This window comes from Brachyistius frenatus, unplaced genomic scaffold, assembly GCF_029030835.1.
Source record: "Brachyistius frenatus isolate BFR_SWC_R1_liver_20210118 unplaced genomic scaffold, ASM2903083v1 Contig_311, whole genome shotgun sequence".
Taxonomy (NCBI): Eukaryota; Metazoa; Chordata; class Actinopteri; family Embiotocidae; genus Brachyistius; species Brachyistius frenatus.
In genome coordinates, this window is record NW_027210910.1 from 105070 (window position 1) to 177158 (window position 72089).

Consider the following 72089-nt stretch of genomic DNA (forward strand, 5'->3'; position numbering starts at 1 on the left):
GTGTGTGTGTGTGTGTGTGTGTGTGTGTGTGTGTGTGTGTGTGATATAACACACCCGTCAGGCTGACAGCAGTGTAACTCTATAGCCTGTTTGATCGGCCAGTTTTCAGTCACGCTCATGTTGACTTAACTAAAGCAAAGAGCCGGCGGCGAGAAAATCACACTGCTGAGTGTCCATGAGAGACTGGAGGAGAATAAAGGAGGACGTTTCCCTTCAGGAGGTTTACCATTTAACAGAGAACAACATAATACATCAAAAAATATACATATAATTTGACACTGCAATAATTCATCCACTCATTCAAAAAAATTTAAATAAAAGAAAACAAAACAGCATCTGACCACTTTTTAAAAATCAGCGTTTTAAATCTATTACAATATTATTCATGTGGATTTTTATCAAATTAAAATGATGCCAAAACATATTTCAAACTATAATTTAAATGTCTAAAGTATTGAAATGTATTTTACGGTCATAAATTCCATAAAACATGACGCATTTTACTTTTTCAGACATTTTACGGCCCTCTAATTATAAAAATCTGATCAAAGATCTGTAAAGACATCCTGTCGAGTTTAGTTACGCAAGTTAAAGGAGACGAATCTGTTCACACACGTTAACTTTTCTAATGAGGCCTTTTGTTTGAACTAAAAAACAAGGATTTTTAAGCTCATCATATTTGCATTATATCCTGCAGCAGCTTCGTCCGACACATTTACTGCCGATCGAGTGCAACACGAAGACCAAAGACCAAAATATCAAAATCAAATCCGGTCTGTTTTTTTCAGTTCTTATTTTTGACTTCAGCATAAAACAGAAGCTACGAGGAAGTTATTGTTTTGGTTTGTGTGTTGAATTCATACATAAACAACAATTTGATTTTTAATTAAAAAAAAAGGTTAATTCTCCGTTTAATAAGAACAAGAAAGAAATGATTCACCGATCGCAGCAGTTTTAGGTCGACACGTTTTTCCTGAAAAGTTCAAACGAACATGCAGAAAGTCGTTTTCAAATGTTTAATTTACTCGCTGAACACCGGTGATCGCTCCTCCTGTCATTTACGCTGCTAATTATATACATTTAATTTAATTCTATTTGGCATCTGAATCTTTTGTTCTAGAAAATAACCGTGTGGCAGCTCAACATTCCCAAACGTGAACTCAAGTCTCTAATCGGCCAATAAAGCTGCAGCTGCAGCTGCTGGTGGTGACGGAGGAACGACGGCTCTGCTGGAGTCCGAACCCACGAGGCGAGCTGTCGCTGTTTACATACCACACGGACACTTGATTGGCAGTTGGCACGCAGCTTTCCTCCGACACATGCACGATGTCGTAACGTTTAAACGAGAGACAGGACGTGTTTTACGTGACCGATAAAGAGGAAACTTCCACGTTGGCTTCTGATCGACGGCTGAATTATGGCGCACAAATTCTCCCCGAATGACCGAACGCTCGCGTGATTCTGGATCTTGGTTTCCGTGCAGCGACCGAGCTGACGAGCTTCAAGGTCCTGAAAAGGTTCCAGGAGTCCTTAACTGGATAAACACTGAAAACCAATTATTTGGTTAAATTACTTTTAAACATAGTTAATTATGAATACATTTATTAAACATGAGGTCCTTATAAACATTTAGAGTCCAGATAATGTGTTTTCTATTAATGTAGCGCAGCTCATATCGCTCACGTTCATCTTTAGTACTCGACTGTGTTGTTTCTACTAATCCGTCCGTCTCAGCAGGTTTTAGTTGCAGCGTTTTCGAGCGGTTTTCTAATCGCCGTGTCATTTACAACGTTTACGTAATCACAAGCCGTCTCTCTGCATTCGTGGTGTCGCGGCCGTCGCTGTCACTCAGGCATGTTGATGGATGGCTTCACTGGCTATTTGTGCCAGATGAGCTTTAATGGATGTTTTAAACGGTAATTTACGGCTACTTGTCACGACCAGTTTACAAATCCTCAAAACGCTGACGCTTCCCTCCCTCTGAAAGAAGAAAATGCCTTCTGCTCCAATCACAGACTCTTCTCACTGCTAAAATACCTGTTATTATCCCCGACAGGTATGAAGACCGACAGCCCGGTTTCCCTCCGCTCACACATGTCAGGTGATTTCCACACGTCCGTCTTTCAGAGGAGGAAAAAAAAAAGAAAAAGCAAACATCGCACCACGTCTGTAGATTTACTACCAGACTTCTTCTGTCTGCTTGAATATATCATTATTTGCACATTTTCTTCCAGCAGGAGTCCAACTCAACAAGTCTGGAGAAAACCGGCTTCACCAGGACGACCCACGTGTTTGTTCATCAGACGCTTCACGCACGGCTTCAAAATGAAAAGCAAAGTTTAGCTCATTTGTATATAGATTCTGCAATTCTTTGGAAAGATTTTTGGGAAATATGGTTAATTGTTTTCATAACAGGAGTTTGCTATAAAGCCGTGAACTGGAAGCAGTGGAAAAGTAAAAAAAAAAAAAACGTTTAAAAGTGAATTAATTCTCCTCCAACTCTTGAAGTGACGAATGAATTCAGCAAATTCCTCAAATTGTGGTTAAAATGTTTTTCTCTTCTCATGTTTTACCATTTGAAAAGACGTGTTTTCAATTTACATGACACTCGTCAAGACAAACAATGCAGCGGCTTGTTGTTTTAATATCTTTCATTTCCTTCGATGTAAGTGTTGAAAGAACTCGTCAATTAGTTGCACGACAAAAAATGTTCTGCAAAAAAACGTTGATGATTTTTCATTGTCTGGTTCCAGCTCTTTATTATTTTAAAACTATCTTTTGGGTTTTCGGACTGGTGGTCTGATGGACACTTTAAGATGTTGCTTGGATCTTAGGAGACTTATTTATTAAACTGCCATCACTGGTTAAAATGTGTTCTATCAATAACAAACAAGCCTAATTTTCTTTTTAACTTTTATTTTGGAAACAGAAAAGGCATAAAAAAAAAAGCTTAAATTGTGAACATGACATTGAAAATCAGATTTTATCTAAAGCAAAAAATCTTGAAATCATTTATTGCCAACTGAATATTTTTCTCTTTTGCTTTTGCTGCAAAGTTTTCATCAGACGTTTCTGCTTTCTAAAAGTACCTCAGAAAGAATGAACATCTAGAAGTTTGGACCAAAAACAAACCCTGAAGGAGTTCATCAGGGAACCTGTTAAGGTCCTCTATGGATTCGGCCAAACAAATAAAACAATGTTTTTACGGGCTGAATTAAAACTGGCACAATTAATTCAAATTAGTTTGAATCTGCCGCTCATCTGCCGATCAACACATCTCGACGTCATCAACACATCTCGACGTCATCAACACATCTCGACGTCATCAACACATCTCGCCGTCATCAACACATCTCGCCGTCATCAACACATCTCGACGTCATCAACACATCTCGCCGTCATCAACACATCTCGCCGTCATCAACACATCTCGCCGTCATCAACACATCTCGACGTCATCAACACATCTCACCGTCATCAACACATCTCACCGTCATCAACACATCTCGACGTCATCAACACATCTCGCCGTCATCAACACATCTCGACGTCATCAACACATCTCGACGTCATCAACACATCTCGCCGTCATCAACACATCTCGCCGTCATCAACACATCTCGCCGTCATCAACACATCTCGACGTCATCAACACATCTCACCGTCATCAACACATCTCACCGTCATCAACACATCTCACCGTCATCAACACATCTCGCCGTCATCAACACATCTCGACGTCATCAACACATCTCACCGTCATCAACACATCTCACCGTCATCAACACATCTCACCGTCATCAACACATCTCGCCGTCATCAACACATCTCGACGTCATCAACACATCTCGACGTCATCAACACATCTCACCGTCATCAACACATCTCGACGTCATCAACACATCTCACCGTCATCAACACATCTCGACGTCATCAACACATCTCGCCGTCATCAACACATCTCGACGTCATCAACACATCTCGACGTCATCAACACATCTCGCCGTCATCAACACATCTCGCCGTCATCAACACATCTCGCCGTCATCAACACATCTCGACGTCATCAACACATCTCACCGTCATCAACACATCTCGCCGTCATCAACACATCTCGACGTCATCAACACATCTCGACGTCATCAACACATCTCGACGTCAACCTCTGACCTCTAACTGATGTCACTCAGCACCGATATGCATCATTTTCACAGTTTTCTCTATAATCGAATCAATAACCGGCCTGTTGCCCTGAAAACCAAACGATCAGCTGACAGCGGTTGATGGAGGGAAGTTTGAAGTGTGAAGTGTGAAGTGTGGGAGGTGGGAAGGGAGGAGGAGGGGTCAGCCTCTTATCTGATCCAGACCACTTTAGGAAGACACCTGTGGTATTCAGGGCGATATATTACCACCTAAGTAGCCGTAACCCCCCTCTTCCTCCCCCCTCCAGGTTTAGTGCTGGAGGTGGGCGGGGCCATCAGACAGCTGCGGGCAGGAAGTTAAGATGACAGGCGGGAACGCCTTTTATTTATGGCGCGCTGAGATTTAACGAGGAGGAGCGCCAGACAGTGAAGGTGATCAGGTTCAAAACCAGGAAGAGACGACGGGAAGTAAAAACAACGGCTCGAGTTTACTTAATTTAATTAAGTTCAGAGCGCCTCCGCTAATGATCATCAGTCACCGAACGTTATCGAGTCCATCGCTTCATTGTCACAGCTCAGCTCAGCCATTTATTTTATTCTGACCGTTATTGTTTCAATCTGAAGGAGAGAAGTTGATGCTTTTTGAATGGGAGTCTATTGGAGACAGCCCCTCGTGGCCCTCAGCGGTACTGCACTTATTTTTTTCAGACCCGGAGAGTACAAATACTTTGATATGCAGTCTGAGTAGTACATTAACCAAACTGCAGCTCTCTTATTTTGGTCACATTATAAGAAGCATCAGTTCTTTAGCAGCCTGAAGACTCAAACAGGAGACTGGCTGTTTAACATTAAAGTATTTGGTTAAACATTACATTTCATTTATCTGACGGTTTTATCCAAAGCGACTTACAATAAGTGCATTTCAACCATGAGGGTACAAATTCAGAACAACAATTAAGAAAGTACAATTTTCTTCCAGAAAGCCAAACTTCGAAGTTCTATCAGTAAGTTCCATTTTAAGATCCTAAAGTTCTACTGTTCAAGGTTAAAGAAGTTCAAATTAAATTAATCTTGAATAAAAAATGTTGTGCATTGTCAAAACATTTTCAAAAGCTTCCATTGATGATTTTGTTCTGATCACATGAATCTAATCTTGCACATACATCTACATACTTTTGTTTGGTTTAAGTCTTTGTATCTCAATTTCAGCTTGTAAACATCTTTTTACCTGTTTTTTGAAAACAGGAACTACAACAAGAAGAAAAAAGAAGCTGATGTCTGTTTACGATGTCGCCGTCTTTGTCCCCACATCAGTGAACATGGCTTTTCTTTTTGTTCGTGTTCAGACTCTCCGGACGTTCCTCGCTGCTACATGAGAAAAACACGTATGACGACAGAAAGAAACACGACGGCGGGTAAATAAACAGCGGTGAGCGTTTAGCAGCTAATGGTCTTCACTGGGGAGCTGTTAAGGCGGGGGGGGGGGGGCATACGCTACTACAGGAAGAGCCCAGGGGCACGGAGGACGACTCACCTGGACACACACACACACACACCTGAGCACCCCCCTCCTCCACACCTGTCAACACTGAGCTGGGGGATAAACATCCTGTGAGCTCGTCCAGCAGGTAAGATCAGAACATCAAAGAGGAACGCTGACGGGACGGCTTTAAGATCAGCAACACCTGAGACCATCACGGATCAATAACTCAAATAAAACCATCAATAACTCAAATAAAACCATCAATAACTCAAATAAAACCATCAATAACTCAAATAAAACCATCAATAACTCAAATAAAACCATCAATAACTCAGGCTCCCGTAACGCAAATATTCAAAGAAAAAGCAAATAGTTCAGAGCGAATTTCGAACAGTAGTTTTTCTTTGAACGCATCCCGAGTATAACGTGGCAAAAATAGAGAGATTACGAGGAAACCGGAGAAATACGAAGTCTTCACGCAACTCCACGGTCACAATGTACGAAGACAAAATTGGCGTCAGTAACGGTAAAAAAAAATACCAAATAATTTTACGAATAAAAACTCTAGCCTGAAGAAGTACAACTGAGTTTGAACTATTTATTTTAGCATTTTAACACAAAAAGATGAACTGAAAAAAGTGTCTCATTGTCTCATCCTCTAACATCGTTTTGTCCTCTAACATCGTCTCGTCCTCTAACATCGTCTCGTCCTCTAACATCGTCTCATCCTCTAACATTGTCTTGTCCTCTAACATCGTCTCATCCTCTAACATCGTCTCGTCCTCTAACATCGTCTCGTCCTCTAACATCATCTCGTCCTAACATCGTCTCATCCTCTAACATCGTCTCATCCTCTAACATCGTCTCATTGTTTCGTCCTCTAACATCGTCTCATCCTCTAACATCGTCTCATCCTCTAACATCGTCTCATTGTTTCGTCCTCTAACATTGTCTCGTCCTCTAACATAGTCTCATCCTCTAACATCGTCTCGTCCTCTAACATCGTCTCATCCTCTAACATCGTCTCATCCTCTAACATCGTCTCATTGTTTCGTCCTCTAACATCGTCTCGTCCTCTAACATCGTCTCATCCTCTAACATCGTCTCATTGTCTCGTCCTCTAACATCGTCTCGTCCTCTAACATCGTCTCGTCCTCTAACATCGTCTCATCCTCTAACATCGTCTCATTGTCTCATCCTCTAACATCGTCTCATTGTCTCATCCTCTAACATCGTCTCATCCTCTAACATTGTCTCATTGTCTCATCCTCTAACATCGTCTCATCCTCTAATATCGTCTCGTCCTCTAACATCGTCTCATCCTCTAACATCGTCTCATCCTCTAAATTGTCTCATCCTCTAACATTGTTTCATTGTCTCATACTCTAAATTGTCTCATCGTCTCATCCTCTAACATCGTCTCATTGTCTCATTCTGTAACATTGTCTCATTGTCTCATCCTCTAAATTGTCTCATCCTCTAACATTGTCTCATCGTCTCATCCTCTAAATTGTCTCATTGTCTCATCCTCTAACATCGTCTCATTGTCTCATCCTCTAACATCGTCTCATTGTTTCATCCTCTAGCATCGTCTCATCCTCTAATATCGTCTCGTCCTCTAACATTGCCTCATTGTCTCGTCCTCTAACATTGTCTCATCCTCTAACATCGTCTCATTGTCTCATCCTTTAACATCGTCTCATTGTCTCATCCTCTAACATTGTCTCATCCTCTAATATCGTCTCGTCCTCTAACATTATCTCATTGTCTCGTCCTCTAACATTGTCTCATCCTCTAACATGGTCTCATTGTCTCATCCTCTAACATGGTCTCATTGTCTCATCCTCTAACATGGTCTCATTGTCTCATTGTCTCTAACATTGTCTCATCCTCTAACATCGTCTCATTGTCTCATCCTCTAACATGGTCTCATTGTCTCATCCTCTAACATTGTCTCATCCTCTAACATGGTCTCATTGTCTCATCCTCTAACATGGTCTCATCCTCTAACATGGTCTCATTGTCTCATCCTCTAACATCGTCTCATCCTCTAACATCGTCTCATCCTCTAACATCGTCTCATCCTCTAACATTGTCTCATTGTCTCGTCCTCTAACATTGTCTCATCCTCTAACATCGTCTCATTGTCTCATCCTCTGACATCGTCTCATTGTCTCATCCTCTAACATCATCTCATCCTCTAACATTGTCTCATTGTCTCGTCCTCTAACATCGTCTCATTGTCTCGTCCTCTAACATTGTCTCATCCTCTAACATCGTCTCATTGTCTCATCCTCTAGCATTGTCTCATTGTCTCGTCCTCTAACATCGTCTCATTGTCTCGTCCTCTAACATCGTCTCATTGTCTCGTCCTCTAACATCGTCTCATTGTCTCATCCTCTAACATCGTCTCATTGTCTCATCCTCTAGCATCGTCTCATTGTCTCGTCCTCTAACATCGTCTCATTGTCTCATCATGTCCTTCGGGACTTCATGGTCTCGATGTGCCGACATGTCTCCGGCTCCTTATTGAAATTTTGGATTTTATCGGCGGGACGTGGAGGTCATTTCCACGGAGGGCCGGCGAGACGGCCGAGGTCGTGCTGAGACACATCGTCCCCCCCGTCTGTCCCCCCGAGCCGAATGTTTCACATGAATATACGAAGGTGTCACTTTATAATCGAGTCGCATCTCTGGTTGGACAGTCGGGAACCTGCCTGAACTTAAAGAAGTTCAGTCTCTCTGGAGGGACGACTGAAGAGACCTGAAGATGGAGAGGAGGACGAAAAGGAGGATAAAGAGGAGGACGAAAAGGAGGACGACAAGGACGATAAAGAGGAGGACGAAAAGGAGGACGAGAAGGAGGATAAAGAGGAGGACGAAAAGGAGGACGAAAAGGAGGACAAGAAGGAGGGCGAAGAGGAGGACGAAAAGGAGAACGAAAAGGAGGATAAAGAGGAGGACGAGAAGGACGATAAAGAGGAGGACGAAAAGGAGAATAAAGAGGAGGACGAGAAGGAGGACGAGAAGGACGATAAAGAGGAGCACGAAAAGGAGGACGAAAAGGAGGACAAGAAGGAGGACGAAGAGGAGGACGAAAAGGAGAACGAAAAGGAGGATAAAGAGGAGGACGAAAAGGAGGACGAAAAGGAGGACGAGAAGGAGGACGAAGAGGACGAAGAGGAGGACGAAAAGGAGGACGAAAAGGAGGACGAAGAGGAGGACGAAGAGGAGGACGAAAAGGAGGATGAAAAGGAGGACGAAGAGGAGAACGAAAAGAAGGACCAGAAGGAGGATGAAGAGGAGAACGAAAAGGAGGACGAAAAGGAGGACGAAGAGGAGGATGAAAAGGAGGACGAAAAGGAGGACGAGGAGAACGAAGAGGAGAACGAAAAGGAGGACGAAGAGGAGGACGAAAAGGAGGACGAAGAGGAGAACGAAAAGGAGGACGAAGAGGAGGACGAAAAGGAGGACGAAGAGGAGGACGAAAAGGAGGACGAAGAGGAGAACGAAAAGGAGGACGAAAAGGAGGACGAAGAGGAGGACGAAAAGGAGGACGAAGAGGAGGACGAAAAGGAGGACGAAGAGGAGGACGAAGAGGAGGACGAAAAGGAGGACGAAGAGGAGGACGAAAAGGAGGACGAAGAGGAGAACGAAAAGGAGGACGAAGAGGAGGACGAAAAGGAGAACGAAGAGGAGGTCGAAAAGGAGGACGAAGAGGAGGACGAAAAGGAGGATGAAGAGGAGGACGAAAAGGAGGACGAAGAGGAGGACGAAAAGGAGGATGAAGAGGAGGATGAAAAGGAGGACGAAAAGGAGGATGAAGAGGAGGACGAAAAGGAGGACGAAGAGGAGAACGAAGAGGAGGTCGAAAAGGAGAACGAAAAGGAGGACGAAGAGGAGAACGAAAAGGAGGACGAAGAGGAGGACGAAAAGGAGTACGAAGAGGAGGTTGAAAAGGAGAACGAAAAGGAGGACGAAGAGGAGGACGAAAAGGAGGACGAAAAGGAGGACGAAGAGGAGGACGAAAAGGAGGACGAAAAGGAGGACGAAGAGGAGGACGAAGAGGAGGTCGAAGAGGAGGACGAAAAGGAGGACGAAAAGGAGGACGAAGAGGTTAATAACAGCTTCGTTAGTTTTCCTCGTACAATAAAACATTCATGAGCTCCGACTCGGTCGGACGACATTCCCTCCGAGGGACTGACGTGAAGACGTGAAGACGCTACGTTGTCCTAGATGTTGAGTGTCAGCAGTTTAAAAACAACAAAAAGCTTCCTGCGTTTCCCCCGGCGATGATGAGTGACAGATCGTTTCTGGCTCCGACACTAATGAACACGTTGTTGATTCTTCACCGTTAAAAGACACGAAGAGACCTGACGGCAGGAATCTGTTCAAGGATGTACGCAATACTGCAGTACAAGTACAAAATACTCAGTATCACAAGGGAAAGAAGTGGTTCTGCAGCCAATCTGTGGGTCGGGCCCCTGTAGAGGGTCGCCAGGTGAATCTGAGGGGTCGTGATGAGTTTGCTCTTTTTTTTAAAGTTAAAAATCGGTATTTTCCGACCTGTTCGAAGTTATTTAAATGAAACCATGTGAAGAGTTTAGTCACTTTCTGATCATTTTGCGTCTTTTTGAGGTCATTTTACGGCTGCAGTACTGCAGTCGTCCACTGGGGCCCAAACTGAAACAGGTGTTTCTAAAAGCTGGGCGATGACGTCGTCTGGGTTTGGTTCGTATGTTTGAACCAGTTATGTTTAAACGCTAACAAACACATTTCGGTCTGAAACCCGGATTTGACTCACCGCAGACATACAGCAATCTCTTTGCCCCTAGTGGTCAAACATATTACTGCAACACAGATGTTTGCTCAGTATTCTTTTGATTTGCTCTGTCACTGATCAATAGTTCATTAAACTGGGCTGAACGTTTCTTAGTTTTTCTCCTTTCGGAGTCGTCGTCGGTCAGTCGTTCTCACGTGAACATTTCCACCGCTAGCTAACGGACGTGATCAGACAGCAGCCGGACGGATCTGAGTGAAGTCTCTCTCAGGCTATAATTGTGTAAAATTGTTGTAAATCAAAGCTGAACTGTAAACGGGGACTCCCTGGAAGCCCCCCGACGTCCCCCGGGGGTCTCCAGACATCAGTTTGAGTAGCGCCCGAGCTGTCACTCAGCGTCTGCGAGCGCCGCCGGCCTACAGTCGTCTAAACGGTAATTTATGTGTTGTTGTGGAGGACAAATTGCTGCAGGAGGGGAACCATTAAGCTAAACTGTGTTTCACAGCGACGTGTTTTCACCTGCAGCACAGCTATGCCAAAAATGCCATAACTCCGCCGCCGGCCAGAGACACCGGCTTTATGGGAGGGAACGGCACCGACGTGGAGCTGCTGCTCGGTTACCGTTCGTACATCAAAAAATAACACAATAAAACTGCTCACATGATCTACAGCTGCTCATAAATTTATATTAAACACCGTACCAACCGTGTCCGTCAAAGAGCCGAGTTTATGGACGAAATACAACTGTCAATCAATCAATTATTAATGTTTAAAGAAACGACCATAAATATTGAATATTTATGATATTTATTTTGAACATTGAAAATACGAAGTGGCGAATAAATGCGTCTTCAGCTGCACCTTCTTGCTCTTATTTATTTATTAATTAAGATTTGTGTTTGACAAATTCTTAGTTAAGCTTGAAAATCAATTCTAATAATGTACACAATAACTCCTACTTTCAGATTTATTTGTTTATTATGAAGTGTAACATGAATGCTGATATATGGAAACTTCTACTGGTCAATATAAGAGACCGTATCTTTAAAATCATAATCTGCTCAGATATAATTGTGTTTTAATTGTTTTAACATTTGGTTTTATTGTTGAACGTTGTGGGAACAAAGTTGTGAAACTTTTAAAAAAACATTTTTGATATTATTTGGACTAGTTTTATTCGGCATTAAAGTGTCGAGAGGAACCAAACTCTGAAAACTTTCCTGCAACATTTTGAAGAATTTACAGAATAATACTGATGCAGTATCTAGTAGATGTTTTATTTTCTGAGGTGAAAAATTTACATTTTCAATTAGTTTCCGGTCCTTAAACATCGGATGTGTTTGTGATGAACCGAAGTGTAACTGCTGCAGCCGATAACAAACAGCACGGCGCCCTCCGGTGGTCGCTCACTGAATCACACTCCGTGTTACAATGGAAACTCTGATCAGACATTTATTGAGCAAAATGTCCTTCAAATATCAAAAAGCAAAAGTAATCGTAAATTTGAAGAATTGTTTTTCTTTATAACAGATTTAATGACCCAACGGCCAATACAAATTATTTATTTATATATTCAGTTGTTTGGATTAATACCTGAAACATTTCAGTTTCTCTAAACGGGAGATTTGGCTGCTTTAAATAATTCTTATTTATTTGTAATAAAGAGCTCTCCACTTCGCTTTCTAAATTTATAGGAACCAAACTATCAGTTGGTTTTGCAGTGAAACTGGACTCAGTTTAAACTGGTTTCAGAAGTAGTTTCAGACTAGTTTTAGATTTGTTTACGACTGATTTTTGGTTTAATGTTTTTTTTGCACCTTTTAAATTTATAATCAGTTTTGTTTCCTCCTTTCGACTCTTCACTTAAATTAACTAATAAAATTCAAGTTTGAATACATTTTAGCAAAAAAAATAAAAATGTAATATAAACAGTTTTGTTGGTAATTTGGTACTGAAGTCATTTTTTTTATTGATTCTATATTACAAAGCCGCGCAGCTCCGTATGCTGTTCAAACCATACCGTCGCTGGTATTATACTGATCCTCCCGTATAGATGCTATACGGTCAGTGTGTGTGTGTGTGTGTGTGTGTGTGTGTGTGTGTGTGTGTGTGTGTGTGTGTGTGTGTGTGTGTGTGTAATGTCTGTCAGGTTCAGTGCAGAAGCTTCCAGCAGCAGCAGTGAAGCAGCCAATCACAGCGCGACAGACGAGCGAGACTCCGACCATCTGTAGGTGGACGGATGCCCACACACACACACACACACACACACACACACACACACACACACACACACACACACACACACACACACACACACACACACACACACACACACACGCGTCGGTCTGTTGGTGACGTTAAAAGTAACTGCAGGAGCTCTCAGATAATAGACTGATTTTTTAATTCATATTAATTTTCATCAGCAGGTTTAACTGCTGTATGTTTCCTAACAGGAAGGAAATCCCGTCTTTGTGTTTTATTTAGCTTCTTTAATAAAAGTCTCCTGACGTCTGACTTACGTTGAGCACACTTCGTAGGAAACGATGATGGAGGACAAACCGAGGAGGGAAAACACCGATTTTAAAAACGGAAACTAAAACGCAGACGATGCAGAAAAACTCGACTTCGAACTCCAACGAAAGAAATTTAAAGACTTTCTAGTGGACTCTAAAAAACACAAATTTATCCCGACATGAAACAGCTTCAGATGAGTCCGTCTGCGTTTGGACTGCCGGTCCCTCGAGTGTTTGATTAGCCGTGGAGTGAACGTTATTACAGGCGCTCATCCCTCAAGTTTATCTTTTATTTTTTGCTAATTGTTCCATAATAGAAGCATAATCCCTCACATTCATTACCAGAGGCTGAAAATGAAGTGTTGGCATCACATCTGCTCCGGAGGCCTCGGCCTCCGTGAGTACGTGTGAACGCCGGCTCTCTTCGTTATTACTGCACACGTTCCATTATCTGATGTTACTGCTGAGATTAAGCTTCATAATCACTGAGTGGGGAATTAAGAAATTAGCACAAAGCTTTAGTGCCGGAGCTGCTGGGGTCTATTTGTGGCAGCACAGAGGTGTTTTTTTTTTTTTTTTCCACCACAGTCACCTCCAACAAAAAGGTGAAAATTGCACCCGGAGGGGAGCAGCTCCGAGGAGGAGGAAGAGGAGGTGGTGGAGGTTCACCTCCTCTCTTTGTCTCCGCAGCCGTTGGCTCGTACCCCAAAACCCACAGCTGTAGCGCCGGAGCCGGTTTCTATCTGCTGGAGAGGACGGCGACAAACCGCAGGGGGCCACCGGGGGAGCTGCTGAGCGACGCTAAGCTCATCAACACGTGTTAAAACTGCTGTTTGACGGGAAAAGAGAAAGCAAACTGTTACTTTAAAAGGAGCCTTTTATACCGTGTTTACGTTTAAAACATATTAATGATGTTGTACGAGTCTGTTCCTGTTTAACGAGCAGCAGGAATCAACAACCTTCATGAGGAAGTATTACAAGTTTCATCTCGAGTTTTAACCTGCGTTTGTGGACGCAGCGATGAACTGTGTTCACAGACGATGGTTTTCACAAGTGTTCCTGAGCCCATGCAGTGATTTCCACTCCAGAATAGTGTGTTTTAATGCAGTGCTGCCTGAGGAGAAGACGGGCATTTCAAGAAAAAGTACGACTCAATAACAACTGTGAACTATTGGAGGATTATTTGAAAATTATGACTGAAAATGGTGACTCATCCCTCTGAGGAGTAAATGTGGAGGACAGTTCTCTGTTGTAGTTGTTGAGGTGTAGCTGGTTTTAAATATTTTATAAACTCATTGCAGAGTGCATCATATATCATGTTATCGTCTTATGCTCATATGAAAGCTTGATATGTAAGCAGAACAGTAGCTACATATTTCACAAAAGATAAAAACATTGCAGTAAAAGGAAATATAAAAACAAAAAAACCTTCAAACTCTTTTTTTGTAGACTTAGATTTATAGTATAAATACTGAATATTTCATAAGACACGGTACCGTTGGCTCTGGAAAATAAAATCAGCATGACATGAGTGTACATGTACAGTGTATTTCAGGAAATAAAACAAACAGACTGTAACAGAAAATCGTTCGTCGGGATTGAAGCCGACCGACGTTACATTTCACTTTCCAAGAGCGCAAATTCACGGACGTTTCAAGTATCGTTGTGGGCTTTTAAAAAGGTAAAATACTGAAAAATTATATTAAAAAAAACATGCTCCAGTTTATCTGTTGTTCCCTCAACAGCATCCCACCAAATAAATACTTTTAAAGTTTCAGTTTAAACTGTTTTCACTCAATTGTCAGCGTTTCATATGAACATCCTGCTGGCTGACGGGATTCAAACCTCGTTTTGTAAATTTAAATGACCTGCAGAGACTCCGACATGAATATGGAGTTTCATATATATATATATATATATATATATATATTTTTTTTTTTGTAACTTCGTGGATTATCAGAGTTTCTGGTAAAATTTTTAACTGAAATGTGTCATTGTATGTTTTTCAGCCGGAAACAGAAAATTACGTTTAGTAAACTTTCAATATTTAAAGTCCGTTTCGTGACAAGAGGACTTAAAACTCCAGAATGTGTATGTTTCATTTAGTTTTGATAACATGAACCTAAACTGGGAACGTTTGTTTGATAAATGAAGCTGCTGTTTTAGAGGCGAGATGGATCGATTCTTAAATTCAGAGTATTTGAATCTGAACGACAGCAGTTGACCCAGTTTCACATCAAATAACTCCAAAGAAATCAATCAGTTACTTTTGTAAATTAATAATAAAAATGTTTTAACAGATTTAAAAAAAAAAAAAAAAAAAAAGGGTATTTCTCCAAAATAAATAGTTTTAATTCATTAATCGTGTCGAACCTCAGATTCTTCTCTCAGCAGAAAAACATCCGTTAATAAAACTGAAATTCAGAAAATATTATTTGTGGTGGATTTTTGTTCACATCTTCTATTTACTGCTTTTGTACCATAAATCAATAAAGTGACTGCAGATGGTTTCAGTCTCATTCAATCTGGATTAAATCCACTGAATGAACTTCGTGATCAACGAATTCGAAATTTGAACCTTCGACTCGCGTTTTAAACGCTGGCGACCGCGCGAGTACGATGTGGATGTTCTGGTAACCGTGACGACGCCGTCACGCTGCGACTCACGCTAAAAAAAATCTGCAGTCCGAGTTTCGAACGTACGTTTTAGTATTCGAGTTGATGATCGGGCGATGTTTTTATTTATCGACGATCTTCAACACACGAACAGCGGAGGACGTTCGTCGGACTCAAACATCCAGAACTGAATGTCGTAACTCTGTTTGCATTAAGACGCTAAAAATCTGCAGGTGAACGACACAATCTGACGACTTTGCTTGTTTGTTTTTTGTATTAAATTATTTATTTTGTTTCAAAATCTGATGATAAATTTAATGCAACAATTCTGCTGGTTGACGATGATTCTGAAACCAGAACAGAACCGGTTCTGGAAGCAGAACTTTCTACAGTAAGTGGGAGTTTTCATTATTGGATCTCCTCAATTCATGTGCTTTTTCTATTAATTACCTGATAATTATTATAAATTATGTCGTAACAAATGACATACAGAGCTCATAATCAAAGTCTGTATTTTTTTTTACTTTGGTGAATGTGATGCGTTTCCATAGAGGAACATATTTAACAAAATTTAAAAAAAATTAAACTCGTAGAGTTTCCCGACTCGTCATTTTAACCGCATCAGCAACAAAATAAAATAAAAAAACAATGAGAAATTTCATCAACACTTTTGTAGTATAAATATATTTACTGAAGGATCAACGTAACGTTTGATCTCTGATGTCCCTCGTGGATAAAAAGCTGAAACCTCTGGAGTTACCGTGATGCAGATGTTTCCGTGACGTCCCGTGAAACATGCGTCGCCCTCGTCTTCACCGTCTCCGCTCTATTTGCACGACGCCCAGAGGAACATCTAAAAAATAGGACGTTTTTGCATTCACAGCAGGTACCAGCTAGAACGACAACAACAAAAAAAGTCCTGAAGCAGCTCGGGTCCGGTTCGGTTCAGTCCGTCCAGTCTGCTGAGGTCAGAGGTCAGAGGTCCGACACCCCCGCCGTCAGTCCGGGTGAGTGTTTGAAGTTCAGGCTGACTGTAAGAACCCATCGGGAGGTTTTGATTATCCGCCCTGCTGTTGTAAAGGTTTGTGGTTCTGCATCGGGCCGGTCCCGGTACCGCCACGTTCGGATGTTCCCGCTGCAGATCTGACGCTGCTTTTCCCGTTAAAACAACGAAATAAAGTCACCGCTCGTCATCCGAACGTTAAAACCTTCCGGGGGAACTAAACCGGGCCGCCCGCTATCCCAGAAGGCACCAGGGCGTCGTGTTCTGGTCGCACTCCAGTTTGATGTTGATGACGGTGCACGGAGCGCCGCTGATGGTCAGCTCCTGTCGGGAATCCACCTGGTAGCGGAGGTTAGTCAGCCCCCCTCCGGATCCACCTTAAACTGCTCCTACAGGGTGGGGTGGGGTGGAGGGGGGGTTAATATATTACTGAGGGTCAATAACAGAGACCGTGTTGTGTTTTAAACTACGTCGTCATCATGGGGTTCTTCTGGATCACACATCTAAAGTCCAGTCCTGCAATTCTTTCAGAATAAAAGTCTTTTTTAAGAAATAAAAGGTTTCTCTACTGAAACGGCTACATGGATTTTAATTTGAAACAGATATCAGGAAGTGTTGAGTTTGTATTAAAAGCGTAATGCGGCGACTTTAACGAGGAAAACAGAAGCGGATCAAAAGTTGGCGGTTCAGTTTGCAACACGTCTTTTATTAAACCGACAAAACCGATGTGTTCACGCAGAAACTGTTTGTTGAGTTATTGACAACTGATTTGATAATCAATTATTCACTCAAGACATTTTTTTAAATGCAAAATATTTGATTGATTTTAGGGTCTTGAAGTTACGAATTTGCAGATTTTCATTTTCTTACATCATTTGAGTTCCTTTTCTATTTTTTTATTGAACTGTTTAAACTGTTCGTCTCATTGTTGACTTGATGTCCGACTGTGCGTCTTTTTAAGTTGCCGTGTTTCTGTTTTTTGTTCGTTGCTGGAAGCTGTTAAATAAGAACAAAATAAACTTACCATGATGAAAGCCTCATGTTTTTAAAGTCTGTTATTTTCAACAAACCGACACCGACTCGTCTCACCAACAAGTCTTCTAACGGATATCAGATTTGTAAAACCTGAGTGATTGTTTGTCGGGTTGGTCGTCTGGTACCTGTTTCTGAGACGCGACCCTCTTCTGGTCCCTCTTCCTCCAGGCCGGGTCGTGGATGTGGAGGAAGGTTTTGTATCCCGTCGTGATGCCGCTCGGTCTGAACAGCTGCAGAGAAACAAGCTCATCAATTCCACCGATCTGAAACTCGACTGCTTTAAAAACCTCTTTGTATATTTCTGGAAGAAGAAGAAGAAGAAGAAGCAGCAAAAATTGAGTTTTTTTAGTTCTTAAATTTGAATATTTTCCGTTGACCTGTAACTCGGCTTTCCTCAGCCGTCGGTAGAACTCGTCGTCCTCTCGGCCCCAACCCCAGAACCGGTTCGACATCCCGTTACACTGCAGACAAACGCAGACTTAAGAACAGACGTGACCGTAAATAACGACTGAACAAACACGTTTTTTTGTAATTGTTAATATCAAAAATGTTCATTTTACTGGAGCTTTTCTCAAAAATTGAGATGTAATTTGCAGCGTTTTTAAGTGTTGAAAAAAACAACAAAGTCTCCACAAAACAGCTCAGCAAAAAACCCTGAAATGTTCTCAAACATTTTTCAAGAGAGATGAAGGATTTAATTTCATCTATTTGAATTTCTCCAGCTGTATAAAGTTGAGATTAAAATAGATAAAACTAAGAAAGCTTGTGGAGTTCCTCATTCAGAGCACAGCTGGGTGAACAGCGACATCTAGTGGACAGTTTAAATCACTACATCAGCTCCAAGGCTGGTTGGACTTTAAATAAAGAAAAAAAACATTTCATTCCTGTTCACAAAGATTTACACGACGTGTTGAGGAATTACCAAATTAATAGGAAATAAAAACATGTTTTATTGACGTGTCGAAAGCTGCCGTGAAAAATTCTGGGAGAAAACTGAGCAGCAAAACAAGTGGTTCTAAACTGGTGGGTCGCAACCCAAAAGTGGGTCATGAGGCCATTCTGAATGGGTCGTGGGAACAAAATGAATTGTTAAGGTTGAGGGGAAGAAAGTCAAACTTTTATTTTGAAGTCTACAGAAATTCTGATGCCGCGGTTTTACTTTGGAAGGTCGTCTGTTTGTACGATAACAACCTAAAGGAAGTCGCTCTCATCTGAGCTTTCGTAAACACGGCTAACATTTGAAAAGTTGTAATTTTGATATTTCAAAGAGTTTAATTCAGATTCTTGAGACTTGATCAGAATCTTTTATTTCACTGGTTTTATTTTACTTCTATTCTCAGTTTTTATTTGGTTCATTTCCTGTTTGTAACAGGTCAGGTCTATGTTTCTGTGATGTTGCGGTTCTGGAGTCGGACCCGGTGGAGGACCGGCGCTCCAGAACCTCCTGAGCGTGCAGCAGCTCGGTACCGTGTGGTAGTGCCTCTTGCTGAGCAGCAGGATTCCCCCCACGTAAGTCTTGTAGTGGTAGAGCGGGTGCAGCTCCGGCGAGGCCACGTGGAACGGGCCGTCCTCGGGGAAGCCGTAGTCCAGAGCCTCGTTCAGCGGCAGCAGGTCCACGTCGTGCATCGCCAGGTAGTCGGTGTCGTTGCCGCTCTCCAGGAAACCCACGTTGATCAGAGACGCTCGGTTGAATCTGAAACGGGAAGGAAACATCACTTCACGCAGGCTGACGGTTACCTTCCGGCTCTGCTGCGGTGGGAGGCCACGCCTCCTCACCTGTAGTGGTCCACCTGGTTGATGATGATGATCTTGTGGCGGATCTTCTTCTTGTTGAGGAACGTGTGCATGAAGGGAACGAACACCAGCAGCTCCTCGAAGCGCTCCCTGAACGGCACCACCAGGGCCAGTTTGTGAGGACCCCAGGACGGGTCGTCCGCCGCGGACGCCGGGTCGTCGGCCGGGACGTAGAGCGGGCAGGGCGGCGCCGGCCTCTGGGGGGCGCCGCGGTCCTCGTGCGTCGGCGAGGACATTTCACCCGAACAGCTGAGCTGCAGCCAGAGCAGAGACACCAGGACCAGAACCATGCAGAGCCCAAACAGCTTGTAGACGGTACATTTACCCGACAGGAACCTGCAGGCAGAGGAAGGAGGCGGTGAAGGGGGTTCTGGTTCCGGTTCCGGTTCTACGGCGGGTCATCGGTCTTCTGTTCTCACATGCAAGAAACTTTGTTCTACTTTAGTAAACGATGCTTATTAGTGTCACAAGTCGAGACCGGCGGGTTTCAGGTCGAGACCAGCTTGGTGTTTGAACGGAGGTTCAGAGGAACCCGTCTCAGAGTCCGAAGACGACGTTACTCGTCTTTTATCATCCGAACACGTCTGAACAAACACCGGTTCACCTGATTCCTGAATCAACACACAAGATGCACATTTTCCAATCAAACCGATGTTTTTGTGCTAAAATGACGAGTCGATGTAGAAATCTTAAACACGAATGTTAGAAGCATTTGATTGACAGTTTCTTCCATGCAGTGAAACCAAAGAGTCAAACCGAACAGAAGTTCCCAAACAGTCTTCAACACGACTTCATGAACCCACCAGAACTTTTAGTCCAGAAACAGAAAACCAACCAGCGACAACAGCTTTCACACAGAAACAACGTTTACAGGATCAACAGCTGTTTTCATGAAACAGATTTATTTATGTCAACCGACTGATCGATAAACGGTCGCAGCTTTCAGTGTTTTTAAAAGATTCATTAATCCAGCAAAAACTAAATATAACGACACGGCAGATCTTTGGAGACTTTCAGCAGAAACCGGCCGGTCACTGTTGGTCCCCGGACCACCGTTTGGGAACCACTGGTCCAGATACAAAGCTACCTATCGACTCACTTCTCTTCCTGACGGGAACTTCAGAGGTTTCACTTCTTGAAAAGTTAAGAGACACAACGTGAATAAAACAGACTTTCTGCTTCACAAAGAATAAAATAAAACCCATCCAGCCTGAACGAGACGAGGTCACAGACAGGAAGCAGAACTAAAACAGGTTGGGTCACAAACAGGAAGCAGAACTAAAACAGGTTGGGTCACAGACAGGAAGCAGAACTAAAACAGGTTGGGTCACAGACAGGAAGCAGAACTAAAACAGGTTGGGTTACAGACAGGAAGCAGAACTAAAACAGGTTGGGTTACAGACAGGAAGCAGAACTAAAACAGGTTGGGTCACAGACAGGAAGCAGAACTAAAACAGGTTGGGTCACAGACAGGAAGCAGAACTAAAACAGGTTGGGTCACAGACAGGAAGCAGAACTAAAACAGGTTGGGTCACAGACAGGAAGCAGAACTAAAACAGGTTGGGTCACAGACAGGAAGCAGAACTAAAACAGGTTGGGTCACAGACAGGAAGCAGAACTAAAACAGGTTGGGTCACAGACAGGAAGCAGAACTAAAACAGGTTGGGTCACAGACAGGAAGCAGAACTAAAACAGGTTGGGTCACAGACAGGAAGCAGAACTAAAACAGGTTGGGTCACAGACAGGAAGCAGAACTAAAACAGGTTGGGTTACAGACAGGAAGCAGAACTAAAACAGGTTGGGTCACAGACAGGAAGCAGAACTAAAACAGGTTGGGTTACAGACAGGAAGCAGAACTAAAACAGGTTGGGTTACAAACAGGAAGCAGAACTAAAACAGGTTGGGTCACAAACAGGAAGCAGAACTAAAACAGGTTGGGTCACAAACAGGAAGCAGAACTAAAACAGGTTGGGTCACAGACAGGAAGCAGAACTAAAACAGGTTGGGTCACAAACAGGAAGCAGAACTAAAACAGGTTGGGTTACAAACAGGAAGCAGAACTAAAACAGGTTGGGTTACAAACAGGAAGCAGAACTAAAACAGGTTGGGTCTAAAACAGGAAGCAGAACTAAAACAGGTTGGGTCTAAAACAGGAAGCAGAACTAAAACAGGTTGGGTTACAGACAGGAAGCAGAACTAAAACAGGTTGGGTCACAGACAGGAAGCAGAACTAAAACAGGTTGGGTTACAGACAGGAAGCAGAACTAAAACAGGTTGGGTCTAAAACAGGAAGCAGAACTAAAACAGGTTGGGTCACAGAACTAAAACAGGTTGGGTCACAGACAGGAAGCAGAACTAAAACAGGTTGGGTCACAGACAGGAAGCAGAACTAAAACAGGTTGGGTCACAAACAGGAAGCAGAACTAAAACAGGTTGGGTTACAAACAGGAAGCAGAACTAAAACAGGTTGGGTCACAAACAGGAAGCAGAACTAAAACAGGTTGGGTTACAAACAGGAAGCAGAACTAAAACAGGTTGGGTCACAAACAGGAAGCAGAACTAAAACAGGTTGGGTCTAAAACAGGAAGCAGAACTAAAACAGGTTGGGTTACAGACAGGAAGCAGAACTAAAACAGGTTGGGTCACAGACAGGAAGCAGAACTAAAACAGGTTGGGTTACAAACAGGAAGCAGAACTAAAACAGGTTGGGTCACAACAGGAAGCAGAACTAAAACAGGTTGGGTTACAAACAGGAAGCAGAACTAAAACAGGTTGGGTCACAAACAGGAAGCAGAACTAAAACAGGTTGGGTTACAGACAGGAAGCAGAACTAAAACAGGTTGGGTCACAGACAGGAAGCAGAACTAAAACAGGTTGGGTTACAAACAGGAAGCAGAACTAAAACAGGTTGGGTCACAGACAGGAAGCAGAACTAAAACAGGTTGGGTCACAGACAGGAAGCAGAACTAAAACAGGTTGGGTTACAAACAGGAAGCAGAACTAAAACAGGTTGGGTCACAAACAGGAAGCAGAACTAAAACAGGTTGGGTTACAGACAGGAAGCAGAACTAAAACAGGTTGGGTCACAGACAGGAAGCAGAACTAAAACAGGTTGGGTTACAAACAGGAAGCAGAACTAAAACAGGTTGGGTCACAGACAGGAAGCAGAACTAAAACAGGTTGGGTCACAGACAGGAAGCAGAACTAAAACAGGTTGGGTCACAAACAGGAAGCAGAACTAAAACAGGTTGGGTTACAAACAGGAAGCAGAACTAAAACAGGTTGGGTTACAAACAGGAAGCAGAACTAAAACAGGTTGGGTCACAAACAGGAAGCAGAACTAAAACAGGTTGGGTCACAAACAGGAAGCAGAACTAAAACAGGTTGGGTCACAGACAGGAAGCAGAACTAAAACAGGTTGGGTCACAGACAGGAAGCAGAACTAAAACAGGTTGGGTTACAGACAGGAAGCAGAACTAAAACAGGTTGGGTCACAAACAGGAAGCAGAACTAAAACAGGTTGGGTCACAAACAGGAAGCAGAACTAAAACAGGTTGGGTCACAAACAGGAAGCAGAACTAAAACAGGTTGGGTCACAGACAGGAAGCAGAACTAAAACAGGTTGGGTTACAAACAGGAAGCAGAACTAAAACAGGTTGGGTCACAAACAGGAAGCAGAACTAAAACAGGTTGGGTCACAAACAGGAAGCAGAACTAAAACAGGTTGGGTCACAGACAGGAAGCAGAACTAAAACAGGTTGGGTCACAAACAGGAAGCAGAACTAAAACAGGTTGGGTTACAGACAGGAAGCAGAACTAAAACAGGTTGGGTCTAAAACAGGAAGCAGAACTAAAACAGGTTGGGTCACAAACAGGAAGCAGAACTAAAACAGGTTGGGTCACAAACAGGAAGCAGAACTAAAACAGGTTGGGTCACAGACAGGAAGCAGAACTAAAACAGGTTGGGTCACAGACAGGAAGCAGAACTAAAACAGGTTGGGTTACAGACAGGAAGCAGAACTAAAACAGGTTGGGTCACAGACAGGAAGCAGAACTAAAACAGTGAATTAAATGAAGGATTTCAGAAATGTTCATTTGCACCTTGATCATTAAATTAATCAGAATAATTTAATAGGATTCATTGCAAATAATCATGACGACTAAAATAGTTTTAAGTTTTAGGACAAAAAGGAAAATAAACCACTAACATGTGAATCCTTCGTTGTTTCTCAGATTGAACCAGTTTGTTAGTTGTTTGAAGTTAAAGTTGAACAACGAGCTCGTTTCTTACCTCCTGTCCTCCTGGAAGTAGAGAACCGGCCTCCTCCTCGATGAATACATCATTTTAAATTAGAACAACTGCAGCTGCCGGATGACCACTGTTTGTTTGTTTGTTTGTTTGTTTGTTTGTAAATAAAGCTGCGACCGAGACTAAAAACTAAGACATCCGTCCAAACTGTCCTCCGTGATTCACCGCTCACAAACCCGCCGGCGGCTCCGTTTCAGAGCCTTTAAACATCTGCTCGGTGAGCCGTTAAAGTCCATGTCGGTACCGGGTCCACGTCGGTACCGGGTCCACGTCGGTCCAAGCGAAGCCCGTTAGCTCCGGCGGCTAACAGGCTAGCCGCTGGACACGTCGCGGTCTCACGTTCTTCTTCCGCCGCCGTTCTACCGCGAAACCTTCCGCCGCCGAGCTCTCCGTTAACGAGTCAGTTTGGCGGGAAAAAGTCACAACTAACAGAACAAAAACAAACAAAAGACGTGTAAATGTTTTTAGGATATTTTTCACGCTGGGAAATATTAAAACAGTAGCCCAATTGTAGTGAGGTCCAAGCCCGTATATGAGTCCGGAAGGAAACTGCGGCGATTACAATCAATGGTTCCTACTATTTTTTCTTCTTCCTCTATTGGTTTGTTTTTGTTGGCAGATTAACTTTATTACCGCCACCTGCTGGACTGGAGTGTGAAGCAAAATATAATTAGTGTTATTATTAAAGGAACAGCACACCAATTCTAAGGCCTCTGTAATATTTATTTACCACCGTATAACCACTACAGTATATGGTTCAGGTTGTACATTATGGTTTACATTTAAAATGTATGACCGTCTTATAAAATATTAAATTAAACCAGATGGACCTCCACCTATTTCAAACATTGACAAGAAAAGAAAATATTCAGGTACAAATAGCTTGAATTTGAGCTTGAGTAAATTGAGTTATTTTTGTTTTAAATGCAATTTTCCTTTTGAAAAAAATAACCTTATTTTTTGTTTCTATGCCTCTTTAAAGCACTTCAAGTTTAATTTGTTTTATATAAGTAAACTGGCTTTGATTGGCTGTGGTAGCTCTACTGAAGAACCACTGAAGATACCAATAACTTTCAAACTGTGATGATTTCTACATTTATTTTAACATTAAAGTGTAATTTCTAGAATTTTTCACATGCAAATTAAAGGTAAAAAAAAAAAGGATTTGTATTGTATTTTGTAAATTAAATTAATCCACAAAATATAAATATTCTTTAAATATAATGAGGAAAAAAATATGAAGTAGTGTATTTTATGAACCAGACAGTTTTGTTTTTTGTTTTTCATTTTATTACATGTTGCAGTCACATTTCTCTCAAATGTTTTTGTTTCAAATATTTTTCCCGCTCAAAATACAATATAGTTTACAGCGTATAAAAACTCTTCAAAGTGACTTTCTGAGTTCTGGTGAGAATATTACAAGAATAAAAGAAAACTCTGTCAATCATTCACACCGCGCTTCAAAAGAAATGTGACAAAACTTTTATTTTGAGTGCAACCGTCGATTTTTCACGTAGACTCTAAAAAAAACAACATAATTTCAAGCCCTCTTTCAGACAAAAACCTTCACCAGACTTAATTTAAATTATATCCCAAAAACTTTTCTGCAAACTGAAACATACCAGCGACGAAACTCGATCCCCTGATTATCTTTATTAATTCAACAAAATCCCCCAAAACTAAAGCGGGAAAAACAACAGAGTGAAAATAAACTGCGCGTGACGCCGTCTTAAAATCAGAGACTATTTTTACGTGTTTCTCGCTCAGCAGATTCACGTCAGCTGAATATTTAGCCGAGAAGATAAATCCAGGTTTCTGCTTTAAACACAACTTTTTTTCGGTGTTTTAATTGATTAAATTGGATGTTTTTCTTCACCAGACCTCCTCACGGCGGCTCTTTAAGATTTTCCATTTGTCGTCAAGCAACCCAGAATCAGACTGACGGGAACGTACATTCGGTACGGACGTGAAGAAAAACAAAAACAAAAACAAAAACAGATTCATTCGTACGAAATAACAAACAGAAAACGATCTCTGGTCGGATTTCACTGACAGAAATGAAAAACAAAAGACTCGACAGGAAAAGTTCAACGCTGACATCGATTCGATGTTTCTGGGACTGATGTCGAGTTTCTGTAAAGTTAAAGACGTTTTTAACCAAAATCAATTTGAGTCTTTAAACCGGTCGACGAACTGACTCTGAAAACATTGGAGTTATTTTTACTTCCACTTCTGTAAAAATCTGGTGGCTTCGTGTTTTTTTTCTTTGTCTTCGCTGCTTCTTACGGTTTAAATCTCGTTGGAGTTTAAAGAACAAATGTAATTTAACAAACTTTACTCAGTTTCACAGGAACACATTTTATTTCTAGAAGAAACAAAATTCTCAACTTTTATCATGTTGATTATGACTTTCTATTTTCTTAAAAACAAAAAGACCTCGTTATTACGAAATCATAAGGATCTCAGAATCATGAGAAAACATCCCATAATTCCAGGTCTCGATTACGACTCTTCGAATTTCGAAAACCTATCTTCAATTTTGACGAAGATATTAATGTCGATTATATTTCAGCCACTTTTATTTCACTGCAGCTGAAAACCAGACGATCTGTCGATGTCAAACTTATTTTCAATGAATCCAGATTATAATTTCAGACGTCTCGTGTAAATCTGTTTGCGTGAACGACATCAGTAACGTCACGGCCAACAGGAAGTAACAAAGAAATAAAAGAGATCGGACGCCGCGTGACGACGATTCAACGGGACACGAAAACACGACCCGTCGGAATCTGAGACCGACCGACCGCCAGTCCGATAAATACAGACGTCACGTGATCCCGACGGCTCGTGAGAAAAACAACAACAACAATAATAATAACAACAATAATACAGATGTTGTTCTCGAGCCAAATCGTGCAGCTGGATTTCTCCGTGTCCCGTCTCCTCGGCAACAGCAGCGACCGCCGCTCAGTACTGCATCCATCAGTAGAGACCACACACACACACACACACACACACACACACACACACACACACACACACACACACACACACACACACACACACACACACACACACACACACACACACACACACACACAGTTACACACACACACACACACACACACACACACACACACACACACACACACACACACACACACACACACACACACACACACACACACACACACAGTCACACCAGCTTCTTGGCCTCGAAGAAGCTCTTGAGGTGCCTCATCTGCCAGATGCCGATGGCCACCAGGATGAGCGTCTGGACGATGGACCACCAGAGGACCCGCTGGTTGGTGCTCTCGCTGGTCAGACGGAACCGCTCCTCTCGGTACTGAAGGAGGACGGACAGACGTTTAGACATCGGAGACAGAAACTGTCTTTATCGATGGACGCTCTGAACTCGTGGGAGGAACCGGTTTGTGCAGCGGTTCTTCATGTTGCAGCCCAACCGGGTACTAAAACACACGTTTGACCTCAGCGGGTCGGGTCGGGTCGGGACCGCCAGTAAAAAGGAGGCTGAAGTGTTTGTCTGCTGGAAGCTTTTTCATGCTGTCGTTTAAGACATTATTACGACTTCACTGTGCGGCCTTCGAGTATATAATATAAATATAAAGAACATCGTCCGATAAATCTGTTGTGGAATATTTTTCGTGAGTAAAATCGATGTCGGTCGGATTTTTAATTTAAACCGATCTGAATCGGGAGTTTCAGCATTTGGATCAATCAGCAGATTTAGAAGCTACGACTGTTTTAATCAATAAATCTGTGTTAAATATCAAAGATGGATGTCGGGGCGGTTCTGTCCGGGTCGTGTCTGCCCACTCACCCTCTGGTAGTCCTGCTCCTTCTGGATCTGGTCCACCTGCTCCACCAGCTGACGGACTCTCAGCTGCAGCTCCGTCAGTTTGTCTTTGGCGGCGATCTCGGCGTAGTTGTTGGCGTGTTCTCCCACCTGGATGTCCAGGTGAACTCTCTGCGGCGCACACGGAGACACACAACAGGAAGTGAGACCATCTAACGCAGGTTTGTATTTCCAGAACCTCCGGCTGCACGTCGCTAAACGCAACTTTCATCAATGTAAACAGATGGAAGCAGGAAGGAGAGAAGCGATGACGCGTCTCCTCACCAGCATTCCTCCGGCGAACAGCGAGAACTTGGAGGAGTTGGAGTGAAGGCAGATCTGATGCTCTCCGGGGGTGTGAGACGTGAAGGTGAAGCGGCCCTCTGAGCCGTACTGCCGGGACAGGATCACCTAAAACACACGAAGACAAATAAAAGATAAATACATAAACTGTGGTGCCGACGCGGTTGGATGTTGAAGATGTTCCGTGTTGAGCAGACAGAAACTGTTGTTTGTGGTTGTCTCGGTGCTCTGCAGCGCCTCCCGGAGGGGAGGAGCTGAAACACCGAGATGCCGCCGGCCCGTTTCCTCCGGACTGTTAGAAGTCCTGAACGGACCGGCGGGTCGGCACCGTGACTTTTTTTGGTCTAAATGTTTGCGCTCACCTTGTCGTCGGGATCTTTGACTTCCACGAACATCCCGAGACCCTGAGTGGCCGGCAGGTACTCCTCTCGCTGCTTATCGTACAGCTGGGTGCGGTAGTTACCTGAAAACACACACACACACACACACACACACACACACACACACACACACACACACACACACACACACATTTGTTTGAGTAAAAAATGACCAAATAACCAAAAGTTTCAGCTTCATACTTTTGCATGTTTCTCCAGGATCTTTAATTCAGACTGAAACTATTAACAGCAAATATGAAACATGTAGTTTGATTGATGGACGATATGTTAAAAAAAAGTCTTCAAACATTTTTTGTTTTGGAGAAAAGAAGTAAAGACGTTTTGTGTCATTGAAGTTCATAATAATCAATGTCTGAAAGTTATGATTTATATTTATTCAGCATTCCTTCATTGAACCACACGTACAGATGACGTTTCTACTTTTGACAGACAATTTACACGATGACACATTTCATCAATAAATCATCTAATGTGGATAAAAGTGGGTCAATAATACTAAACAGGTCAAAAGGCACTTCTCCTACAATCCTCAATAAAATCTTGATCCTCCAGAAATCACATCGTCAAAACTACAGATTCTCACCATTTACAATATCAATTTTATTTATAAAATATACTCAAATGAAGGAAATAATCACAAACAGTTTAAGACTTTCCTTTAAAGCAAATTCACAGGTTAAAACTCTTTATTCTACCCACCAAGTCTCAGACCTTCATCCACATGCAGATTCAAATTCAATACAGTGGTAGAAAATTATGGGATGGCCTCTCCCATCTGACAAACAGCTGTTCCTCTATTGAATGCTTAAAAAGGTGTTTAAAAACACGTTTAACTTCTAGTTCATAGCTGCAACACATATAAACTGTCATCCATCATACTCACTTTGATAGACTTGACTCTTTTTGCTGTGATTGTTGTAACATATATTCTGTTATTTTATTTCCATTATTTTTATGTGGCGATATTATTATGTAAACTTTGTATTTTCTAAATCTTTAAAATCGTGTTTTTAATTTGTGCAAAATAAACTCAGAAAATTAATCACTGTAATACCACTTTTAGAACCAGGAACACAAGTGACACTTCACTTCTCTTCTTCACTTCACTTCACTTCACTTCACTTCTCTTCTTCACTTCTTCTCTTCACTTCTCGTCTCTTCTCTTCACTTCTCTTCTTCTTCTTCACTTCTCTTCTTCACTTCTCTTCACTTCTTCTCTTCACTTCTCTTCTCTTCTTCACTTCTTCTCTTCACTTCTCTTCTCTTCTCTTCACTTCTTCTCTTCTTCACTTCACTTCACTTCTTCTCTTCTTCACTTCTCTTCACTTCTCTTCACTTCTCTTCACTTCTCTTCTCCACGTGTTTATTATTGTATTTGTGTTTTTAAGGAAACTATTCAGCGTGAAAATTCACTTTTATTCTGTTTCCAATATCTGAACTTCCTAAATGCTGAAATTGATCAATGTGATCGGTGCAACTAATGTCTGAGGGTGTGACTGACAGGAGCCATGAACCAGAACATGAACCAGAACTAGAACTAGAACATGAACCAGAACATGAACCAGAACCAGAACTAGAACTAGAACCAGAACATGAACCAGAACCAGAACCAGAACTAGAACCAGAACATGAACCAGAACCAGAACTAGAACCAGAACATGAACCAGAACTAGAACCAGAACTAGAACCAGAACCAGAACCCTGAGTTCGTGTCAGAGTTTCCTGAAGTTCAGCAGAACTTCGTGTTTCTGACTTTCTGACGACACGACAGCCGGTGAGCTAACTAGCCGTTAGCATTAGCTGGCGGCTTCCCCGTCCTTCCTCGCGCCGCCGACACTCACCGATAATCATCGTCTCGTCCGGGATCTCCTCGATGAAACATTTCTTCTCGGTCTCTCCGATGTGGAAGTACAACGAGGAGACGAAGCTGTGGAAAACGTTCAGGAGCAACACCGAAAACAAACACGAGCGCATCCTGAGCCTCACCGACACCATCTTCCTGCCGGGCCAGAACTCTCCGACTGAGCATGCGCGGCTAGCGGCAGTGCCACGTCAACCCTTCGCGCGGCGGCGGCCAATCAGCGCGCCGCACGCGGGGGCTGCTGGTTGTTGTAGTTCTTTAGGGCCGTTAAAGCAACGTTAACAGTTTCTGTTAAATATAACTTTTTAATTCCTGTTTCACCGTCAAACAGGAATAAAAAAATAACACAAATCTGTCACAAAATTTAAGTTTCAGCGGCATAAAACCACATGACTAATAATATCATTAAATTAAAGCGAACTGGACGTGGATTAGCTGCAAAAAATGAATAGATCGATTGACTAATTAAAAGATAAACATGTGATATTATTCTGGAAGCATCTACTGTTTGAAATACTGGAATATACATTTCTAAATTAAAATGTTCAGCTACGTTTCCTATTTATTAAAGCATTATTCACATGTAAAAAGTCAAGATTGTTTGGATTTTCACAAGAGGTTTAACAGTTTTTGATTAAATTTTATATTTAGGCCATTTATTTTGGTTTAAAATAATTGCATGAATTAATATTACGTATATGATCATGTGGTAGAATAATTAAAAACTGTTTACGTATCAATAAAGAAGAAAAAGCAAAAGTATCAGAAACCCTGCTTGGGTCTGGCAGTACAGTTTGCAGCCTCTAGGAGGCAGTGAGTCAGCGGCGCTACAGGTTTAATCGGAAGAAGAAGAAGAAGAAGAAGAAGAAGAAACACGCTTCCTCCCCAAGCTGTTTCCACGGCAACCAGACATGGCGACCGGTGAGTGTCATGTTATTCTTTGTGTTAAATAAACCGCTTCATCTGCAGCGTTCATTCATAAAGTTACAACATTTCAACGCCGGTTTTTATTTTTTTATTTTAAAGACGTTTGTAGACAAACAGCAGCTGATAATAATTAAACTAAACGTCGGTGGACGTCCGGTTCGGATCGTTAGCTGCCGGCTAACAGCAGAACTAGTATTTAGATATTTAATATTAAATATTAAAACGCAGCAGGAAGATTTAAAGGCACTTTAAAGGGAAGTTTGAGGGGGAACTGGAACTTCCGATCTTCTTTTAATGCTGTAAAATAACCTGTTAAAACATTTCAAAATAAAACCTGAACTTTATCTGGATTCCACTTTACAAAATAAAATAAAGGGACATTATGCTGCTTTAAAAAAAAAAGGTTTTAAAGAGACTTTAGTGTGTCTTTAGAAGCAAAGAGATATTATTTCATGTTTATATTTAATAACTTACCTGTAAAATCAAGTTATTAGAAAGGAACGTGCTTCAAAAGTGATCGAACGTAATTTTAAAATCATATTTAATAAGAAACAGAATCAGCTGATGTTTCACATTTTTGATCTGCTCTGTTCTCAAGCTTATTATTGTTATTGTTATTATCATAACCTGTACTTCCTGTTTTGGGTTTTATCTGCAGGGACCCGACCAATCGTATCCTTCCCATGATGCACCGCTCTGTCTCTCCTGTCTGTCTCTGTTGTTGTCCTTGACCGTCTCCGTCCCTCAGCTCTCCTCCACCCCCCTGCAGGTCCTCCTCCACCTCAACGTCTGGTACTTCGCTGCCTTCTACGTGGCCGAGATCCTCATGTTCGTCTACAAAGGTGTCTGACAACTGTTGTTGTTGTTGTTGTTGTTGTTGTTATTGATTGATATTCATTGATTATGTATACAGTGAACCCTCGTTTATCGCGGGGGTTACGTTCCAAATAGAAACCGTGATAGGTGAAATCCATGAAGTAGTAACCTTTTTTTTTTTTTACAATTATTATACAATGAAATACTCCATAATACATTGAAACCAAAGAACAAAACCTTTTTACAGGCCCAAGCATTTGTTTAACAAATAAAAGTACTGTATAAATGTTTTTTTTTTTACAAATAACTACTGTACTGTAAAATAATAATTTTAATCATCAATACGAACTGAAGGCTTCAAATTGCTGAGATCGGCACCGCCCCACTGCGACCCGAGTCATTGGATTAGAACGGGAGGAAATGAAAAATGATTATGAAAACAAATACAAAGTACAGTAGGACAAATAGTGACTCGTGTATTTCACTGCTCTTCTGACTGAGCCGCTGCATCCTGACTCCGCTCTGCAGCGGTTCTTTCTTCTAAAGCCGGCGGTGCAGGTGTGGTTTTTCGAGAGAAGAACATAGTTATCGGTAGTTGTTGTCGCTCTTTTTTCTTCTGGGCAAAAAGATTCTTATAAACCGACATGCCACCATCGATTATTTTTAATTTGGCAAGCTGTTTTACGTACGTGTACATATTAAACCGCAACGTTATTGACAAACAGGTAGAGAAGAAGCGGAGAGACTGTTCAGCCAATCAGAATGCAGAACACAATGCACGATGCAAATCCGTGAAGCAGCGAGACCGTGAAAGGTGAACCGCGTTATAGCGAGGGTTCACTGTATTCGGGTCTGAAGCTCTGCTCTGATTGGACGGCTGCTCCCGTTTGCTTTGCGGATCAGTGGCAGGATTTTTTTAATAAAATTTTGATTTTAAATTTAGTTCTGTCAATAAAATCTGGATTCCTGTGACCAAAATTTAAGAAGAAATTTTTAAATTAAATTAAAGAAACTTAATTATCAGAAATAAAGTGTGAAGGAGGGAAAAACTCTTTAAGGGAGCAGAGAGAGAAAAGGACAGCATAGAGATACAAGAGAAGAACTGTTGGAGCAGCAGAAACTATGGGAGAGAAAAAGCATGAAGTTAAACGAGCGTTTCATAAAAAACATGAAACTACTTGTTAAAGATGGAGCGCGTGATGATGATGATGATGATGAAGAGACAGATTTATTCTTTGTCCTCCGGTCCGTCCCCCTGCAGGTCTTCTCCTGCCGTACCCGTCCGATAACCTGGTTCTGGATCTGGCGCTGCTGCTGCTCTTCCTCGCTCTCGAGAGTCTTCGGATCTTCTACGGTGAAATATTTTCATTCAAACCAGGAAAAGTTTGATGTTTCTTACGTTTAAAAGTCACGAAAGGTGATTCTAGAAATAGTTCAGGTTCCGTTCACGGATAAAAATAATAATAATACAAATAAAAAATCTGAGCTGGTATTGTCAGTGGAAAGGAGGCTTTGTCTCCCCCTGCTGTCAGTGAGAGTCATTACAACAACATTGTTGACCTCACAGGTCTCAACGTAGTCGACCGTCGGCGCCGATAAAAAAAACGTTTTTTAGCGTCACAACGTGATTACGAATCGTTTTAAACTGTCAGGACCCAAACGATTCAACTCATTCAAGTTAGCACAAAGCTAAACAGGAAGTTAGCCCGGCTCCGCCCACTGAGCACGCTCAGGTTTTTTTGGCGTCTAATCCGACCGGAGCGGGAATGTGTGTCAGCAGATTTAAAACAGAGATTTACGTGAAAAACTATCTTTGAGACGATTGTCCTCTTCGTTCTGCTGGTCTGGGGGGCGGAGCCGTCGTGTTGAAGCCCCGCCTCCTGGAGCAGAAAAAACAACCTGCAGTTGTTTGTTTTAGTTTCATTATTTAATGGCGACAGCAGACAGTCATGTGATCTCAGACCCCCCCCCCCCCCCCCCCCCCCCCCCCCAGGCTGGAAGGGGAACCTGTGCGAGCGCTCCCTGGCGTCCTGCGCCTCCCTCTTCATGCTCCTCCCCTGCGCGGCGCTGGCCGTCTACTACCTGCTGCTGCAGACCTTCGTCCTGCGGCTGGAGTTCGTCCTCGCCGCCGCGCTGCTCTGCTTCTACGGACTGGAGTTCCTGCTCGGACTGCTTGCCGTCTCCTCCTTCTCCAGGTGAACATCCTCTTGAGACGTGGAAATATTCAGGCTCAGTCTCTGTTTGACCCTTCGTGTCTCCTGTAGGTCCAAAGTGTACTGAAGGACAAAACATCTGGAGACACGTTGGACACGTCGGACACGAAGATTTATAACCAGATGTAAATAGAAACTCTGTAAATCTGTTGGATATTTTCTACTATTGTTTTTTACTAAATGTGTTTTTATAAATAAGAAATAAAACAGAAGGTTGAATCTACTTCGTCTTTCTGGCGGCCTCTGCTGGTGCTGCTCCTTCTGGATCCGTTTGGACCCGCCCCCACCAGTTGTAGCCCCGCCCACTCTGACATCCGGGTGAGCCGTCTTCAACGCGACACCGGGACACAACAGGAAGTTCATTTATCTATCGGCATCAATCTGAAGAGGTTCACCGAGACATTAATGTACAACTTCTCTCCAACATGTGTCCAGCAGACAGGGGGCGCTGTGAGGAGCCGCTCTGCAGGCAGACCTGGTGCCCCAACAAATATCTCCTTTAGCCCCGACGCTAACAAATATCTCCTTTAGCCCCTACGCTAACAAATATCTCCTTTAGCTCCTACGCTAACAAATATCTCCTTTAGCCCCGACGCTAACAAATATCTCCTTTAGCTCCTACGCTAACAAATATCTCCTTTAGCTCCAACGCTAACAAATATCTCCTTTAGCTCCAACGCTAACAAATATCTCCTTTAGCTCCAACGCTAACAAATATCTCCTTTAGCCCCTACGCTAACAAATATCTCCTTTAGCCCCTACGCTAACAAATATCTCCTTTAGCTCCAACGCTAACAAATATCTCCTTTAGCTCCGACGCTAACAAATATCTCCTTTAGCCCCTACGCTAACAAATATCTCCTTTAGCCCCTACGCTAACAAATATCTCCTTTAGCCCCTACGCTAACAAATATCTCCTTTAGCCCCGACGCTAACAAATATCTCCTTTAGCTCCGACGCTAACAAATATCTCCTTTAGCCCCTACGCTAACAAATATCTCCTTTAGCCCCGACGCTAACAAATATCTCCTTTAGCCCCTACGCTAACAAATATCTCCTTTAGCCCCGACGCTAACAAATATCTCCTTTTAGCCCCTACGCTAACAAATATCTCCTTTAGCCCCTTTAGACGCTAACAAATATCTCCTTTAGCCCCTACGCTAACAAATATCTCCTTTAGCTCCGACGCTAACAAATATCTCCTTTAGCCCCTACGCTAACAAATATCTCCTTTAGCTCCAACGCTAACAAATATCTCCTTTAGCTCCAACGCTAACAAATATCTCCTTTAGCCCCTACGCTAACAAATATCTCCTTTAGCCCCTACGCTAACAAATATCTCCTTTAGCCCCTACGCTAACAAATATCTCCTTTAGCCCCTACGCTAACAAATATCTCCTTTAGCCCCGACGCTAACAAATATCTCCTTTAGCCCCGACGCTAACAAATATCTCCTTTAGCCCCGACGCTAACAAATATCTCCTTTAGCCCCTACGCTAACAAATATCTCCTTTAGCCCCTACGCTAACAAATATCTCCTTTAGCTCCTACGCTAACAAATATCTCCTTTAGCCCCGACGCTAGCTAATATCTCCTTTAGCCCCGACGCTAACGAACGTCTCATTTCATGTCCATTTCCTGCATCATACGTGTTGTATGTTGCCGTTCCAGGTTTCCATCCTCTTTCTTCTCTTCTAACTTCACATGCTGCTGATTTGGATTTTTTTGGGTTTTAATTGCTGAATTTATTTCTGATATTGTCGAAGAAAACTTTCTGAAAGCACGAATGCGGTTTATTTAGTTGCAGAAACTTATGAGACTTTCCATCAAAAGACAAAACTAAGTTTCCTCACATTTAGTTTTTGCATATGTTCAGTTTACATAAAGCAGCTGAGCTTGATCCATTTCTGAAGGAAAGTTTCGTCCTTTAAGCCGTCTCTAATCTCAGATGACTAATTTAACAGTAAGCGAACAGGCAGAATGAGACCGGCGGCGTTGAAAAGCGGATAAAGGAAGTTGGATTGTGGTTCGTCCATCGGCGCCGCTCCTCCTGACCTGCACATGTTTGTGCTCGCGGGGCATTTGTTCTGCTTGTCAACGCCGCCGTCCGATTGGACGAAAAGCTCGTATTAAAGAGATCAGCGTATTTGCATGTCGCCACGATGGCTGCTTCTCTCGCTGCTCTGTGAATATAAAGTAGACGGAACTTAAAGCGGAGAGGTTTCATTACCGAGTCCATCGCAGCCACGCAAATTAAATTGTGCCACTTTGTTGAACACCGTTTGTAACCGCGGCTTCTTCTCGACTCGCCACCGATTTTAACGTCTTTTTATTTAAATATGGAGCTCAAAGGGCTTTTTAAAAAGATATCTGTCGTTCGGAGAACAGACGAATAAAAACCAACATAGTTTAGTATTGACTCTCAAAAATCATATTTAAAACTCCTCCGTTATGATCACACCTCCATCTCTGGACTTCATGTCTCTCCACCAGAATTCAACTTTTTACATTCATGAAATACATTTTTTTGGTTCTTTACGTGTGAACGTAAAGAACCGTAAAGTTCTGCAGCTTCACGCCGGCCGACGGCTGGAACTGAAAATGTTCCTGCGAGCGTCTGTTGGCGTTCTGAAAAGGTTTCAGGCTCCAGTCTGGTCAAACACCAGAAGGTCTGCGTGGGACACCGGTTTAAAAAAGATGAGTTTCAGTCGTTCATCTCATTTTCTGTTTCTGTTGTTTCAGGAACGTAAAAATGCAAATGATCACCCAGAATAATAAATGACATGCAGTTAGTTTTCTTTAGAAAGTTGAAATTAAAGCACACATGGAGGAAGATAGTTTAGATTTAACGTTTAGTCTTTACCCTTAAAAAATGTCCCAAATCAATGTTATTATAAAACCTCCATCTCTTCGTGTGTTCACGTTTCTCTTCACCAGAAACCACTTTAAAAAGAACTCGACGTTGAACCAAGTCGTCCAGGTTTCGTTCGTATCGGTCGGAGATGAAGATCTGAACACTCGGAGGACGACCGGGAGACGGTCGCTTCCCAAAAACCTCGTAGAAACAATGAAAAGAGGTTTTTTACAAAAAGTTCACTGAGACGACTGAAGATCGAATCAATTACAAGAAACAGAGAAACTTTTCTCAACGCTGAGCGGACAGTTTTCAACTTTCACCGCGGATCTTCATTCTACACTTTTCTTCTAGTTATAAGATTTTTCTTGTGATTATGAGATAATTTTGTCATAATAAAAGAGCTGAACTGAAAAACAACTAACTCAGCAAAACTATATTTGTTGAAAGACAAGCATTCATTTCAAAATACATGTATAATAAAGTTTGCAATAATAAATAGTTGTAACAAATGAATGTTTACTGATTGTGTAGATTTATATATGAGCTGGAAAACATCGTTTGTGTCCACGTTTACAGATGATTTGATTTTTTCTTAAAAATGTAATATTCTTGTTTATTGAAAACAATAATTTAACAAACCTTATTGTTTCTGCTGAGGTTTCCTGTTTTTAGTTGTAGTTCTGCCAGTGAACCAGTAGATGTCAGTAAAGCTCCACCAGTCCTCTGAGAGCTGCTGTTAACCCTTCAGATGGGACAGAGACGAGGAAGAGGAGGAGGAGGACGAGGAGTTTATTTGTTGATCATATATTGTATCAATAACCTGAAAAGTATCTAAAGTTATGACGTAAAAGTATTTTCCTCTGAATATCATCTTTGATTTCTTTAATTTTGCTAGATGTTTTTTTAATCGCTGAAATCTTTCAAGTCCATGTGATAGTGTTGATTGAGTTTGATGTTGTGTAGTTGACGCTTGTTTTGTTTAAATGTGCAACATAAATACAACTGACGTTCAGTTCTGCAGAAATCATTGATGAGCTTTTGTAATCATGTAAATAAATTTGATTGATCACCTTGTAAATGTTCTAATTGCATCAAATGAGTCATCATTTACTATTATGAGGAAAAACTCATTAATATAGAAGTTGTTACACTTAACGAGGCTGTGAGGTGAAGCGGCCAATCAGAAGCAGAGCAGCCTGACAAGAGGCAAGGGGCGGGGCTTGTGGAGATTGATGGATGTGTGTGTGTCTCTTCTCCGCTGTGTTGACAGAAAGCAGAAAATGATGATTTACTAGGTGAGCTTTTATTCATGCCTTGTCCCAGATGAATAAAGATCAAATTAGAGGTTTATGAGCTCCGCTGTCTATCCTGACATTTATATGAGCTCTGGGTTCGGCTCGCTGTGATTTATGTTTACAGCGGCGCAGGAGGCAGGAAAATAAATAAAAAAACAAATGAAGTAGCCTGAAATCATATTCTAATGCTCTGTCAACGACAGCAGAGACGCAGAGAGGGATGATGGGAGACGGAGATGAACAGTGGGGGAATTTATACCGTTCAGAAATTTACAAAAGTAAAGAATTTAACTGGAAAACGTTCATATACTTATACGCCCTTATACTGAAAGGAACAGGAAGCTGACCCTGACCTCACTGCAGCGCCCCCTGCTGGGTGGACGACAGTATCTACGGTCTGTTTCCGTTTAAAAACAAGCTGCTCAAGAAGTTCGAATCAAAACAAACGCAGCTTTCAGATTTATTCACGACTTCATCAGCTACAAATACGCGAAAGCACAAGTTTGTACGAGTCGCTTTTATTTTGAAATTAACGGACGCGTCTTCAAAAAGCCACAAATATTCTTGGAACTGAGAGAATTAAAGGGAATTTAAAAACAGAAAGCATCTCTGTGGTGAGTTCACATTTCTCTCCACCAGAATTCAACTTTTTACGTTTGTGAAATGAACTTTTGAAACAAATCTGAATTTTTTTCCGCACGTATTGGACCTCCGTTCATAACTGCAGTTTCATGCCGGCTGACGGCTGCAGAGGAACTTTTTACCAAAACTCTTCATTTTATCCGTGCTTTTATTTAAACATGGAACTGAAAATGTTCCTCCGAGCGTGTTTTAGGTTTCTGAAAAGGCTTCAGGTCCCATTCTGGTAAAGAAACACGAGAAGATCCACGTAAGACTCGAGTTGAATGAAGAATTATATTTAATCGTTACTCTTACCGGAGATGGCGCGCTAGCAAGCCGTTATTTTCCCACTAATATGATGTCGTGTTGAGTGTTGTCCGTTATAAACGGTTCAGTCTATGAATTTCGCAAAATAACTTTCAAAGTTATTACAATTAAAGTGCCCAGTGAACTTTTTGTCATCTTAAATTTGATCCCGTTTAATCGACTCACATTTTTCCCGCCAAAAATGACTGCATGAACAAAACAAGTCATGTGACATCTGGAGCTTTTTTTGTTTTTAAAGAGGCTTTCAGGGACTCACCGGTAACGTCAGACACCAGCGACTCCACACTCAGACGCATATATTTGGAAACTAGAATTAAAGATGAAGTTCTCTGTATTTGAGATGAATCGGACCTGAAGGCCGAACATGAAGCGACGTCCTCTTCGGTTGAAGTGCAGATTTGGAGAAGCTGCTGAAGCCACTTGATGGCAGCGAAGCTCCACGATTCAACTGTGGGAGGAAAGAAAAAAGATGCATTTGTCATAAATGTTGGTGAAAGAGAGGAGAGGAGGAGGAGGAGGAGGAGGAGGAGGAGGAGGAGGAGGAGAGCATCCATAATGTATGTGATCAGTCAGAGAGGAACACCAGAGGAAGATGCATATTTACAGAGGTTGTGATACTAATGATGACACAGATGCTGAACCGACAGACGGCTTCCTGTCCGTCACTCAAACACAATAAAAGGAACAGAGGGGCTGCTGGGAAATCTCCATTTGAACCAGTCGCTCTAAAAATGTGATGGTTTTAAAACGAGAGAAGAAGAATTGTGCAGCTCGAGGGTGAGATTATTTCTGCTGTTTGAACTGGAATAAAATGTTTTTATCTTTACTGAACATGAGACGGCAGGTCGGGTTGGAAAGTTGAAAAGGACACGATGAGTGAGTTCATAAGAACCGGCCTGATGGACTCCAGAACTCGTCATCAACACGTTCATGTTTATTATATCAAATAGATCATATTAAAATAATAAGTTCATTCAGTAGACAATGTTTAGCTCAGAGCTATTTGTTAATAATCTTAAAATAAAAACGATTTACTTTTCAGTTTATTTCAGCAACTTTGAGAATTTAAATCTTTCTAGATGTTCTCGATATTTTGTCAGTATTTCGATCTATTTTGGCCTTTTCTCTCCAGTTGTTTGAATTATTTTGTAAGTTTTTCAATCACACTTTTGGCTAGCAATTACATTATTTATTATTTATGTTATGTTTACTAGTTCAACCATTGATCCATTCCTTTTATTCTTTGGTCTTTCAACAGCTCGTTAATAAAAACCAACAATATCAACTCTTTAGTTGTACTTTAAGATAGCTTTGTACACATAGCATGCTACTTTAATCCTTCTCTCACCTGTTTTAAACTTTTGTCCTCGACAGGTTTATCCATTTAGAAATGACTTTCAAATATATTTCAGCCAATTTATCGAAACTAACAATTTCTAACCTTAGAATTTCAACCATTTATCTGCTTCTACTACTTCTCACCATTTAACAGCCCGAAACTTTAAGAACAGTTTTAACTGGTTATCAATACTTTATCTAACTGGTTCAACTGGTAATCTATACTTCAACTAGTAGGTTCAACTGGTAATCTATACTTTAACTAACTAGACTAACTGGTAATCTATACTTTAACTAACTGGTTCAACTGGTAATCTATAGTTTAACTAACTGGTTCAACTGGTAATCTATATAATTTGACCCAAGGCTCCACAACGAGATGCTCTTCTTGCTTTTTTCACAGCCAGGAAAAGAGCTCATGAAGTCAGGACATGATGTTTACATGGAGCAAACATTAAGGAGAGGTATATTTCAAAATCCCGATCATAACCAGGATGCTCGAGTCCCTGTGAACGCTCGGTGAGACGGATCCATCAGTCGGTTTTCTTTCTGACGAAGTCCTCTGGTTTTGTTTGGCAGTCGTCCATCACGAAGACGTTGGAGCAGTCGTAGACTCGGAGCTTCTGAAATGAGATAAATGTGGCAGAAATCCACCAGGTGAGTCCGTCAGGAGGACATGCTTCTTACACTCTTCATCCAAATATTGATTCTCAATCATAGAAAACAGATCAAATGCGACTAACTGCACCTTGATACTGCTGAGAAACGGCTGAAATAAATCCTCTGCAAAATCACAAAAAGCTGAAAGTGTTTCTGTACGAAACACGAAAAACGTGAATGATGTTTCAATCGAAATCTTTCACGCACATTTGGACAATATTTATATAAAGTGAACGGAAACACCAGAAATGTTGTCAGACTCGGCAGTTTATATCAGAACACATTCCCTCTGATTGATCCTCATTAAAGTCGGTTTACCAGGTTGTTTCTTTAATTTAACAACAGCTGCCCGTCAATTACTTAATTTCCAATCTCAAATATTAGTTTGCGGTTTGTTGTTTGTTATGAAAGGTTAGCGCGGGGCTAAACACTCAGCTAACGTTTAACATAACGGGAGATAATTCGACCCTTTTTTCGATGAGGAAGGAAAATAAAAGGTAAAACGAAGCGTTCACAGCAGGAACCAACGGGAGGATTTCCTGGAGGTGGAAATGATCGGTAGACAGGTCATTCTTTAACTTTACTCACGTCGCTGCGATATTTAAAGCGCTTGATTCGTTCAAGTAACCGGAGTTAAACAGAATATTTAATTTGGTACGAAAACAAGCCTGATAGGAACATAATCCATGAAGGAAACTGAGCTGCCAAACAGCTGGACAGAAACAGATATTTAACATAAATAATGAAACATCTTTTTCTGTTCTTTCTGCTCGAGGCGGTGCAGATCCGGCGTCAGCGTGTTGTTGCATCAACCGTTTGATGTCTCCATTTCCACTGCAGAGAATAACTCCACTAATGACGGACGGAGGCCGTCCGACTCCTCCTGAGTCGGTTCCTTCTTTCCGTGGAGTTTTTTCTTCAGTTTAAACCAACCCGAGGCTCGGAGAGAGCGAAAGCGGAGACGGACGTCAGTCAGCGTGGAGTTAGCGTGCTCTTAATGCTCAGCCTTATTAGACCGGACACTGCTCATAATTCCCCGCCTCTCACCGATGTTTAATTCATGCTCCTCTCCGTCTGACACATCCGGCTTCATTTCAGCTCCAACAAAGAGCAGCTGCTAATGGTCTTCTCAGAGAGGAGGATTAAAATAAAACACACCGCTGGACGGGACGAGGAGGGAGGACAAACGGCCGAGAGGAGAGACGGCGTCAGAAATATATTAACTATGTATAAAGCTTGACATTTCAGCCAGGGAGGTCTATATCAGAGAAAATAGAGTGAACACACGGGCGCTGGTAATGAGTTTGGTGGTGCTTTAACATTTATCTTTTCACCACAAAGTCCGGAGGTAATTCAGTTTATAGAAACCCCAATTAAAAGTGAAAAGTTCTGCAGAACACGTAGCCTGATATTGTTTCTGCTCATAATGTCACTAATGTTGATTCGACCTCACACATCAGCCCTGTTGACTCTGTGATGTTAATGAAAGCCATAAAGCTTGCTATCTTCTTTCCTCTTTATTGGACGTTATGAACACATTCAGCTGGTGCTCGAAACACAAGCACTCGTGTGGAAGTCACGATTTTAGGGTGGAAAGAGTTACAGAGACATAGAGTGTAAAAGCGTCCAACGATAACAGCAGCCTACAGCTGTTATCGTGACAAAATATGACAGAACAACAACAAAAAGAATCGAGAGCAAAGAACGTGATTTGTAAATTCCGCGCGACTGCATTTCTTATTTTATGATTTCTTAGCTTTTCTGAGAAACAACATAAATAGTTAATTGTCCAATACAGTGATCACGTCCCTCTCTGTTTGCTGAATGTGGAGGTATGGCCAACTGTTTGATCACCAATTAGCCGAAAAATAGAAGTGGCCAATAGCATATCGGTACTTATCTTTGTTTTATTGACCCCAAATTATGACTAATAAGTCCAACAACCATCTGACACATTGGAAACAAGTCCAAATTTAGGACTAATAAGTCCCAATATAAGACAAGTCCAAAGTCAAGACCAATAAGACTTAAAACAGGGACCACTTAAGACAAACGTGTTCCATTAAAGACCAACAAGACCCGAAACAATCCAAGAAAGCCACAAGTCAAAACATCCAAAAACACTTTCCAACTTAACACTAAGTCCCAATATAAGACGAGTCCAGTAAGACCAACACATCTCACAACAAGTCCAAATCTAAGACTAATAAGTTCCAATATGAGACTTGTCTGGAATCGAGACCCAAAACAAGTCCAACAAGTCCAACGAGTCCTAACATGAGAGAACCAAGTCAAAGGTTCAGACAAAAGCATGTAAAAACACTTTCCAACTTTAGACCAACGAGTCCCAACACGACAAGTCGAGTCAAAACCAACAAGTTAAAACCAAGTCGTCCCAGTTTAGGACCAATAAGTCTCACAAAAAATATTTCAAACAGAAGACAGTGAACTATCCACGAACACGATCACAAACCGAACGCTCAGCCGGGACATTTGTATTCTGGGAATCCGGTCGACCGCGGCAGGAATTAAAGACAGAAAGTAAAGAAGAGTTTCAGAGCTTTGAGGATCTGTGATTCGGATTCTGTCTCTTTCATCCAGAATCAGTGAGTCCGACGAATACTAACGAGTCGGGAAGAAGCTCCGCGGTGCAGAGAGAAGGGCTGACCTGAGACCAGGCTGTCTGTCGAACGTGTTAATCCAACAGGAATTACAGAACAAGTCCAAAACATCCTGAACTGTCAGCGAAAACCTCCCGTTCCCAAAACAACCAGTTAAATCCGGCTAAACGCTGAAATCTGTTCGTCTACACGCTCACTGGATGTTTGGCTTCATTTTCTGACTTAGATACAGCACTAGAGTCAGCTCTTAATGTGTCCTTGAACACACCACCAGTCATTTTGACAAGAAAAAAAAGGAAGTTCACCGTGATGGTTATTGATTTTGGGCTCATACCGGAAATTACATTTTTGTTACAAAGGGGAATTAATTCAACACTGGTGGTGGAGTTTGTTCGGTAAAGGCTGCATTTTATATATTTGAAAATGTGAAATAAATTAATTTAATGTGCTACAAATGTAAAAAAAAAACCAAAACAAGATCTGTATTTTATTTATGTATATTTATTCTGAGAGATTTCTGTGTTTGTTGCATTCAAGGACACTTTTCACCGTGTCGCTGTTTGCTCATTGTTTGTCTTCTGGTTTTGATTTTCTGACAAAACAAATAGAGCACTTCAGTGTCAGCTCTTGATGTGTCCTTGAACACACCACAAAGGAAACTCTGACAAACAAATATCGTCGACTGCGCTCCGTCAGTGAACCCGGCGGTTCATGAAGGAAAGAAATCCGACTGAAAACTGGTTCAGAAAATGATCTGCATCATAAATATGTTTACGGTTATTACAGCGAGAACAGCAGCTCCCAACCTTTTTAATATTTTATAATTACTGCATATAAAACTGGACAAATAATATTTAATTCAGTTGAAACGGTTGAGATCAGTTTAGTTGAAGTCATTTATCCATCAGTTCCTCTTTCTCTGCAACTGATCCGTTGTTTTCAACTATTAAACCTGTTTATAAATTACTTTCAGCTTTAAAAAAACATAATGGATAAAAAAAAGGCTTTCTAAATTTAGGAATAAACATTTGTTAGCTGGATTTAATAGTTGAGACAGTTGGACAAATCTTATCTTGCTTGCTAAGTTATCCATACACAAATAGAAATTGTTGCCAAAAGTATAAATAGCTCAATAAAAGTATGACTAAACAGTTTTCAGCTTCGATTATGTGTAAACAAATTTAATTGCTCGCTAAACATAACGGATAAACAGTAGAAATTGTTAAACTGGTAAAATGGTTGAAACTGTAACCTAAAAGTAGATAAATATCAGAAATGATTGCTTGCTAAACAAGTAAATTGATAAACAGCTGAAACATTTTCGCTAACAATAATTAATAAGCTAAATATAAGCAGTAAGAGTAAATGATGAGTTGAAAGTAAATTAAAACAACAAATTGTTAGCTATAAATAGTGTTAAAATTGTTAGATTAGTTTAAGTTAGTTAATTAGTTTGTTATAAGTTTGAATTTGTAGCCATTTGTGTTTGTTTACTTGTTGTTCATCCATTATGCTAAACTAACAATTACATTTTTTTTAATCAATACTGTTAGCTGACAATTTCATCTTTTGGCTTATCGACACTTTTAACAAACAATCTGGCAGTTTTTTTTTCTTCATATTAACTTATGATTTAAAGTGTTCGCCACGCTTTGAGAACTATTTCAACCCTTCAGTCACCTTTTCACCTTCACTTTCAGTCGAGCTAATCTTTAGTTCAGGTAAACTCCTGGTTTGGACGGATGAGGTGTTAAAAAGCTTTAAAAGAGTGATCGGCGTCGTCGTGTTCGACGGCTTCTCCAGAAACAAATGTTTCCCGGAGAACGAACAGTCGCGGCCGTCTCTGTCAATAAGCAACATTTTCCTTCACAGAGTTTCTCCTTTAACATTAAATCATAAAATTAAAATGCGGCCGGATGAATCTGAGCCTCAAAGCAGCGGCTTCTTCCTACTTGAGTTTTTCTGACATCTCGCTGAGAGTCTGCGGGTTTAAAGTTTAAACACAGACGTGCGCCTGCCTCGGTTTCGCTTTCTGAATATTTTAAAGTGAGACTTCACAGGAGACAGATGAAGGTGAAAGGCTGCTGCCACCCAGATTAAACAGAAAGCATTAAAACCCAGTTAAACACCGACTCTGAGCTCAGGTGTGATGGTTTTTAATCCGAGGGCTGGATTTTCCCTGATAGCTCTTCCTTTTGTCAGTTCGCTGCACGGAAACGTCCAACACACACCTGTAGTCAGACAGACCAGCGGGGGAAAGTTTTAATTAGGCCCAAAACTTCTAATGTTCTTCTTCTTCACAAAGGAAACAGGAAGATTCAAGATCAAACTTCGCCCAAAGACAATAAGATAAAAAGCGACGTGACTCAAAGGCAGCTTCCCTTCAAAGAGGCTCCATTACGATAAATGAGTCTCAGAAGTCGATTTGATGGCGCTTCGACCGTACGACCATCCAGAATTATTACCTTCATCCTTCAGTCTTTCAATTAGTCCTCTGATTTTTGTAGAAATACAAACTACCCGGTTACGTTAACGGATATCAGCATTTAAAAATTCATGAATTAATCAATAATTTATTGGTCAATGATGTTTTGTAAGAAGCATTTGTGACAATGCTCCCTTGTTACATTTTACAGTTGAAAAAATAAACTCATCAGTGCCCTCTAGTGAACAACATCTGCGTGACTTCAGGTTTTCATCAGACTAAATTTGTCATAATAAAATATCTTCAAGGACCAAAAAAATTAATAATTCAAAGGTAGATCTTGTGATAAAACGAAACATTATGTTTGATTATAATATTCATACTTTTCTTTCCCTGACCAGGATTTCTCCTGTGTGGTTTCTTTTTCCAGTTTCGTAGAGTTATTTTTGAGTTTCCGTTCTGACATAAAGCTTTCTTGTGGGCGGAGCTTACGGTGCAGCAGCTGATTAAATGTGTTCATATTCAGTGATACAGAGGTAATATGTGGTTAATTATTTGTGATTTGTGTTGCTGCTTTTTCTGTTTGAAAAACAAAAAGCATTGGTTAAAACAGCAGTCTGGTCCGGTCCGTTAAAACGTTGGTCTGGACCATTAAAATATTGGTCTGGTCCTTTAAAACGTTGGTCTGGTCCTTTAAAACAGCCATCTGGTCCTTTAAAACAGCAGTCTGGTCCTTTAAAACGTTGGTCTGGTCCTTTAAAACAGCAGTCTGGTCCTTTAAAACAGCCATCTGGTCCTTTAAAACAGCAGTCTGGTCCTTTAAAACAGCCATCTGGTCCTTTAAAATGTTGGTCTGGTCCTTTAAAACAGCCATCTGGTCCTTTAAAATGTTGGTCTGGTCCTTTAAAACAGCCATCTGGTCCTTTAAAACAGCAGTCTGGTCCTTTAAAACAGCAGTCTGGTCCTTTAAAACAGCCATCTGGTCCAGTCCGTTAAAACGTTGGTCTGGTCCTTTAAATGTGAATCCACATCCAGGCCTCTGCTCTCACTCTCCCACTCATGAATAATAAAAATCATAGCTGAATTATTAATGCAGATTTTTGCACACAATCTGCAGGGGCCATTATCCCGATCAGTGATGGATCTCATTTAACTCTGACAGATTAGATGAATCCAGACTTCTTCTGTCGGAGGACGCCGACCTGCCGAGGTGATTACGAAGAGATAATCTGTGTCGTCCCGATTAGCGCCGAGTGGAAAGGCTGGGATCAAATTTTCCATATGAATGAGAGTGAAGATTTGTTTTGTTCGGACGCAGAGCGGGAAGAAATGTCAGCTCCCTGATGGACAGATCATCTGAGGACGGGACGGGAGGTGTGGGGGGAGGCCGTCACGATGCCCCGCCCCCTCCATCTGTGGTAGGTCAGGGTTCGGACGCCGGCGCCGAATGAGCGCTCAGATATCCACTTATCTTTTGAAAGCCCACAAACGAGGTAATCCTCTTATTTGACACCTCGACCAGACGCTCATTACTCGCAGCACTTTCTGCAGCCGGCCGCTCGGAAATTTCATGTCAAGACGAGTTTCCCTCCGTTTCATTTATACAAAATATGAAGCGGAGCGAAGAAAACGGCTCTCGGCAGCAACACAAAACACCATCAGCCATCTCGACCAGAACAAACTTCACGGATCTCTAATCTAACACCCAGAAAAATGACTTCGGAGAGGAGAAAAATACTTTAATTTAAATGTATCTCCTGGACTACTTTAAAAAATGACCTTTTACTGTTTAATATAAATGAAATTAAAGAGCTCAAAGGCATGAATTTGTCACTAATGGGTTTATTGCGAGGTGCAAAAAGTGTTGGAATAATTTGGTACCGTTTTATGTGGGAATTTATGGATTAAACATCGACAGAAAATTCATCTGGATTAATTTTTACAGCCACACGAAACAATTTGTTTAATCTGAACCTTTGAACTTTTCAGTTTGGTTTGAACCAATATATCAGGTGACAGGAAGTCTGGACCACCGGACCAGAACCTGGTCTGACCAGACCACCTGGTCTCGAATCAAACTGAACCATCGTTCGGTTCGTCTCCAGTGTGAAAAGACTTCCGGACAAAATTAAACAGCAGAAGAAAATAAAAACCGGAAAAGAAGCACAAATTTAACTGGACAGTCAGATGAAAAAACATTTGAAACTCAAGAAAAGCACAAAAATATAAAAATGTCATTATTAGAGAAAAATGTAGAAAATAGACGATTAATCATCTGGAGGCAGAAAAATGGACGAATTACAACAACTGAATTCACAAGCTCGGACAGAACGGCGTGATTTATAACTGGTTTTGTCTGGAAAGAATAAAAACGTGGATTAAAAAAGTTCATGCAAAGTAAAGCGATGTCTTCACATCCAGAACCAAAGTGTACTGGAGAGTGATGGGGGGGGAGGGGGTAGGGGGGGAGGAGGGGGGTTGATTGATGGTTTTAGGGCTGAATAAATCTCTTTAAACCACCAGACGAAGCTTCACTGTTCGAGGAGTCGTGTTGTTTGGTCGAGAAATTAAGAATGTGTGAGGGATGAGATGTTTGGAGAGAGGAAGAGGACGTCTCTTCGTCTTCTTCATCCTCTGCTGCAGATTATCTCTCCGTTGAGTCCCGTCACTTCTGCGAGTCTTTAACCGGAAGAAACCCGCGGCCTCGATGAATCAGTCGACAACCCGCGAGCCCGATTGTTGTGATCACAGCCGCCGCTAAACTCCCACAGAAAATCAGAGAGGAGGCAACTCCCCGGAGAGATCCGCCAACAGGAGAACGAAAAGCATCAAGTAACGTGTCAGAGGAGGAACAGGAACCAAAAAATACTGAGAATCCCCCGAAGGAAAGAAAGAAGGAAGAGACGGATTCAACCGTCGTCGGGTTTCCTCTGAAGAACCGAACAGGTGTCGCTCATCACCGCCAGAGTCTGAAGACGTCAGAGACAAAGACGAAAGACCGTTTAAAATATCGCTCATCCACGAAGACGAGAGACGAATCAGACTGCAGCTTTACAGACTCAACTAGTCCAGAGACAAGTCCAGGATCAACTAGTCCAGAGGCAAGTCCAGGATCAACTAGTCCAGAGACAAGTCCAGGATCAACTAGTCCAGAGGCAAGTCCAGGATCAACTAGTCCAGAGACAAGTCCAGGATCAACTAGTCCTAAAACAAGTCAACTAGTCCTAAAACAACAAGTATAAGTCAACAAGTTCAGACAGAAGTCCTGAGTCGTGTCATCATTCCTCTCAACAGGTTCAACAACTTATTTTTCCAGTTGTAAGAAAATAACTTGTCCAGAGTCGAGACCAACAAGTTACAGGTCAGACTAAAATTTCTCAAGAGATCCAGTCAACCAAACCCCATGTAAAAATCACTGAGTTTTAAATGTTAGCCATCACTGTGACAGTCCGGTTTAATGAACCTGAAGAAGAAGTTCCAGGTTCTTATAAGTTCAGGTTCCAGGTCCTGTCGTCTCCGTGTGGTTCCTCGAACAGAGAAACAGAAGCAGAACTAATAAAAATGTTTAGTTTCATTCTCTGCAGTGAGAGGTCTGCAGGGTGAACATACGCCGAGAGTTATCAGGATGTTTGTGGGTGTCGCGACTCTTCTCGCGGATCCACCTCGGATTAAAATGTCCGTCCAAAGGTTAAATAAAAGTGTGAGCTGCGGCGCAGATGTTCCTCTTGACACCGACACAACGCGACGCCATCCGGTCAGATCAGTCAGAAAAAGCAAACCTGAAGCCTGCTCGGCTTTATCAGAGGAAATCATCAGCCTTTAATAGTTTTTTAATGAGTTTGTGGAATGCACTCTGGCGACAGTCTAATAAAGGACAAGCTCTGCACAGAGACTCGGGCTGAATAATGTATAAAGGCAGAGGTAGCGCTAATGAAAAGATGATGAGAGGCATTCCTGAGAGAGGAGAGAGGAAAAGGTGGCAGGAAAAGTTGAAAGAGAGGTCCAATTAATCTTCATGTGCTTACAGAAGAAATTAAACAAAGGTGGGAAGAAAAAAAAGGATGAGGTGGAAAATGGCAGTTTGAGGAGGAGGAAGAAGAAGAAGAAGAAGCGGCGGCGAGACGCGGCGAGGCGAACAAAGAGACTCGGCGATCTGTTTTAATGATTTCATTTTCACTTTCAGCACAAGTAGGTGAAGAAAAGAGCCTGAAAGGAAAGTTACAGCCACTTCAAGAGCCTTCGGCAGAAATCACACCGAGTTCATGTGTTTGGACGATCGGAGATGTTCTGGAAACATGTCCGGAAAACTGAGCAGGAAAAGAGGTGGAGGAAAGGAAAGGATGAGGAGGAAAGGGGGGGGAGGTGGAGGAAAGGAAAGGATGTGGATGAGGAGGAAAGGGGGGGGAGGTGGAGGAAAGGAAAGGATGTGGATGAGGAGGAAAGGGGGGGGAGGTGGAGGAAAGGAAAGGATGTGGATGAGGAGGAAAGGGGGGGGAGGTGGAGGAAAGGAAAGGAAAGGATGTGGATGAGGAGGTTGGGGGAGGGGGCTCTCCACACGGGGGAGGAGGAAGAGGAAAGGACAGCCAGAAAAGACAGGAAACAAGGAGGAGGTCAGGAAATACCAAGAGGAGCACTGGAGGAGGTAAAGAAAGACGGAAAGATAAAAATTACATGGAGGTAGGAAAGGAAAGGAAGGAAACGAGGAGGCATGTACAAAGTGCTCAAGAAAGATGAGAAAATGAGGACGTAGGGAAGGAAATGAGGTAGTGCTGAAGGACAGAAACAAAGCATTTCGATTGGTCAGGATTCCAGTTTCTACAAATTAATCTTAAATTCGGTTATCGTATCAAGGTATGAATTCTTGAGCTTTGGTCACGAATGGGTTTTGAGAGGTGACAGCGACTTTTGAACACCAAAATCAAACCACTTCATCCTCGAGTCCGAGTGAACGTTTGTGCCAAATTTGAAGAATTTCCCTCGAGTCGTTCGTGAGATATCGCGTTCGTGAGAATCGGACGGACGAATCTGAAGTCCTCCGTGGTTCTGGAGGATCCGGCCTCGAGTTCTTCGAACTCCAGATTCTCGGTCACCGGCTCGGCCGTGTTCATTTCTCCGGTAGAAACGTTCCTTAAATGTCTTTGTGCCTCATAAAGGTCGACGACGTCGCTTCAGTTTTCAGGATACATCAGCGTCCTACAAGACGTTTCACCGTCACGCTTTCTTATCTTCAGCAGATCTTTCTTCCTCAAACTGAATAAAAAGCGGTGATTTGATTAACAACGTTAAACAGCCTCCTTTCCGTCGGTTTCTCTTTAATTAAGATCCTGCGTCAAACCGACAGAAACTGATACCAGTTATCTGGAAAGATCGCAGATATAAAACGAGGCCCGGAGCTTCGGTGCAACACGAATGTTTGACGAGTTAAACAGAGTTGTTGTTTTTTTTTTACTTCAGTTTGCTTACTTCTTTTTCTTTCTTTTTTTCACAGAGGTGATTAAACTGTAATGAAAGTGTTGAACAGGAGGGCGGCGGGAGGTCGAGGAGCGAGGATTAACGGCGGGGTTATCGAGTCCGGGTTGGAAAGATCACCTCTCATTTCCATAAACCGCCACTTACTGCGGCGCCCGCTGTGTTCGGCCCGCTAATACCTGCTCATTTATTCCCCCGCGCTCGGCGCCGCCGAGGGGTCGGAGGTCACGGGCCGATAAGTCGCCGTGACCTCAGAGGTGGCGATTGTTCAGAGTCCGCCTTCCCACTGAAGTGAAATTAGCGGGAGGGAGGCGGAGGACACGGCGTGAGCTTTGAACTGGTCTGATGGAGAACTTCATTAAAGTTAACGTTCATTTTTTAAATGATTAAAACCTGAAGTCTGCGTGGGCGCGAGAAAACTGTTATTAAACGCTAATAATCACATAATAACATAAACGTTGCTATGAAATCAAACTGTGTTCAATATTTGTGTTACCATTTGGCCACATGAACCTTTTTTTACTGTTTACCTTATAGATACTTAGGTAATATATCCATAATTTGAAATAGTTTAACTTTTTTGTCCCTTTAGTTATTTAAACATTTCAATTTCGAACCATTAAATCCATCATTTTTTGCATTTTTTTTTACTTCAAACTAACCTTACTTTTAACTAATCATTTAGTTTGTATAAACTATTTAAACCCCTATTTATAAGAATTTATTACTTACAGCTGACATTATTTCTTAGTTTAAGCTAACCATTTAAACCTTTATTTTTAACATTTACTGCTTTTAGTTATACATTATTTCTATCTAAACATTTCATCCATTACTTTCAGCAAATCATTTATTTTTAGCAAACAAGTCAGCATTTATTACTTTTAGCTAAGCATTAATCGGTTAGCTAACCATTTATTACTTTTGTAATTTTTGATACTAATAAAATAGAAGCATATTTAAGTAAAGACTTTGTGCAAAATATTTTTTTAAAAGCTGCTTTATTTAGTGACGACCAGATGAGAACTAATTTCAGGCTTGTGAAACAAATCTTCTTGATGTAAACAAGCCTTTTAATTGAGTAATTTATTGAAATAGTTGGATTTGGGTGAATCATTTAGCAGCAACACGGACGCTTCTAACAGAATAACATTTCACATATTTGGCCACAAACATCACAAACATACTTTCACCACAAAAATCTTAATGGGAAAAGCAAAAAGAAATTCTCACGAGTGATGTTTGGGATCAAACTCATGAAAATACATCTGAAGATTCCTGCGGTTTGTCTGGTCAGAGTGAAACATCTGTTCTCTTCACACTCCGACTGTCTGTCTGCTGTTTATTAAACCTCCAACAGGAAAACCAACACAACGAGCTGAAGGAGGCTAAAATGCAAAGCTGCACATTTGATGCATTGTTGGTGTAAAAATATGCTCGATGCTCGATTAAGCTTAAATAATGAATTTCCAAATTGGCCCAAATAGTCGTATCACATGTAAACCTGCACGTTAACTGTCAGTGTCACAGCTGAAATGCAGAACTCCTGCGTTTGAGCGTTTTGGCGGCCGACTGCCGTCCGTGCATCTTTACATCACTCGTTAGTTCGGCTCTCCTGGTTTTCATCTCTCCGAGCATCCTTCAACAATTATCTCCACTCATTAACTCTCCGCTCGCCGTCCGTCCGTCTGTCGTCTCTTACATCTGAGTAACATCATCATCGTGTACAATGATGCAAACACGCGTGAAGACGGAGCTGCGCGCTGCACCTGAGCCGGCCTTTGATGGACCGAGGTCGGACGTTTCATCGGGTGAAGCCGAGCGTGGCGTCGGTATGCAAATGAGAAGACGGGGAGGCGAAGGAACGTCGTTAGGTTTCATCATGAACGAGGACAAGACGGATGTTTTTCTTGCAGCCCGTTCGACAGCTCTGGAAATATTTTAATAAAGACCGCAACGCCTCAAGTCCGTCATCTAATCAGCACAAATGTCGAGCAATAATCGAGACGTTTATAGTCAGCTTCATTTTGAATATATTTGTTTAAAGTTTGCAGAGATTTCAGTGCTGACAATGAAGACAGTTGGGAGGAATTTATTTAGGCCACCAAGTCTCTCCGTCTGAGTTATGTAAAGAAAGACACCAAAAGTTTCAACTCACCTACTTATTCAAAGGTTTTTCTTAATTATTACTATTTTCTACTGTGTAGAAAAAAAACAGGAAATGAAAACCTTTAAATAACGGATTTATGTAGTGAGAAGAAAAAGCAAAAAAGCAAGTTGAACTGTTTTAAGAAGGTTTCTTTAAGCACAAAAGTAATTTTGAGTCCAACGAGAAGAAATCTTAGTGTTCCTGAGCCCACGCAATGATTTCCACGACAGAGTCATGGCTGTTTTTAAAGCAGCGCCTCCGAGGGTCCAAACATATCCAAACAAAAACAGCCATACAATATTGGTTTTTCAGCCTTCTTCCTTGCATCAGATTCTGTCTCAAATTTTTGGGGAACAAAATCTTCAACACGCTGTGAGCGGGGCGTGTTGTTGTGTTGGAGAAGCCTGTTGCCATGGCGCCACAGTTCAGGTGGTTTGTTGTTCTCTGGGTTTCAAAAAGACGCAGCAACAAGACAACAAACTCGCAAAGAGGGAAGAAGAAGAGCACACGGACTAAAATACAGCAGGGAGGGAAGGACAACGAGGGACAGGTGAACTCTGAACTTCTTAATTTACCCTGGTATGGTAGATAACGTGAATGTTGGAGTTTATTTCATCCATAAATTCAGCGTGTGGAGGTCTGAACACCTCAGAGGTCACCTGTGACACAATCTGTCTCCTCTCAGGTCGGTTAGCGGCACCGGTAGCTTAACCACAGAGAGAATTAGAGAGATTAGCTTCATGCTAATTTCTGCTGCCTGTCCTGAGCTGCCGGCTGAATATTAAAGCAGCTCAGGTTTCAGGTTTCAGGGAGACGACGAGCATCGTCCTCGTCAGGTGGACCGTAAGCACACTTTGGATAAATCCATCTGGCTTTGTGTTAATATTGTTCTCTCTGCATTATCCTCCATCATTTTTCTTGGCGCTGTAGAAGAAGCAGTGGCCCCGGCGCCCAGGGGCCCCCGCTGCCATCTTTTATTATTTATGAATCTGATTAATAATGTGCCGCCCCGCTGCAGGAGAAGCTGAGATCCATAAAGGCACCCAGAAGAAAAGCAGCAGCGGGGCGTAATTCCACTTCAGCGAAGAAAAGAAGAGAGCTCATCATCTCCCACATGCTTAATGAGAATAAAAGCCGGGACAATGCTGCTGGAAATCCCACACTCAGCCCGTTAAACTGAACTTTTTATTGAGGTTCATCGGAGCGGCGGGTGTGTGTGTGTGTGTGTGTGTGTGTGTGTGTGTGTGTGTGTGTGTGTGTGGGGGGGGGGGTTAAATCACTGCAGGGGGGCCGAGGCGCAGGAGACAAACGCAGCATTACAGGACATGCTGTCGGATCAGGTGGTACGCCCTGTTCTGAAACTAAAGGACGTCTTGTGGTCTAATCCTGATTATCTCCACGATCGGCTGCGGTTCTGGTGGTCCAGGACCGGCTGATCCAGGTCAATACGAGTCAGATCTGAACACACGGACGAGCTACGGCTCATAAATCTGTCCACAGGAAGTAGAATTAACTCACACTGAAAATTAGAAAGCCGCTTTTTTTTTTTCTGAATCAGTTTTAAAGAGTTGGAAAAGCAGGGAGGGAAGGACAGCGAGGGACAGGTGAAACTAATCAGGGGGCGGGGCCAACAGTCATACAAAAGACAGGAGGTGAAACAAGACAAGAAACAAGGAGGTGAGTCATTTCAAAATCAAACATGATTAAAACTGGGGAGTGAATTAATAAACCAAGGAAGTGAAACCCGTCGGCGGTAACATCGGTAACGTTTTCACGGGTTTTAACGGGTCCGTCACGTCGCAGGTACGAAGCTGTTTTTTCTGTCCTATACCTGTTTTGTTAGTTGTTGTTTTTTAATTTCTGATTTGGTCATTTGTCTTTGATTTTTTTATGCTTCTAAAAAGTCTAGATGACATTAAACGGTTTCATTGCTTTCCTCTTTGTTTACCGTTTTTAAATCCTCCTTCGGGCGGTTGTTTTACAGTTAAACTGTTAAAATCATGATTATTTTGTAAACATACACGCAGGATAAGAACACGTTTCCTGTCCAACGTTGACGTAATGATGCGATAAACGATCGGGATTCTGCTTTTATTTTGAAAATTGACCGGCTGCGCTACGCTTCCCTGTCTGACTTCCTGCCTGCTCTTTACAGGTTGACGCCATCTTTGTTGTTCTTCCGTCAGAAATGAGACTCGATGCCGATTTTTAGCTCAGCGGCGCGGCGACAAGATAGTAAAACATTCCTGAAGAAAAAAGACTGACATTCATTAAAAAACTTTTTTATTTTTACATACTTGTGCTGTTATTTTTGTTCCATTTTGTTTTGGAGTTGTTGACTTCCGCCCACTTGGACATGATTCCTTATCGGTACAAACTTCCTTTAAATCTGTGATCTATTGTGTGCGGATGTCTTCGACCGCTGACGTCCACCCGCAGGAAAACATCGCGTCGCCATTTTAAAGAGGATTCAATGATGGAGGACTCGCCGAAGACTCCGTCATCACGCCGCAAAGACGAGAACGATTTTATCTGCCGCCTCAGAAATCAAGCTGTCAGAGCTGCGAGCGTTGAACGGAGGAAGAGTCCTTCTCGCTGTTTTAATTTCCCCTTCGTGATTCAGCCTTTAAATCTTCATCACTATGTGATTTTATTTATTATTTATTAAAATGGATTTTTCTAAGTGTTTACTGAACGTGTTTTGGAGGTTTCTGGGTGTTAAAGCGTGGACGCTCACTAATCGCCTTTTAACAGCCTGCAGCGACGCGCTTCGCATGCTGCAGGAAAACAGATTCTCCGTTCTGGTGTAATTATTAAAGTTAATGAGAGCCAGAGAGCAGCGACACGGTTTAAACCTGAGCACAGGTCAGACGGAGCGAGGCACGAAACTCAGACAAAATGTATTAAAAGTAAATGTAGAAATCAGGTTTGTTGGAAAGCTGCAGGGAGCTTTTAGAGCGACGTCTCGTTTCCCTGAATCTCTACAAGAGTTAAAGTTGGACTGAGACACATCAGACACTTTCATGGAAACCAGCGTAAACCAGCAGTGATGTCATCAACCAGCAGTGATGTCATCAACCAGCAGTGATGTCATCAGTGATGTCATCGTTGGTTTGTGAACGTTATGAATCCTCCAGTTCAGATTCTGTCAGTCACCATCTTTGCTAGTTCGGAGCGGTTTGGAGCAGGAAGTGACCATATTTGGACGAGCTGGGGGAGGAGCCAGCGGTGGATCTGACCGATCTGATCGGAAACCTGACGATACTACGTCCCGCCCACCGATAGCTGTAACCTGACTGCACCACAGGCCTGTCAATCAAACAGACACGCCCCCAAAAACAGGTCTTCTTGAATCTTCTTTTCTAATGAATGAGGGATTATTTTCAGATGGACCTCCAGAAAACTAAGAAGAAGGAGTGACTTTAGCTAACAACACCGAGATAACTGATGGACACATTTTATTCACTTTGGATTTGATGAGAGAAGTTGAATGGGAGTCTATGGAGCCGGAGGCTTTTTGGAGCCGACCTCTAGTGGCACTCGCTGGTATTGCAGCTGAAGACATTTCTGGATCGGAACCATTTTACAAACCTGAAGCTACGAACTCTTTTATAAACAGTCTGTGATGGAAACACAGCAGAAAGGAATAATGATCTTTTAAATAAAATGTTTAACTGGGCTCGTTGCATTCTTTGACTGTTTATAAAAATGTTCGTCGTCTCCGGGTCTAAAAAGTGAAGCTAATGCAGAACCTTAAACTGCAATACCACCGAGTGCCATTAGGGGCTGTCTCCGAAAAACCTCCAATAGATTCCCATTCAAGCAGCATCAAACCCCCCTCCCCCCCTCCCCGCAGCGTCGGGTCATTTTTCTTGCGCCTCGTCTTGCAGGATGTCGTACCTGAGCAGCGTCTCCCTGCCGAAGATCTATGAGCCCCAGATTTCATATTTTCAGCTTATTTACTCCGTCGTTTGTTTTCATTTTTTTCCACTGATGCGGGTCATTTGACAGTTTGGAGTCGTTTTCAAATCTCCGGCACACAAACACTCGTACATTATAACTCGGTGGCTCTCGCCCTCGCAGGCTGCAAAGAGCAGCAGGAAATATGTTTCCACCACATGCTGATTTGCAGCGAGCTGCCGGTGGAGGCTGATGGATATTTGTTTCCACGCGGCCGCCGGGAGTCAGATGGCGGCTGCTGCCTCGTCTTCATATCCTCTACGCCCGCCTGATGAGCTCTCACATCCTCATATGGAAAATGTCTCAGATATGGTTCATCAAAACAAAACAAAAACTAGAGGAGAAAAACAAGGTGTTTGGTCTCGGCTGCAACACGAATCGTGATGGAAGGGATTCGTTTTCAGGATAAAGTTGGAAGCTGTGAAGAAGTGTGAACGTTAGAGGAGTCACTGCTCCGACACCGAGATGAATGAGTCTGAAATAAACCACAAGGATCCGTGTTTCTGTCCTGATTTAAATTAGAACGTGTGAAAATATGAATCAAAAATTATTTAAAATAACCATAAATATATTTATGCTTAACTTGGTGGAAAAGCGGGTGAATAAATAATGTACGAACACGAACAACATCACGTTAACGTCTACCAAATGGAGACGGAAACGCAAAACTGTGACGAAACGAATCTGACTCACTTCAACAGGAATATCTTATATCGCTGCTAACGATCACTTCCTGTTTTATTCTCTTCTTCTGACGCAGTTTATCGGCACAAACTTAGGAAATCCGACTCCTTTAGTTTGCGTTACCCCCCAAAACAGGAGTATTTAAGATCCTCAGTCCAACTCCTTTCAACCATGAACTTCACTCTGAACTAGTAAAAGTGGATTCAAACGTTAAATTTCGATCGTGAAGCTGGAGCCCGGTCTTCTTCCGTTACGATCTTTTCACGCGGTCCGTCAGAGACTCTGATTCAACATTTCAAGCCACCAGTTTTATTTATTCAACCTTTATATCAATGAGAATAAGTTTTGCTGTAACTTCAGTTACTACATTACCCATGAGCCTCTGCGTTCGTGAATTCAACATGAATTTTGGACATTTACTCGCTGCACTTCGCAGCCAATTAAACTTGTTGATTTGATATTTTGTTGTTGAAAATGCATCTCAGGATGTTAGTTAACTTCTCTCCTTTTAGCTTTTTAAACCTACAGACTTGTTACATTTAAATTTCTATTCATTAACTTGATATTTTTTGATGTTCGTCTCACGTACTAAATGATTGAAATTCATGTCCTTTACTAACGTTCACCCTGATTCTCACTCCGACTAGATCCTGAACACATCTTGAATTAAGGTTTGTGTTCAGTAAAGATTTCAGGTGTTAATAATTCTATTTTCTTGTTTCTGATGTTTGGTGTTGATGTTGAAGAACTTGCTCTCGGTGTAAATTTGAGTTTCTAACGTTACACTGCTGCTGAAACAAAAAGCCCTTTAATTTACTTTTTGATAGCAGAGCAATGAAACAAAGAGTATAGTGAGTTAGGGGTGTTAAAACCAGCTGCCCTGATCGTTCTGCTCGATTATCTGTTTTACTCTCGGCCGCCGTTCTTTTACGACGTGCTGGTTTGTAAAGTCTTTTCTCCGGGACGTCGACAGTAAAAAGGTTCATGGAAGCTGTGAGAAACACGATGAGGTTCGGTGTGATATTCCTTCCGCTAAAGCTTCACGTCGGCGGTCAAACCGAACGACGTCAAAAAAACATCAATACAAAATCCCTCCGAATCAGCTGGACTCGGGCACGACTCGTTCTTCTGTGTACGTTTGATGTCTATATGAAATAAATCTATCGTCTTCTTCTGATTCTGGACTTCAAAAGAGAAAAGAAACCAAACTTCATAAAGGAAACAACGTTATTGTACGTGAACATTTGTGATTTCATCACAGATTAAAATAAAAACTCGACAAAACTGTTAAACTAACGAAAAATAAATGAAATTACTTTTAACAATAAAATCATTTATGAAGTGTTTGAATACCTTTTCTATATTTTAATGCTCTTTCTGCAAGCGATAGATTAAATATCTGCCATAAACAATAACCAAACAATGTTCAATTTATATTTAAATAAAGCTTTTGTTGTTATTGGATTAAAATAATGTTTTAATCAGCATGCCACTTTTATTCCATCCAACTATTTGTTCACTGATTATAATCAGATGTTTCCAAATCATAACTGCTGGATTTACGTCATTAGATCCAGCAACAAACTACTGAAAAGGAAAAGTTTGGCTTTATTTGGGGGACAGATTAGTTTGTGTGGATCCTCACTGGGTTTCCTGAATCAGCAACTTTAGTTTCCTGCAAACTGTATTTGTGATTTCAGCTTTTTAATGAAGACAAAAACTGAAAGTAAAACTCATTAAAAAAAAAAAAAAAGATCTGAATAAAATGAACATTTGCAGGAAAACTGTGATGTTTAAATTAAAGATTCTGTTTGTTTCTTAATTTTGCAGGAAATAAATTCTCTTTTAAACGTTCTATTTAAACGCCTTAAAACTGAAATCTGAGAAACTATCAGGCTGTTTGTGTCTCCGACGGAGGACGAGGAGGCTGCTGGGAAATCCCTCCATCGGACGGACGTTACGCCGGCGTCAACGAGCTCTCCAAAGTTTCAGACGTGACGAGAAGTTTCTGTTTAATATCCAACAATTAAAGAGGAAGTTGGTTTTAACACCACGGAAAATGTAAAATTTGTCTGGATGGTGGAGGGAAACAAAGAGCGCCGTCCTCCAGAGGCTTCGTATCAGCAGCCATCTGGACGGGAGTTTGGCTGAGAAACAGCGATTCCCTGCAGACACTTCATATGAAAGTTTAATTGATGAGGAGAGTGTGTGATCACGGTGAATCGTGGCCTCGGCGGCTCGCCGCCTCACAACAACCTTCGTACGGGGAAACCTCACGGTGGCAGAAGAAGAACTGGAACTAATTAAATTCAGGTCTTGGCTCGCAGCTTTCTCTCTGAGCGGCTGGCGGGAGGTGAAGAGGAGGAGGAGGAGGAGATGAAGAGGAAGAGGAAGAGGAGGAGGAGAATTAAACGCTGCCGCCACCGGTTCGGCCTGCGATGCCTTCACTGTCCACAGTTTACACTAAATCCTACGTACGGGACGATAAACTTGTGTTCGTGGTATCGTTCCAACAGCGGCCACTAAGACCAGATCAGTAGAAATAAAGGTAGAGAGGGGTCAAAGGTCAGGACACGTCACTCAGGTGTTACTTTTCTGTTCAAACCTGTGAATTTCAACAGAATCAAAAATGACCATATTTGGGCGAGCAAGGGGAGGAGCGAGGGAGTCTCCTGGAGACAGCCCCCTTGTGGCCATCAGTGATATTACACTTTACGGCAGTTTCAAGACTCAAAGTATTGGAACATGTTTTTGGCCAGTCTGTGGTTCTCAGTCAGATCCACTTAGTTTCTCACCAATTTATCCAAATATGATCACTTCTGGCTCCAAATCACCACCGACACCGATCTGACCGACGAGGCTTTTAAATGGCGTCACGTCTGCTTATGAAAGAACAAACGCCTGGAGAGACGGCGTTCGTACGGACTCTCGGACGTACTGATCTTCTGACAGCGCGGTGAGTTCTGGTCTCGACTGATCGAACCGATCCAGTTTCCTCGAAGTGTTTTAGAGCTCGATGAGATCAACCGCAGTCGGACTCTTTAACTTTCCTCCCGAGACGTGGAGCTTTTCTAAGGACCGAAACGAGGAACCTTCTGGGTGGTTCGAGTGTTTCCTGAAGTCGGGGAACACGTTTCTTTGCTGTTACGGGAGCAGAAGAAAGAGATTTTGAAAGCTGCTCCCTGAATGTTTTTCCTCTCCGATCGTGGTTAATGAGAAAGAGGGAGGAAGAAGAAGTGCGATAAGCAGCTTAGTGAAGTTTGCCAACCTTGATGTCAGAACAAACACGACTGTGACCGATGAATTCTCCACATTCAACACGCTGTAATGTTCCTTCTGATGAGCCGGGAAACGTCGGGATAAACTCGTTATATGTGCTTAAAGAGAAGAAGACACAGGAGGACGTTTAATGCCTCAAAAATGGGAAAAAGACCAAAAGGACAGGAAGAGATTATTTAATAGTCTCCTCAGGACCAGGACTGAAGGTTCCTCTCGTTTTCTTTACTCTATTCACCTGTGAGGAAACCAGGAGAAGGAAACGGACCAGAACAGGAAGGAAGTCCTTCACCTCCCACCGGACCGAGGACGACTGCTCACATTATACCGACACAAACAAAGAACCATCTGTTAAATTAAGAAAGAAATCACCTCGGAAAAACGAGGTGTGACGCGTCATCACGGATTCTCATCTCTGGCTTAAAAAAGATGTTTCTGTTGAAACTAAAGTATGAAACTAAAGTTAAGAGTCAAACTAGACATTTAACTTCAGTCCAAAAAGCATATCTGAAACCAGTTTAAAACAAGATAAAAAAAATAAAAAAAATAATAATACAAATTACGAGTTTATAGATCATAATTATGAATTAAAGAACTCCAAATCGTGATATTAAAATAATCGTAGGTATAAAATCCGAATGTTTTTCCTGAGTAACTTCTCTACTTTGATCCTGAGCTCAACTGGGCTTTTTTTTAACTGCTATTTTTTTTTGTGGTAAAATGCTGCACGAGTCATTTTCACTTTTTACCCAGCTGTCCAATCAAAGCAAAGGAGGGGCGGGACCAAATGACACGACGTCGTAGTCGTAACGATGTCCTAACGATGTCGTAACGATGTCGTAACGATGTCGTAACGTCTAACAGAGCTGACGGAGCAACGCTGTCTGAAATTCGGTTCCTTCAACACGTGAAATGAACCGTTACGTCCGTGGATATTTGGTATCTTAGCAACCAAAGCGTCTCAGCAAAAAAAAAAAAGAAAAAAAAAAGCGCTCCCTGCTGGACGTTTGCAGAAAACGCAAATATACGTTTTTATTTGTAGTGCAGCAAAAAATATAACTATTAGTATCACGCAATATGTTTTGTGGCATAAATCACCTGGCGTGCAACCAGTCAATCTGGAGGAGTATGAATAATAATAATAATAAGTACGTGTTGGCTCCTCCCCTCCCTCCATTTACTCTTCGACTTCCTGTTACGATGTTTCTGGTTTGAATGAAGCTGCCGTTCGTCGCTCTGCTGCCACAGCGAATGTTTCTTCCTCGTCCTGAACCCGACGCCTGCTTTTTTTTCCGGAGCGTGTTTTTGCGTCCCGAGGCCGCAAAGACGAAGACAAACAACACGCGTGAACGTGATCCGTGAAGCTCGTCAGCCTCCGTCACTCCTGTCGAACACGGGACGGCGGAGGAACCCGATCGGGTGTCGGGGGGTAATTAGCCCCGGCTGTGATTTACGCGCCGCTTTGATGAACTGGTGAAACATGAAACGGTCGCACAGCGAGGAGCCTCGAGGTCGACTGCGATCAGCTGATACGGAGACGGTGACGTCCTTTGATCTCCGCCGAACACAGAAAGATTATCTCACATGCACGTCGCAGAGACGCTCCCAGCTCGGCTCTACACTTTCACACGGTTACATCATGAGACGTCTTCTCTGCTTCTCTTATTGATGTCCTCACATGTAAATACTGCACGGAGACGCAGCCTCCGTGTGACACATCACTCTTTATTATATCACTTATTTCACATTATGAAAAGTTGGAAGGATGATTCTTCTGTTACACTGCAAACATACAACATATTAATTTCTTACATTACGAGTATATTCAAGTAATTCTGCCTCGATCACAGTCTGTTTATAAAAGAGTTCGTAGCTTCAGGTCAGTAAAATGGTTCCGATGCAGAAGTGTCTTCAGCTGCAATACCAGCGAGTGCCACTAGAGGTCGGCTCCAAAAAGCCTCCGGCTCCATAGACTCCCATTCAACTTCTCTCATCAAATCCAAAGTGAATTAAAGAAAAATTCCCGTTGGTTTGTGAACGTTATGAATCCTCCAGTTCAGATTCTGTCCGTCACCATCTTTGCTAGTTCGGAGCGGTTTGGAGCAGGAAGTGACCATATTTGGACGAGCTGGGGGAGGAGCCAGAGGTGGATCTGACCGATCTGATCGGAAACCTGACGATACTACGTCCCGCCCACCGATAGCTGTAACCTGTCAATCAAACAGACACGCCCCCAAAAACAGGTCTTCTTGAATCTTCTTTTCTAATGAATGAGGGATTATTTTCAGATGGACCTCCAGAAAACTAATAAGAAGGAGTGACTTTAGCTAACAACACCGAGATAACTGATGGACACATTTTATTCACTTTGGATTTGATGAGAGAAGTTGAATGGGAGTCTATGGAGCCGGAGGCTTTTTGGAGCCGACCTCTAGTGGCACTCGCTGGTATTGCAGCTGAAGACACTTCTGGATCAGAACCATTTTACAGACCTGAAGCTACGAACTCTTTTTTTTTTTTTTTATCCAGTCTGAGGTTTAAACAAGTTGAAGTCCAGCTGAGAATAAATAAAAACAGAAATTACAACCAAACATTGGTGGATGTCAGATGATAAAACTGGCACCACATGAACGTCATATTTTTAGAATTAACTCTAAAAGCTGAAACCTTTTCCTTTCACGGCCGAAACCTTTAAACTGGATCTCTGCTGCCTCGTTCTCTCTTGTAGTTTTTCTCTTTTCTTTCTTCTCGGCTAAATAGCAGCTGAGTTCAGATGGTTCAGGTGCTTCCAGACGGACGGAGAGGTTTTTAACGGAGGCAGAAAGGTTCTGATGGAGGAGCAGAGTGCTGCTGGCCGACAGAATGATGATCGCCGAGCCAGAAACCACACAGAAGAGAAAAGAAACACTCGGGAAGCCTCAGATCCATCTGACATTTGTGAGGAGATGAAAATGTCACGGTGAGAGTTGGATGAGTGGGAGGATAACAAGACCATGTTTGACTCCAGTCATCAAACTTTACTCCAGCAGAAGTGCAGCAGCAACTCTTCGGATCAATACGATGATTACACGGACGCCTTCACCTTTTTATCCACGTTCTCCACCCAGATGTCCTCTGAAAGATCTGATCAATTATTTCTACAAAGAAAAATCTCTATTAGCAAAGAAAATCTTTAATGCTGCAACTAACGATGAGTTTCATCATCACTTCATTTTGCCTGTAAAATGTGTTTTAAATTTAGATCTTAGGATTTAGTATTAAGATCCTAATATGAATTTTCAGTAAAAAAAACAAAACATTGAGTGATATTATACATCAGATAATATACGATTCATTTAATAATGTCTATTATTGTGTTATTAATATTTAGAGGTGAAAATGTAAAATATTGTAGTAAGTTTGAATGTTAAAATAAGGACATTTTTGGAAGAAAAGTGAAAATCTGTGTCGTTGAGAGATCCAATAATTTAACATTAAAAATATTGGAAATATTATGTGTTTGGAAATGTTAAGATAGAAAAAAGTCAAAGATGATTTCATGCAAAACATCGACATGAAGTAAGAAGTATGTTTTAGTGTATTTTATGAAAAATAAACTTATGAGTCCTTATAAGATTTAATGAATTGGCTCCGTAACAGTATAAGATGATTTTCCATTAAAATATTAGGAAGCATCTGAGGGATATATTTTCCAATGTGTTTCACAGCGACGTGTTTCCACGGTTACATATTAAGGAGAATTATCAGCGACATGTACTTTCCGAGCGCCGTATTAAGTTCTGCGACCGGTTAAGCGGTTTCACGACGAGCAGACGGAGGATTTATTTGTCTTGTTCTTCCAGAAACAGAAGCAGCTCGATCTGCTTCTTCCTCGCTGAGACAGCGCCGCGAATGAAAAGCGAGACGGATCCGTCTCTCCTCTCGGGCTTCGGGGCGCCGAGCGATCGACATGCTGAGGCGGCGTTTCTTCTTGATGTCGGGACGCTCGTTGCGATCTATCGATTCATCGCGTGCCTGCAACATTCATGATGTTCCCCTGAAGCCGGTCGATACGGGACGACGGTCATGAAACAATCATGAGACGCCGGTCGGTGCAGGTGAGCGCAACTTTCTGACGGCTTCAGGCCAAACTCAAATGGCACGTCAACAAATCGTGATCCCGCTCGTCCTCCAGCAGGAAGCTCACGCCTCGGGCAACGACGTGTTCGACTATGAAAAGATGAAGGCGCCGCTGAAAGATTTGAGTCCTTTGGAAAAGAGATGCTCAGAAAAACAGCAGCCGAAGAGGGAAAAAAGACTCCAGCAAAATCAACCACATCTCAAACTCTGACAGACAGACGAGATCTGGAGCTTCAGAGCTGAAGATGAGGCCAGTGCCGAGAGGAAGGTCAACGGGTAACGATAGAAACCACAGGGGGAGGTGGTGGGGGGGGGGTTATCGAGGTCACGCCTCCAAAACAATTTCTCCACTAATTAACAAAATTTATGCAGAAAAATAAAGAAAACTTCAGCTCAAAATGTAAAAAAAAAAAAAAAATAGCAACGTAACATCACTTTTACCTTGGAAAACAGGAAGTAAAGTCAGAGGAAAAATTTGTAAAATAAACATGAAATCACAATAATACTAACAGGAAATGTTAAGAGAAGTAACTACAAAACTACGAAATATTTCACGTAACACTATTAGACTATTAAGTGCATTACCGCCACCTTCTGGCGGGAGTACTGCATCACAACCAGGTGCCGGTAGAAACGGGGAATAAGGAAGAACGATAGTTGCATATACATTTTTTTTTCAAATTTGATTTTAATGACTTTAAATATTCGAATGTAACGACGCATCGCTAATAACTACAAAACAACGACAAGTTGCCACTTGACTTTCTACGATATTTCTACAAATGTTAAATATAAAGTGTATTTGACCTACTGTTGTTTAGTAATTTATCAAAGTATCTTCCTGCTGAGTTTTACTGTAAAACAAAAAGATGAATTACAATTATTAGTTTTTTTTTTAATGTAATACGTTTTCATGGTCTTAAATAAGTTGTTATTTTTGGTTGTGAATTAAATGGTACGCGTGTTTCCGATTGACGTGTTGTTTATATGTGACGTTATGAAGCATTAAATTAAGTAACGGGGCCCAAAGAGTGACAGCAGAAAAGATATCAGGTGGAAATATAATGAGAATAAAACCATCCTGCGTGTTCAGGTGCAGTCGGTTTGTGGGATTTAACACCGAGCGGTCAAACGGGATCCGAGAGCCGAGCTGGGATTCATCATCGGAGCGCCGGGCGGCTGCACGAGCGCTCCATTAATATTTCATTCATCTCATCCACACCGACTCAATCAACCCTTCATGAATAAAAAAACACCCCCATTTAAACGGACACGTAATTTTCATCCGTCTGGAACCTGCAGCCGGCGCGTCACGCCGACCGACTCGTGAACCTCCGACCGACTCGTGAACCTCCAACCGACTCGTGAGCCTCCGACCGACTCGTGAACCGACTCGTGAACCTCCGACCGACTCGTGAACCTCCGACCGACTCGTGAACCTCCGACCGACTCGTGAACCTCCAACCGACTCGTGAGCCTCCGACCGACTCGTGAACCGACTCGTGAACCTCCGACCGACTCGTGAACCTCCGACCGACTCGTGAACCTCCGACCGATGGCAAGAACCTGCACGAAGAGAAGTTTTATAACACGACGTGGAAATAAATCCTCATCAACTGGGAAGTCCAATTTACACAAGAGGACTTTCAACCATCCGTGAAGTCTCCCGGTTGGTTTATAGACACTTTACGTTTCGGAGCTTCGAATTCGGTATTTCGGCCGCCGCCATCTTTTTATTTTGGAGCCAGAAGTGACACTATGCCCCGCCCACATACACCGGAAACCTGACTGCATCCCAAAACTGTCAATCAAACAGACATGCCCCCAATACATATTGCTTTTTAAGGCATAATTAATCAATTAATGACAGATTATGTTCAGATGGAGTGCCAGTAAACTAATAATAAGATAACTAATAACAATCATGGAAAACATTTACCGACTTTGTATTGTAGGAAAGAAGTTGATGCATTTTGAATGTGAGCCTTTGTGGAGCCAGCCCCTAGTGGCCTTCAGTGGTATTACACTCTATGGCACTTCCGCAAGTTCCCAGAAATTGTGAAACAACAAAAAAAAGACCAGAAGAAGGTCCTGTTGAGCTATTTTGCATTAAACTCTGCTGGTTTCTGTTTTCCTCTTTTAAATTAGATTAAAAACGCTAAATAGATTTTTATCTCATTTTTGATTTAATCAAATTTTACACTTCTTCATGTTATTTTGACTCGGCCAATGTTTTTGATCTTTTGAATTCATTCAAATTTATGATTTAATCTCAATAAATTATATTTTCCTTTATGGTTTTCCTTCTTGCTGAAACGAGCTTCCAGACACCATCCTTCACTTTCTCGCACATCTTTTCCACTTTTTCCTCAATTAAAAATAATTTCTTCCATCTCTTTTTGTCTTTCCCCCCTTCGTCTTTATTTCTTCTGTCTTTCCTCACTTCCTCCTTTTCCCTTTTTCCTTCCCTTCTTTGATCCTCGTCATTTTTCTTTTTCGCGGTGCCTTCGTATTTCCGTCATGAATCTGATGTAATGCGGTAGCTTCGCTTTTGCTGCCGCCTGAATCCCGTTGGTGAATTTGGTTTTGATGACTTTAATACGCTGTCTGACCTGCATCCAGTTTGAAACCTGCAGGTAGACGGGGAAGGTTTTTCCCTCGTAAATTATCCGTCCTGCGGCTGGGAAATAATAACCATCACAGCGCTGTCGGCGGCGGAGGATTACTAATGGGCTGCAACTAAAGGTTTGCGGCTCACACTATCTGTCAAAAAATAATAATAATAATAATAGTAATAACAACAGCGGTGGCAGAGTCAGATGGGAAACGCAGCTGTGTGTGTTCCTGACGTGGCCGACATCCAATAAATAACCCATTTCAATTTCTGAAGCAGTCACGATGATGAACTCCACAGCGCTCACCTGTGTTGATGCATTACGTCCCTCTCGCATGACAAAGTGGCTGTTTAATCACAAATCTGTCGGCGTGGTGCCGCAGCGAGGCTCCCGGCGACGGCGGCAGGATTTCCCCTTCAGGATCAGCGCTGCAACACAAATACATCTTGGAGGCCTCGGCCGTCACGGCGTGAGCAGATAAATCACACGGAGGAGTGAAGGGAGGAGAAACCTGCTGGAACGTTTCGGCCTGTTTTCTTAGATATTAATGATGTTAATAAAGCAGCACCTCAAAACCTGAAGATGACTTTGTTCAACTTAACTCACGAAAAGTAAATTTTTTCTGTATTTCTCAACAAAACTCGAGACGTGAGAACTATAATTTGGATTTATGTGACAAAAAAAAGGGTCAATTAAGTAAAATCAGTTTTTGATTTTTAGCTTCTATGAAACCGTTTCACATATTTGATGTCTTTAGTTTTTGTTCTGAAAACTTGGTGGGCGTGTCCAAACCCTTGACTGTGGGCGTGTCCAAACCCGTGACTGTGGGCGTGTCCAAACCCTTGACTGTGGGCGTGTCCGAACCCGTGACTGTGGGCGTGTCCGAACCCTTGACTGTGGGTGTGTCCGAACCCGTGACTGTGGGCGTGTCCGAACCCTTGACTGTGGGTGTGTCCGAACCCGTGACTGTGGGCGTGTCCGAACCCTTGACTGTGGGTGTGTCTGAACCCGTGACTGTGGGCGTGTCCGAACCCTTGACTGCGGGCGTGTCCGAACCCGTGACTGTAAACTACAGCTGTATTTTAAAGTGTCAGAAAGAAAAGCAGCTGAAGAGTATTATTTAGTATGAAGTCGGACTGACTGGTGTTCGTAGGAGAATCCGAGCGGTTGGTGACGGCGGCGGTCGGACTCTCGTCCCAGCGCTGTCTGAGGCTGTTATGATGTTTTGGAGGAGTGCCGTCCTCCAGCGGCACCGCTGACCCGTCTGACGCCGCTGTAATTGGACTTCTTTAATTAGCCGGCTGAGGTGTCTCAGCGTTGGGACCTCGATGATTGGACCCTCAGCTTTCCTCCGCCGGCCGTTCGGCTTCACCTGGAAAGGCGAGGTGGGATTTGGGTTGTTTCTAGGTAACGGAGCAGCTGCTGTCAGACGCTTAGTTTGTTTTCTTGAACGCTGCCTCCTCGGGGGGGGGGGGGGTACTGTGTTTAAAACCAGCGCTCTCTAATTTAAGACTTTAGCTGTAAATTAAATGTGCTTATTCCACTGCTGTTCTTTAAGACGGTTCTGCATTAAGCACCAGCGTTTAGTCCGACTCCTTCCTGAAAAGCAATCATCTCCCTCCATGACCGCGTCTCCATAACCACATTTCCTCTGATTAGCGTCTTAAAAATGCTGACTCGTTGCGGCAGATCGCGCCTTTTACCATGAAACCTGAACTGCAGACGGAAACTTCAGAGGAAGAGGAAATGAAAGGAAAGTACTGGGAAACTTTGAGAGTTTCTGCTGCTGAACACATTCGAGATATCAAACTGATGACCTCGACAGAACGAGCTGAGAGGAGCAAAAATCAAATCTACTTACTGGAATGTAAAGCTGTCGTCTTCAGCTTCAGCAGGAAAACACTGTTGGCCATCACCAGGTCATCAGGCTCACCTGTGCAGGTGTGAACTCATGGTGCATTCATGGACAAATGGGAAAGTGAACATATAACACACAGAACGACATCGAACTAAGATTCACTGATTGGAGACGACGCTACAACGAACAGCCGCTATGAATCCTTCAGTTCAGATTCTGTCCGTCACCATCTTGTTAGTTCGGAGCGGTTTGGAGCAGGAAGTGACCATATTTGGACGAGCTGGGGGAGGAGCCAGAGGTGGATCTGACCGATCTGATCGGAAACCTGACGATACTACGTCCCGCCCACCGATAGCTGTAACCTGACTGCACCACAGGCCTGTCAATCAAACAGACACGCCCCCAAAAACAGGTCTTCTTGAATCTTCTTTTCTAATGAATGAGGGATTATTTTCAGATGGACCTCCAGAAAACTAAGAAGAAGGAGTGACTTTAGCTAACAACACCGAGATAACTGATGGACACATTTTATTCACTTTGGATTTGATGAGAGAAGTTGAATGGGAGTCTATGGAGCCGGAGGCTTTTTGGAGCCGACCTCTAGTGGCACTCGCTGGTATTGCAGCTGAAGACACTTCTGGATCAGAACCATTTTTCAGACCTGCAACACTTTTATATTCAGTCTGTGGTCTGAACTTTGTGTTTCGGCTGCTTTCCAGTGACCTTCAGTTTTTTTTTAAAGGTCACCTGATATAAGGTCTGACATGAGACACTTCCTGTATGTAAATTAGAGCCCCGCCCTTTTCAGAAGAACTTTAAAATGTTGTAACTGTCGTGAATATTTAAGGCTGACTGAAGGTTAAATGAGAGCTGCAGGCAGGTGGAGGAGAGCAGGCGAAGCCTCTCGTCTATCTCCTCAGAGATCAGCCTCCATGAGAGCCTCCTCTGTGTCACTGAGGCATGCTGGGGGATGGCGGCGGGGGTCCTGTGGGTGTGAAGCGGCCCTGGCAGGTCTTAATGCAGCTGTCAGGCGTCCTGGTCCAGCGATGAGCTTTCCGCCCGCTCCGTCGCCGCCACCTCCGAGATTATACGGCTTTTAAATGAGCCGCAGCCGCAGGGAACGGCGCCCGGGGAACGCCTGTCGCCGCGGCAACATGAGCCATGATTTGCCGTGCCATTAATCTCTGCGCCGAGATCTCGGCCGATTTGTCCTCACCGACAAATGAAGCTGTAAAACTCCTTCTCCTCCTCCTGCTGAATGTGTCTCTCCGCATGAATCAGGGAGCGGGAAGCCGCCGACACCTCGACCCGAACGCCGCTGCGCTCGGCGCCGGGCGTCTGATCGGGAGCCAATCAGGAGCAGGGATCCATGCAGACGTCCTGATGCTGCGGGAGGACAACAAAAGTAGGCACAATATTTAGGTTTCAGTGAGACGGCCGAGAGGGAAGTTTCACCGAACTGACATCGAGCTGCTCTGAATGCACTTCAGTTTTAAATTTGAAACCAAACATGCAAACTTAAATGACCCGAAACCACTTGAGTATCAAATCTGATCGTCATCCTGTGATTGACAGGTGCCGCCTTACGGAAAGACGTTCGGTGAAGTCGCTTGATTTTGGATTTTAAGATACCAATAAAGATGGAATAAATCACAAAGTTTATTCATGTATTTGTTGTGAAAACAGCTGACAAACACAATGAAAAATTATTGCCTAAAATTAAAATGAATAAAAACAAGTGCAATTAAAATCCTTCAATTCGT

At 42.3% G+C, this 72089-nt stretch overlaps 3 protein-coding genes across 3 annotated transcripts; 1 reads left to right on the forward strand and 2 right to left on the reverse strand.

Moving 5' to 3' along the window:
- Nucleotides 1-14591: 14591 nt before the first annotated feature.
- b4galt7 (xylosylprotein beta 1,4-galactosyltransferase, polypeptide 7 (galactosyltransferase I)) lies at nt 14592-23969 on the reverse strand. The gene is given in 7 exon segments (XM_069722996.1): nt 14592-16896; nt 16899-16926; nt 17698-17802; nt 17950-18033; nt 19040-19265; nt 19349-19702; nt 23658-23969. Coding segments are annotated over 7 exon segments (975 nt in total). The 5' UTR covers nt 23711-23969; the 3' UTR covers nt 14592-16771.
- A 973-nt stretch (nt 23970-24942) lies between these two features.
- tmed9 (transmembrane p24 trafficking protein 9) lies at nt 24943-30246 on the reverse strand. Its single transcript, XM_069722991.1, has 5 exons — nt 30077-30246; nt 28197-28297; nt 27817-27942; nt 27517-27663; nt 24943-27021 (listed from the first exon to the last, which is right to left on the reverse strand). Exons 1-5 carry the CDS (start codon nt 30228-30230, stop codon nt 26872-26874), a joined length of 678 nt encoding a protein of 225 aa, XP_069579092.1. The 5' UTR covers nt 30231-30246; the 3' UTR covers nt 24943-26871.
- Nucleotides 30247-30972: 726 nt separating this feature from the next.
- Nucleotides 30973-34275, forward strand: tmem216 (transmembrane protein 216). Its single transcript, XM_069722992.1, has 6 exons — nt 30973-31017; nt 31682-31695; nt 31772-31865; nt 33101-33193; nt 33833-34034; nt 34104-34275. Exons 1-6 carry the CDS (start codon nt 31008-31010, stop codon nt 34117-34119), a joined length of 429 nt encoding a protein of 142 aa, XP_069579093.1. The 5' UTR covers nt 30973-31007; the 3' UTR covers nt 34120-34275.
- Nucleotides 34276-72089: the final 37814 nt, after the last annotated feature.

What these genes read in the sequence shown, in the direction of transcription:
- tmed9 (XM_069722991.1), bottom strand. Translation starts at nt 30,230, where the DNA reads ATGGTGTCGGTGAGGCTCAGGATGCGCTCGTGTTTGTTTTCGGTGTTG. An exon ending in TCAAAGATCCCGACGACAAG is followed by an intron (nt 27,943 to 28,196) that starts GTGAGCGCAAAC and finishes CGTGTGTTTTAG; the next exon opens with GTGATCCTGTCCCGGCAGTA. An exon ending in TGTTCGCCGGAGGAATGCTG is followed by an intron (nt 27,664 to 27,816) that starts GTGAGGAGACGC and finishes TGTGCGCCGCAG; the next exon opens with AGAGTTCACCTGGACATCCA.
- tmem216 (XM_069722992.1), top strand. An exon ending in CCTCATGTTCGTCTACAAAG is followed by an intron (nt 31,866 to 33,100) that starts GTGTCTGACAAC and finishes GTCCCCCTGCAG; the next exon opens with GTCTTCTCCTGCCGTACCCG. An exon ending in GAGTCTTCGGATCTTCTACG is followed by an intron (nt 33,194 to 33,832) that starts GTGAAATATTTT and finishes CCCCCCCCCCAG; the next exon opens with GCTGGAAGGGGAACCTGTGC.